This window comes from Arachis ipaensis, chromosome B1 (genome assembly GCF_059453495.1).
Source record: "Arachis ipaensis isolate K30076 ecotype BB chromosome B1, ASM5945349v1, whole genome shotgun sequence".
NCBI lineage: Eukaryota > Viridiplantae > Streptophyta > Magnoliopsida > Fabales > Fabaceae > Arachis > Arachis ipaensis.
In genome coordinates this window covers 23,961,964-24,034,052 of record NC_142436.1, presented here as the reverse complement: position 1 = coordinate 24,034,052, position 72,089 = coordinate 23,961,964, and the positions used below count along the sequence as shown (strand labels likewise).

The window sequence follows — 72,089 nt, the reverse complement described above, 5'->3', positions numbered from 1 at the left end:
TGTTAACATAATTGACAGCGGGACAAAATTGAGACGATTTTAAAATGTTAGGGACTTAAATAGGACGAATACGTTCGGAACAAAAACGATATATAGAAATAAATTTTAATTTTATCTTTTAATAATATTAATTTTTTGCGGTATATAATTATTCAATTATTTTTTAATCACATCTAAGTAAATTACACTTAATTACATCACTTTTGTTCTAAATAAATTTTTTTTATAATTTTACTCTAAAAAATATTTATTCATCATGAAATATTTGTAAAATGACTAGTACATAAACTTGTGAAAGAAAATGATACATATACAACAAAGTAATGTGATTCTAGTAATTTTACAAATATTTCATGATGAGTAAAAACTTTTAAGAGCAAAATTATAAAAAGATAAATTTATTTAGAATGAAAGTAATGTGCTTAAGTGTAATTTACTTAGATGTGATTAGAAAATAATTGAATAACTATGTACTGTAAAAAATTGATATTATTGAATGATAAAATTAAAATTTAATTCTATATATTATTTTTGTCTCCAACATTTTCGTTCTATTTAAGTCCCTAACGTTTTAAAATCACCTCAATTTTGTCCCACCGTTGATTCTGTTAATAGATCCTTAATGGCAGGACAACATTGAATCAATTTTAAAACGTTAGGGACTTAAATAGGACGATTTAAACGTTATGGATAACTTTAGGACTTACCCCAAACATTAGGGACAAAACAATACTTTACTCAAATGAGATATTATTATCTTTAAAATTTGGTAATTTTTCGTTAAATATATTTTTTTTTTGTAATTTTTGTTGTTAACAACCAATAATACTTTTAAAAAATTACAAAAAAAAAATATATACTTAGCAAAAAATCACCAAATTTTAAGAATAACAATATCCAAATTTTCTAATTATGCTTGCAAAAAATTGCATCAAAATTCAATCTCTAATATATTTTTTGAAAATACATATTTACTGTTAGATATTTTTGTCGCATTTTTAAATTCTTTGAAGACATTTTTGTTGATAGTAAAATTTGAGTGTATTTTTATCGGTGTTTGAATATTTCAGAGACGTTTTTGGTGGTTAATCTGAACTTTAATTTCCTAAGGTTGTGTTTGTTTTTGTGGACATGACAGAACATAACACTGAGACAGAGACAATAGAATATAGACATTAAAAATTATTCTTTGTGTGTTGTATTTGGATATAACTTACAAAACATTAATGTAAATTGTAATATAAGGTTAAACATGATTAAAAGCTCAAAGAGTTGTTTTCCTAACCATATGCTTGTGGTGTGAATGTGTCAAGTAATCCTTAAGACAGAACACTAAGAGTCGAGACCAATTGCAATTATAGAGTATGACAAAGGCTTTGAGCACCACTGATTAGGAGAAACTAAAAAAAATTAAACTTCAAAAAAGCTCCCCAGTCAAGTGTTTGTGGTGTTTTTGTGTCAAGCTAACCTTGAGACAAAACATTTAGAGTCACGGCTAGGCTCAAGGTGTGAAGCACTAAAGGAAAGAAAAGAAAAAGTTGTGTTCAAGGATCAATCAGAGCTTAAGAAATAAAAGAATCCATAATATCATCCGAGTTCTAGTTCTGAAAGATATCAATATCCTTGAGCTTCACAGGATAGTGAGATGCCAAACCTATTCAAAATTATAGTATCGTTAGCCCCACATCCAATGATTGGACATGAGCTTAAATGAGCACTCAAGTCTTAGGCATTTTGTTTTCTCAGTCCTATATTATTTTTAGTTGCTTGAGGACAAGCAATAGTTCAAGTTTGGTACTGTGATGCGTGAGCATCTTTCTCCTATTTTCTGTTTATTTTAAACTAGAATTTAATAAGTTTTAGTTCAACTTTAGTGTTTTAAGCCTCTTTAGATACTACTTTGAGTTGTTTTGGTATTTTAATTACTTCACGTAAAGTTTGGATCAGTTTGGCATAATTTTGTGTAAGAAAGAGAAGAATTGGAGTTACCCACTAGGGCGCTAAACGCCCAGCTAACGTTAAGCGCCAGCAACTCAGAACGCAAAAGGAAACTTCTGCCCATGGGGCGCTAAATGCCAAGCCTGGTATTTAGCGCCAGGAAATTCGGATCACATCCTCATCAAAGGAGCATCTTTAGTTGGATTTAGCTTTTAATTATTCTATTTTATTTCATTTTAGTTATTTTTATTTACAAACAAAATTTTTTGGTTTAGAATTTATTATTTTATTTTAGTTTCAAATCAAATTAGGTTAGATATAAACAGAAAAAGATTCACCCTTAGGGGATCTTCTGACTTCTGCATTTTTACATTGTTCTGAATCCTAGTTTTCTCTCTAAAGCATGAGCCACTAAACCTCCTTGGTTAAGGTCAGGAAATCTATTTATTTCTATGGATTAAGACTATTACTATTCTATTTTAATTAATATATTGATTCCATTTCAAGAATTACTTTCGTTCTTTATTTTATGAATCTGGGTAGATCGGAAGAATAACCCTTATTCTATATGCGTTCTTGTGATTTTTGGAAGAGTTATCTCACTTGAACAACATATTGAAATAAATTCCTCCTAAATTATGAAATTACTTGAACTAATCAGGATATGTGACATATAATCCTTTTATCTTTGGGTAATTAGGATTTTTGTGGCTATAAACTAGAATTGAACTTAACCGTCTAATCAAAATTAAGTGGCCAAGACATTGGCGATTAACTAGGTTAGAGAAGACTAAATAACTAAGACATTAGGGTTTAGTCACTGACAGTTTGTCATGAAATGAATCTTGCATGATTAAATTAGTTGGTAAGAAAATTTAATCCGGAACAATAAATATCTCTGATACCTTAACTACCTTCTCATATCTATTTCACACAATTCTCACTATTTGCTTTCTATTTTCTGAAGTACTGTTTAATGCTTTTTGAACCCCAAAACATCACTTTCTGCTTGCCTGACTAAGGGATCATTCCAGCATTGTTGCTCAGTCCATCAATTCTCGTGGGATCGACCCTCACTCATCTGAGGTATTACTTGGTACGACCCAGTGCACTTGCCGATTAGTTTGTGGGTTTTTAAATACCACACCAACTGATATGGGGACATGCCAACAGGAGTATTGAATGCCATCCGGTATGCCCAGAGAGCATCATCAAGCTTCTTAGCCCAGTCCTTCTGTGAAGTACGAACGATTTTCTCTAGAATCCGCTTGAGTTCTTTGTTAGAGACTTCAACCTGTCCACTTGTTTGAGGGTGATAAGGGGTTGTCACCTTATGACGGACTGCATGTATTTGAAGAAGTGAGTCCAACTGTCTATTGTAGAAGTGGCTTCCTCCATCACTAATTAGTGTCCTTGGAACACTAAACCGGCTGAAAATATATCTCTGAAGAAAACTCAGTACCACTTTAGCATCATTGGTGGGTAAAGCCACTGATTCCACCCACTTGGACACATAATCAACCGCTACCAAAATGTAAGTGTTTGAGCATGATGGTGGAAAAGTCCCCATGAAGTCAATACCCCGCACATCAAACAACTAAATCTCCAGTATTCCTTGCTATGGCATCTCATGAGTAGGGAAGATTCCACTCTCTCTGGCACTTGCCATAGTTCCTCACAAAATCATGAGCATTTTTAAAGAGAGTCAGCTAATAAAAATTGTCCTGTAGGACCTTAGTAGCCATCCTCTCACCATCGAAGTGGCCACCATACTCATAACCATGACAATACCAGAGAATCTGTTGTGTTTTCTTATCTGAGACACAACGCCGAATAATACCATCTGAGCATCTCTTTAAAAGATAAGGTTGTTCCCACAAGAAGTACTTGGCATCATTTAAAAGCTTTTTAACCTGCTATTTAGTGTACTCCTTGTAGATGAACCTCATGGCTTTGTAGTTTGCAATGTCAGCAAACCACGGAGCCCTCTGAATCATGAAGAGTTACTCATCCAGCAAGGTCTCAGTCATAGCAGTGGGTTGTTGCATTCCCTCTCCAGGCTCAATCCTGAACCACTTGATTCTCTAACCATTTCTTGTCTCTAATCTCAATATCAAATTCCTAAAGAAGGAGCACCCACTTGATCAATCTTGGTTTAGAATCCTGGTTGGTTAGAAAGTGCTTAAGAGCAGCATGGTCAGTATAAATAATTATCTTAGAACCAATTAAATAGGACCTAAACTTATCAAATGCATAAACTACAGCTATTAACTCTTTTTGGTAGTTGTGTAATTCTTTTGCGTGTTAGTTAGCACACGGCTAGCATATTAAATGACGTGCATAAGCTTGTCTTGTCTCTGTCCCAAGACAGCCTCTATAGCATAATCACTAGAATTACACATCAATTCTAACGGTAAATTCCAGTTGGGAGGAGCTATGATGGGAGCAAAGACAAGCCTAGCTTTCAGAGTTTCAAAAGCATACAAATAATCATTATCATCAAAATTAAAAAGAATGCCTGCAACCAAGATGTTTCTCAAAGGTTTAGCAATCTTAGAAAAGTTCTTTATAAATCTCCTATAGAATCTTGCATGTCCCAAAAAACTCCGAATTGCCTTTGCATTAGTGGGTGGTGGTAATTTTTCAGTTACCTCTACCATAGCTTTATCAACCTTAATTCCTTTACTTGAAATCCGGTGCCCCAAAATAATACCCTCAATGATCATAAAATGGCATTTTTTTCCAATTCAAAACAAGATTTGTTTCTTGGCACCATTTCAAGACTAAGGAAAGATGCTTAAGGCAATAATCAAAAGAATTACCAAAAATAGAAAAATCATCCATAAATACCTCAATGAACTTTTAAACCATATCTGAGAATATATAAAGCATACACCTCTAAAAAGTTATTGGGGCATTACAGAGTCCAAACGGCATCCTTGGGTAAGCAAATACTCCAAAAGAACATGTGAATGTCGTCTTTTCCTAATCTTGAGGGTCTACAACAATCTGATTATAGCCAGAGTATCCATCTAGAAAACATTAAAAAGCATGGCCGGCTAACCTCCCAAGCATCTGGTCAATGAAAGGTAAGGGGAAGTGATTCTTTTTTGTTGCATTGTTGAGCCTTCTGTAATCAATACACATACACCACCGGGTGACGGTCCTTGTAGGAATAAGCTAATTCTTTTCATTCTTGATCACTGTCATCCTTTCTTTCTAGGAAACCACTTGCACAGGAGTCACCCATGGGATATTAGAAATTGGGTAAATTATCCCGGCTTTTCAAAGCTTTATCACTTCTTTTTGGACCACCTCCTTCATGGTTGGATTTAGTCACCTTTGTGGTTTCACAACCGGTTTAGCATCTTCCTCAAGGAGGATCTTGTGCATATATTTAGCCAGACTAATCCCCTTCAAATCACTAATGGTCCACCCAAGAGCTGTTTTATGACTCTTAAGCACTATAAGCAATGCTTCCTCTTCTTCGTGCCTCAGAAAGGAGCTAATAATCATTGAATATGAATCATGCTCGCCTAAAAATGCATACTTTAAAGAGGCAGGCAAGGGCTTCAGCTCAAGTTTTAGAGGCTCTTCCTCTGTAGTAAGCGTGTGTGGCTTCCCCCCTGGAGGTAGTGAATCATCAATCTCAAGCAAATCATCCTCAGAAAAGAGGTTCCAGAACACCATCAAGCTCTTCAAATTTAAATACCTCTTGAATCAGTGGCTCAATAAGGTCAACTCTCATACACCCCTCAAAATTACTAGGGTGTTGCAGAGCCTCAAGCACATTAACGACAACTTCCTTTTTGTTGACCCTTAGAGTCGATTCACCCTTTTGAACATCAATAAGGCTCTCCTTGTCACTAAAAAAGGTCTCCCCAAAATAATAGAGGCATTCTTTCTTCCATATCCAGTATAATAAAATCAGCAAAAAAAATAAATGGTCCTAATTTCACAAGTAAATTCTCAACAACTCCCAAAGGAAACTTAATTAAACGGTCAGCAAGTTAAAGAGAAATATGTGTGGGTTTTACCTAATCAATTTAGAGCTTTCTCATCAAGGAAAGTGGCATGAGATTAATACTAACTCCATGGTCACATAATACCCTCTGAATAGTGATGTTTTCAATGGTGCAAGGAATCAAAAAGCTCCACGGATCCTGCATTTTCTCAGGGAGATCTTGCTGAATAATGGCACTGCATTTCTTTGTTAGCACCACTGTCTCACTCTCTTTCCAATTCCTCTTGTTAGTTAACAACTCCTTCATGAACTTGGCATAAAGAGGCATTTGCTCAAGGGCCTCTACAAAAGAAATATTAATCTGAAACTTCCTGAAGACTTCTAAAAATCTAGAAAAGTGCTTGCCTTTAGAGGCCTTCTGAAGCCTTTGAGGATATGACATCTTGGGCTTGTACTCAGGTGCTTTAAACAACACCTGATATTTTTCAAGATCAACCGAAAAGGGATTACCCGGGTGCCTTGGAGAGACATGCTCCTCCTTGTTCTTGGCCTCCTCTGGAGCTTCCTTTTCAACCGGCTCCTCACTAAATTTTGCTTCTGAACCTGCTACCTTACCACTTCTCAGATGTTCAGCCTTGCACTCTTTCCTTGGATTAGGCACTGTGTCACTAGGAAGAGTATTAGGAGGCCTCTCAGGTGTTTTCTTGCTCAACTAACCTACTTGAATCTCCAAGTTTCTGAATGGAGCTTTTGTTTTCTATATAAAACTATGAGTTCTCTTGGAGAGTTCTACAACTATAGGCTCTAAGTCAGAAGATTTCTAAGACTGAGAAGGTTCTTGCTGTGGTTGAGAGGACTGAAACTAGCGGTTGTTGAAGTTATTCTGATTAAAATTGTCCTGAGAATTGTTGCTAAAATTTTGTTGCCTCTGTGGTTGATTTTTTCACCCAAAGTTTGGGTGATTCCTCCACCCCGGATTGTAAGTCTTAGAGAAAGGATCATTATTGGGGGATCTAGAAGAGTTGCCCATGTAGTTGACTTGTTTAGGAGAAAATTAGCCATAATCATAACTCTCACCTTGAGGGAAGCTACCACTCATGTTAGGATGTATCTTTAGTATTGACGGCTGAGACTTGCATCCCACTCAAGTGTTGCGTAATAGCATTAATCTATTGAGACATGGCCTTGTTCTGAGTAAGAATTGCATCCAAAACATCTAATTTCATGACTCCTTTTCTCACCGAGGTCCTCTTAGAAGAATACAGGTACTGGTTGTTAGCAACCATCTCAATCAAATCAAGAGCCTCTTCTGGAGTCTTTTTCATGTGGAGAGACCCGCCTGTAGAATTATTCAGAGACATTCTGGCAACCTCAGTAATTTCATCATAGAAAATCTATAACTGAGTCCAGTCTAAAAATATGTCAGGAGGACACTTTCTGAGCATCATCATGTACCTCTCCCAGCCTTTATAGAGAGATTCACCCTTTCTCTGTCTAAAAGTCTAAACATCATTCCTCAGCTTAGTCAGCTTCTGAGGTGGAAAGAACTTGGTCAAGAATCTATTGACAAACTTGTCCCGTGTATCCAAGCTCTCCTTAGGTTATGTGTCAAGCCATTACTTGGCTCTGTCCCGCACAGCAAATGGAAAGAGCAACAATCTATAGACGTCAGGATGAACTCCATTAGTCTTCACCGTGTCACAGATCTATAGAAAATTTGAGATAAACAAGTTTGGGTCTTCCTGCGGAAGTCCATAAAACTGACAATTCTGATGCACCAGAGAGATGTGTTGAGGCTTTAACTCAAAGTTGTTAGCTCCAACAGAACGTACAACAATGCTGTTGCCATAGAAGTTGGGGTTTTGAGTAGTGTAGGAGCCAAGAGTCCTCCAAAGTTGCTCATGAGCATTAGGAGCATTGGGAATAACAACAATGTTGTTATTTGGCTCCATAGTAACTTCTTCAGTAGCTTTGTAAGCTCTAGCCTGCTATAAATGCATTCTTAAAGTCCTCTCAATCGTAGGATCAAATTTGAGAAGAGGTTCCTTGTCTCTGTTCCTAATCATAAACAAACAAAAGACAAGAAAAAGTGGGAATCTCTACGTCAGAGTGAAGAGAATTCCCAGTGAGGTATTATGAGTGAAAGAAGTAAAGCAAAATAAAATAAATAAATAGTACTAGAATTTTCAAAATTAAGGGAAAACTTTTTAAATAAATTAAGGATAAATTTTTGAAAATTAAATGGAAGAAATTAAACAAAATTAAAATTAAAGCAAAGAACGTCTAATCTAAGCTCTCAAACAACGGGTAGTTGTCAATCACAGTCGATCTCTAGCAACAACGCCAAAAATTTAGTATGAATTTTCAAAACCACAAACTAACCGGCAAGTGCACTGGATCATACCAAGTAATAACTCAGGTGAGTGAGAGTCGATCCCACGAGGATTCATAGACCAAGCAACAATAATTGAATGATTTACTTAGTCAGAAAAGTAAATAAGAGTGTTTGGGTTTAAATTGTATTAAACAGTAATTCAGAGAATTCAACAAAGTAAACAACAATTTAGTTGTGAAGATTATATGGAAGAAGAGTTAAGGTTTCAGAGATATTTATTCTTCCGGATTAAAAGTTCTTACCAACTACTTTAATCATGCAAGATTCAATTCATGGCAAACTTTAATTGATTAAACCGTAATTCCTTAGTGATTTAATCTCCTCTAACCCAATCAACCGCCAATTCTTTGGTCACTTAATTTAGATCAAAGGCTTAAATTCAATTATAGTTTATTAGCTACACAAACCCTAAATACCCAGAGAAAAGGTGATTATATGTCACGTATTATGTTAAGTCTAAGTAATTAGAGAATTATGAGGAATTACTTTCAATCTATTATTCAAGTGAGTTAACTTTTCCAAGAGTCAACAAGAATTCAAATAGAAAAGAGTTATCTTTCAATATACTCTAATTCCTAGGAAGTGGAACGAAAGTAGTCCTTAATTTAAATCAATACATTAATTAAAAGTAGAGTGATGATAGTGTTATTCCATCAAAATAAATAGAGCTTCTAACCTTAACTGAGGAGGTTTAGTTGCTCATGACTTAGAGAAAACTAGGATTCCAAAAGTCTGTAAAGTGCGGAATGAGGAGGAGAGCCCGAGGAGAGGAGAGAGTGCGAAAGGTTGAATCTTTTCTCCTTTTATATCTAACCTAATTTGATTTAAAAATAAAATAAAATAATAACTACTAAAATCTCAAAAGATTGTGTTTTTGTTTTAATAATAATGAAAATACAATAAAATAAAATAATTATTAACTAAATCTAACTAATGAAGCCCCTTCAGTAGAGTCCAAATACGTGCTACTGGCGCTAAATTCCAGGCTCGGTGTTTAACGTTGCTGAGGCCCAAACGAATTGTGTATTTGATGTCTTCCTGGCGCTAAACGCTAGGCTCGGCGTTTAGCACCACGAGCGTGTGGCTTTGGCACGCTTTACAAAGCACCTGGTGCTAAGTGCTAGGTCGTGGCGTTTAGCATGAACCCAACAGTAAGCTTGCACGCATTACGAGGAGCCTGGCGCCAATCGCCTAGTAGTGGCGTTTAGCGCCAGCTTGGCAGTATCAAATTTCTTCCTTTTTCTTCTGCACGAACTCTGCCAAACTCGTTCGGAGTTTTCCTGAAATAATTAAAACTACAATGCGCCTTAAAGTAATATCCAAATAGGTTTCAAATACTAAAATCTAAATAATACTCAATAAATTCATATATAAAATAATAAGAAAATATAGAAAATATGCTCACGCATCACAATGTCGTCCTTTCCCCGCGCGAGCCCTAGAGCTCTTGCCTCGCGTCTCTCTCCCAGCTCAGCAACGACGACGATGACGATTCCTCGTGGTGGTCATGCTCCTCCCTTCGGCGATGTCAGCGGCAACTGGCAGTGAGCTGGGCACGACAACGTGGTACGGTGGCTGGCGCGTTCCCCATCCTCCCTTCCTCTGTCCTCCTGTTCTCTGCTCTCTCGAATCTTACTCTCCCTTTTCCCCTGTTTTCGTTTTTCTCTTTTTTTTTCTTTGGTTCCCAGCTGTGTGTGTGTGTGTGTGTGTTCAGAAGGGGTAGGTGAGTGGCGGTGAGGTGGTGGCTGCTAGTAGATGTTAGGGTTAGCGTTGTATTTTGGGGATTTAAGATTTTGATTTGGGAATTAGGGTTTGGTTAGAGTATTAATTAAAAATTAAATTTAATCCAATAAAATTACTTTAAGAATACCATTTTATTTAATCAATTTGCCAATTAATTTTTCAAACAAGAATTCCAATTTAAGAGTAGAGGTAATGAAATAAATTTTCTTTTATTCATAAAATTAACTAAAACTTTCAATAATTTAATTTAAATTATATATAAAACTCTCTTTTATTTCCCATTACTAAAACTTTAAATTTTAATTAAGCAAAAATTCAAATCATTAATTTCAATTAAATAAAAGTATCTAATTGTAATTGAAAATTATATAAATCCAAATGAATTTAAAACTCAAAGTCTCATAACTTTGATTTATTTACTTTTCAGTAAAGACAACTTTCTGAAAATAAAACCACATATATAAACATAAATAATTCATTATTTATTTTCTAAAAATCAGGGATCTTACATCCTACCCCACCTATAAAAATTTTTGTCCTCGAAAAATTGATACAAAACAATCGAGGCTTATATTACCTTCAGTTTTTAAACACAATCAAGGAAGAAGCAAAAAGATCTCAGCATATATACATATATACAGTTTGAATTACTTGGATTTTTATATGGTATAAAAGTACGTATAAGGGTAGAAGTATGATTACAAAGCAGAAGTTATGAAGCAGGCTTGACGCAAAAGATGATATGGTTCAAACATGTGATGGTAAGGCAAGGCGGCGAAGGGTTATAAAATAGGTTGGGGTTAAAACGATGTGATTACCGTCCGCATACTAATCTCGTATCAGCTTCAAAGTTTTAACTTCCCAAACTTCAACTTCTAACGTTTCTCAAACCCCACGATATGCATTACCTATTAGTTCTATGTCGCCTACAATAACCCCTTAGTCCTCTCATATACAAAACCATCAGTGTTAAGCCGGCCAAACTTAATACCATGATGTATGCAATGGTACATTGTCAGCATTAATAAGTAGACAGTCATGTGCATAAAGATCTAACTCTTGTCATTCGAATAAGACCTAGTACATACAAACGCATAGAGTATGCAACTGAAGCATAGTCAGTCCATTTCTCAAACTCTATAGAAAACACTACTCTGATACCATAATGTAACACCCTCACTATCAGAATATTGTAACATCCTAACTTTTAGCACCCCATGATCGTACCAAAAGCAAGGCGTTACTAACCTAATTCCTTTTATTATCTGTTTAATATTGAGCCTTTACGCATAAAACTATTGATGGTTTTACTAAAACTTATAACTTTTCCAACAAGAATAAGCAACATATATTCACATACTTAATATTAATAATACATTGTAGTATTACATACAAAAGCAATTACAGAACCTACCACTCTGAATAAAACTCTAACTGACAAGGCGAGGGGAAAAATAAATTCTAGCAACTCAACTCGTAAACATATTCCTCTGTGCTCCCACAACTTCGCAATAAGCCTTTGCACCTGTAGCTGAAAGGGGTGGAGATAGAGGGTAAGAACTGGGGAGTTCTTAGTAGGGTCGGGGTTAAAAGTTAAGTTCTTTATCCAAATTTAAAACTCTTATTTTTCTTATAAAAATTTCACGCAAAATGATATTTCATATATTTCACCGCTTACTAAGAAACCATTTTAATCGAAGCCTACTGCTGCTCCTTCCAATCACGGCCTTTGGCCCAAATCAAATCAACTCGATCTCTGGTCTAAATTAAATCAACTCGGCCTACGGCCCAATTCAACACGAATTACCATCAAAACTCAATCACAAAATAGAATCAATCATAGGCACAAATAATTCAAGACAAACACAAATCAGGAGGCAATTACATAACATAGAATCCAATCACAAGCACACACAATCATGAAAACATAATCACAACAAGTATGCACAAATAAGTATGATGCATGTCTAGTCCTATACAGGTCATGAGCTCATATATCGGTTTGTTGCCCGATTCCCGACACTGGTCCTGAGATAAGCGTTTCATATTGTGGTCCTTATCTTAGCCAACGTTCCTTCCAGCCATGAGCGTTACGCATCGCCGTCCTCATGAGGGAACCTTCTTTATGGTCTTCAGTGAGCGTTACGCATCGCCGTCCTCACTGAGCCGTCCCTATAGTATCAACGTCCCCTCCATGAACGTTACGCATCGCCATCCTCATGGGAGAACTTTTCTTTCGGTCTCCAGTGAGCGTTACGCATCGCCGTCCTCACTGAGCCGTCCTTATAGTGTCAAGTGAGCGTTACGTATCGTCGTCCCCACTAGACACTTGGCACTAAGGCCCAAACAGCACTCAATTTCTTTTCAATCTTTGCTCTCTACTCTACTGTGGTAGAGATCCCTTTAATTAATACCTTCTTTTCTATCTGCTCTACTGTGGCAGACGTTCATTAAAATCTTTTAGTCTTTGCTCTCTGCTCTCTTGTGGCAGAGATCCCTTTAGTTAATACATTCTTTTCTTTCTCAGCTTTCTCATCTCTTTTTCATTATCCTCATTGGAATTCTTACTTTGGAACTTCTCAGAATATGAATTGATTATTTTTCAACCATATCTTATTATCTCTATGTACCTCTTTTCTTGGTGGACCCTATTTTCTTTGATTTGAATTTGAACTTATTTCAATGTAACAATTTTTGAGAACGAAATTTTTATAAGTGGGGTAGGATGTAATACTCCGAATTTCTGAAAATTAAATAATTAGTTATTTATGAATTATTATATTTGTTAAAATTTTATTTTTAAATAAACTATTTTTTAACAAAAATAATTAAATTAAATTTTATGATTTTTAAAGTTTAATTTAATTATAACTTATTTTATTAGTTTAAATTATTTATTAAAAACTATTTTGATAGGCAAAATTAAGTTATTATTATTATTATTATTATTATTATTATTATTATTATAAATGAGTTAATTATGTATATATAATAGAAAAAAAATTATCAACAAAGCTATTAATAAGAAAATTAAAAAAAAAATAAAACTTAGCTTTTATATATATATATATATGACCGTATACCCCTGACCCTTTATTTAATGGAATTGTGATCCTTGATTATATATATATATATATGACCGTATACCCCTGACCTTTTATTTAATGGAATTGTGATCCTTGATTAGTATTATTATTTAATATTAATTTCCTTTATTCCTTTCTTTTGGCTTAAGCCATTAAAGAAATAAGAAAAAAAACAAGGAAAAGCTAGACTGGCTTATTTATATATAAGCATATATGTATACATAATTGACACATGTTTCTTTTATAACATTAATCATCCTTCATCATTCTTCATTTCTTTCTTATTACCACCGAACAAGAAGAAAGAAAATAAGGGAGAGAGAATCCGAAGCTTGCATGGAAGAAAATCATAACTTCTACCGAAATTCCGACTTCAATTTTTGAGTTTTGTAATTCTAATAAAAAATCTAATTCGATAAAAGAGTTTGTATCTTCTTTTCCTACACATTAGCATCATTTTTGTTCGATAAAAGTTGACGGTAACATAACTTCCCTTCTCCTTGAGTTCAGTCAATTGGAGTTCTAAAAAGCATAGACGATTTCTGACGTTTTTTTCTTCAGCAGCTCGGTCAGAAAGCTTCTCCGAAGCTTCGAGTATTTTGATTTCGTACGAAGGTAGAGTTTGGTAATTTTATAATAATTAAATATGAATTTGATAAGAGAATGTTGTTTTGGTTGATAATTGTTTGAGTTTAAATGAGTTTGTGTTGAATTATAAAGGGGTGTCCATGGATCGGATCGTATCCGCAGATCTGCGGTAAATATCCGCATCCGATCCGAAAATTGCAGATACGATCCAATCTGCAAATTGATCGGATCGGATCGCGGATATCTGCTCTACATCCACGTATCCGATCCGTGGATCCGCACTATAATAATTAAAAAATAAATAAATATATATATGTTTGGTATTATATTTATTTGTTTGTATGTTTTAGTTAGTAATTATTATTCATATATTGTATTATTTTATTTTTGTTATTTAGAGAGAGTTTGATTAAAAATATTTTAGGAATAAATAAATTTAAAAGTATGAAAGGAATATTTTTAGTTTTTTATCGAATTCTTTTACATAGAAATATGATTAAAAAGAAAAGGTTTAATTATGCGGATATATCCGATATCCGATATCCGATCCGATCCGCAAATGTGCGGATCGGATCCGGCACTAAAAAGTGCGGATATCATATCCGATCCGATCCGATAGAAGTTGTGCGGATCGGATAGAATTTTCGGCCATATCCGATCCGATCCGATCCGCGGACACCCCTAGAATTATTATTGTTGCTTGTGATTTGTTAGTTTGGCTTTGAAAAAATAGCTCAGCAGTGGTTGTTTTAATGATTTTAGGACTATTATGATATGATATTTTTAAGGAAATTGGTGAGATTTGGTAGTTGAAAGATTAAATTAAAAACTAAAAAAAATCGGTAATAGTAAAGCTTAAAAAATAGACTTAAAACTCAAGATGAAAACTTGAAGAATTTTGGAAATGAGATTCAGTTTTTTGATAAAATTATAATTGGGGAATCAAGATTTATATTTGATAATGAAATAGTAATTTAATAAAAAATTGAAGTTAATTTTATAATTATATACGTTTTTCGGGTATTTTAGGTAATAAGTAAAGTTTAGGGGTAAAATAGATATTTTATAAAAGTTCAAGCTATTTTTATAAATATGAAAATAATTGAGGATTTGAATATAATTTTATAAAATATTGAGGTTAAAAAAATAGAACATTAAGAGATTCGTGATTTAGAAAGTAATTGATAAAAGTTTAAAAGTAAGATTTTATAAACTAAGTTTTAAGAAAAGATATAAATATATTATTTATTTGCTATTTAAAATATCTTATTTATATTATTGTTATTATTATGTTATTAAGAATATTATCTAGTAAAGATATTATTAATATTATTATACGTTAGAAAAGAGCAAACAAAGTAATTATAAAAACTTTAGAGAATGCATACTTAATTAAAGTACTTTACAATTCTTTTCCATAAGATACTTAGGAAAAGACGAAGAAAGAATGTGAAGTTGAGTTATGATAAAGAATTAAAATATTGAAGAAAAGAAGAGAGAAGGAAAATAAGTAAGAAAATAAAAAGAAAGATGAGAAAGAAAAGAATGTATTAACTAAAGGGATATCTGCCACAGGAGAGTAGAGAGCAGAGAACAAAGACTAAAAGATTTTAATGAACGTCTGCCACAGTAGAGCAGATAGAAAAGAATGTATTAATTAAAGGAATATCTACCACAGTAGAGTAGAGAGCAAGGATTGAAAAGAAATTGAGTGCTATTTGGGCCTTAGTGCCAAGTGTCTAGTGGGGACGGCGATACGTAACACTCACTTGACACTATAAGGACGGCTCAGTGAGGACGGCGATGCGTAATGCTCACTGAAGACCAAAAGAAAGGTTTCCCCATAAGAACGGCGATGCGTAACGCTCATGGAGGGGACGTTGATACTATAGGGACGACTCAGTGAGGACGGCGATGCGTAACGCTCACTGGAGACCATAAAGAAGGTTCCACCATGAGGACGGTGATGCGTAACACTCATGTAGGAGACGTTGGCTGAGATAAGGACGACGGTAAGAAACGCTTATCTCAAGACCAGTGTCGAGAATCGGGCAACAAATCGACACATGAGCTCATTACCTGTATAGGACTAGACATGCATCATACTTGTTTGTGCATACTTGTTGTGATTATGTTTTCATGATTGTGTGTGCTTGTGATTGGATTTTATGTTCTGTAATTGCCTCCTGATTTGTGTTTGTCTTACATTATTTGTGCCTATGATTGATTCTGTTTTGTGATTGAATTTTGATGGTGATTCGTGTTGAATTGGGCCGTAGGCCAAGTTGATTTAATTTGGACCAGAGACCGAATTGATTTGTTTTGAGCCAAAGGCCGTGATTGGAAAGACCAGCAGTAGGCTTTGGTTAAAATGGTTTCTTAGTAAGCGGTGAAATATATGAAATGTCATTTTGCGTGAAATTTTTATAAGGAAAATAAGAGTTTTAAATTTGAATAATAAACTTAACTTCTAATCCCGACCCTACTAAGAATTCTCCAGTTCTTATCCCCGATCTCCACCCCCCTTTCAGCTACAGGTGCAAAGGCTTATTGCGAAGTTGCGGGAGCATAGAGGAATATGTTTACGAGTTGAGTTGCTAGAATTTATTTTTTTTCTCGCCTTGTTAATTAGAGTTTTATTCAGAGGGGTAGGTTCTGTAATTGCTTTTGTATGTAATACTACAATGTATTATTAATATTAAGTATGTGAATATGTGTTGTTTGTTCTTGTTGGAAAAGTTATAAGTTTTAGTAAAACCATCGATAGTTTTATGCGTAAAGACTTAATATTAAATAGATAATAAAAGGAATTAGGTTAGTAACGCCTCGCTTTTGGTAGGATCATGAGGTGCTAAAAGTTAGGGTGTTACAAATATCACGCTTCCTGCCGCACCACTCTGATAGTAAGAAGTATTACGACGACTCTTATATATATAATAAAAAGATAGGAGCCCTTGACCCGAAATTGTATCGTTGTTCTCTTTGAAAAAAAATCGGAAATACTCTTTTATTAAAAACAAACAAGCATAAACATATATACAAAACTTCTTATACAAGTAACTTATACATATTATATACATACAAATCATACAACTCCTATCCCTCTTACAAAATTATAATGACAAAGGCGAGGGATAAACCATGATTAATATATATACAAACAAAAACAGTACAGCTAATGACTTCGCAAAACTTCCTCAGCTTCCTCGCCCGTCCTAAAAAGAAAAGTCTGTAGGGGTGAGAACATCATCCTCGCTAGTTCTCAATAGAGAATTTTTAAGAATTTTTATAAGAAGATATTTTAAATAAAATTATTTACAATTGTAGATTGTCAGCTCATCCTTCAATTTTAAAACTCATATTTTTCTTATAAAAATTCCACACAAAAAATAATATTCTATACATTTCACCGTTTACAAAAAATTATTTTTTCCAAAACTTACCGCTGATCCAACTAATCACGGCCTCCGGCCCAAATTAACTCAACTTGGCCTCCAACCCAAACTAAATCATCTTGGCCTCTGGCCCAATTCAAAACAAATCACCGCTATCATCAATCCACCACCAATACTTCGAAAACATAAATCAATCACAAGCACAAATAAATACAAGACAAATACATTTAAAGAACAGTTACAGTAGGTATCACAATTACCAGCTAAAAAAATTCATCAGATAGGCAAACCAAAACACTTAATCACACACAAACAAAGCAAACAAATGCAACATGATGCATACCTGTCCTACTAGCCATGAGCTCACGTGTAGGTTATATTGCCAGAACCCGATACATCTGGCAGCTAACCCGGATATCGTCTCTTTGACATGCCGCCACACTCTTGGGATATAGTGCCCGCCACACTCATGGGATACAGTGCCCGTCGCATTTTCTAGGATAAAGTGTTCCCACACTCTTGGAATATAGCATCCACCACGCTTTCGGGATATAGTGCCTGTCACACTCATGGGATATAGTATCCGACACACTTTCCAGGGTAAAGTGCTCCCACACTCTTGGGATATAGCGCCCGTCACGCTCTTGGGATATAGTGCCCAACACACTCATGAGAGATAGTGCCCGACACACTTTACAACAGAGAGAAAATGATACAACAAATCAAAATAAAATATACATTCACACTTCACATTCATAATCATTGTCCTCATAATCACTTTCAATCATTCTTCTTCCTCATCTCTTACTTGGAGCAAGTGGACAACGCCATTGCATCTTACCCAGCTTCTCAAGTCTTACTCGGAGCAAGTGGATAACACCACTGCATCTTACCCGGTAATTCAAATCGTAAATCTCCTCTTCCTTTAAAACCAAAACCTTCAAAATCATTTTCGAATTTAAACTCTTTTCAAAAGACAAAGGAAAACCATTTATTAGTTAAATCCCTTGGCAAAGCTTCTAGACTTTTAGGAGAGCAACAACTAATCTCATTTTAAAACCAAATCATTTAAACTCAAACATAATTCATTCTTTTCTTAAGTAAATCAAAATCAAATAAAACAATTCTTCAATCCAAGTTAACCAAAATAAAACTTCTCAAAATTCTTCTAAAAATTTCGGCAACACTTCTCCTAAAACTCAAACTTTACCACCCTTCTCGAGTCCCATCTAAATCATTTTTCAAACTCTTTTCAAATCGTTTCCAATAAATCAAACCGATTCCAACTGCAAAATCATTTTCAATAAATCAAAATCATTTCTAATATCACAACATCTATAAAATCAAACCAATTAAAAATCAAACTGCTTACAAAACCAAACTATTTTCATATCTCAAATCATATCCAATTCTCATAATCATTTCCAATATTCTCAAATCATCCTATCATAATCTAGAAACCAAATTCAAAAAATCAGTCTAACAACGACCAACTCAACAAACTAAAACAACAAATCAGAATAACCAGCTTCCTCAATAATTCAATAAATCAATCAGATAAATAATCACATCCATCCAAACAGTTCAATTCAATTCATAAGACTAACGTAATCATAAAAATATATTTTTCATACTATTATCGACTTATAACAACTCTTGAAAGTAAAATAAAATTTAAGAAAATGCCCCTACCTAGATTTTCGAGAAACTCTGTAATTATTGAATACAACAAACCCTTTCTACTGGCCCCCGGCAGCGGTAGCCGCAGCCTCAGCTCCAAACCACTTTCGCAGCAACTACAACAACTCGCAACTAAGAAAAAATTGAACCAAGTAGCATAGCTCCTTGAACGGCAGTGGCGCGGGACACAGCTCCTCCTCTCCCAGTTCGACGGCAACGACGACGATTCCTCGTGGTGGTCGCGCTCCTCCCTTCGGCAACGTCAGCAGTGACTGGCGGCGAGTTGGGCACGACGACGTGGTGCGGTGGCTGGTGCGGTCTCCTTCCTCTCTTCCTTTCTCCTCCCGTTCTCTGCTCTCTCGAATCTCACTCTCCCTTTTCCCCTATTTTTATTTCCCCCCTTTTTTTTTGTTCCCAGCTGTGTGTGTTAGGAAGGGATAGGTGAATGGCGGTGGTTATTAGTAAATGTTAGGGTTAGGGTTATGTTTTAGGGATTTGATTTGATTTGGAATTAGGGTTTAGGTAGAGTATTAATTAAAAATCAAATTTAATCTAATAAAATTACTTTAAGAATACCATTTTATTTAATCAATTTGCCAATTGATTTTTCAAACAAGATTTCCAATTTAAAAGTAAAGGTAATCAAATAAATTTTTCTTTATTCATAAAATTAACCAAAATTTTCAATTATTTAATTTAAATTATATATAAAACTCTTTTTTATTTCCAATTACTAAAATTTTAAATTTTAATTAAACAAAAACCCAAATTATTAATTTCAATCAAACAAAAGTATCTAATTGTAATCGAAAATTATATAAATCTAAATTAATTTAAAATTTAATGTCTCATAACTTTGATTTATTTCCTTTTCGATAAAGACAACTTTTTAAAAATAAAAGCATATATATAAAAATTCGGAATCTTGCACTAGAAATGGTGCAATATATACAATCTCCCTGCCATATAAATAAACATGTACAAGATGTCCTGGTACGGGTTGAGAGATGGATCGAGAACTTGTGGGTTGAGGCAGATGCCGGATTATTTGACTGGAGCAAGGGGGTGGTACCTGCAAAGACACTCCGACGCTCAAGTCAGAATGGATCTAAGAGGTAGAAGGTGTGAGGAATGAATGTATACCTGGAGGGACCTGGGTCCTCTATTTATAGGTGATGGTGAATATCTTATCTTATCTTATTTGGCTAAGATAAGGGAGACGTTTGAATTATCTTATCTTATCTTACTTGACTAAGATAAGGGAGACGTTTGAATTCGAAAGTTGGTTAGGAGCTCTAGTGGGTCGATTTTGGGCCTTCTGAAAGGGCAAAGCGGGTCAGATCCGGGTAGCCGGATTCGGAGACCGTTCTGGGTATAGGATCCGTGGGCCGGATCCGTAACAGTTGCCCCCGGAGCGAGAGAGTGAGGGTGCTCGGTCTCATCGCTGGAGGAACCTTTTCCTTGCCGTTGTGGTTTGGCAAGGAGATCGTTGTTTGGTTTTTCCGGTCGAGGTCGACGATTTGGGGAGTTCCTGGCCGTTTCATGGTCAGGCGAAGAGCGCGTTGTTTGGGCGTTTCATCACATGCCAGGTTTGATGACCGTAACAGTTGCTCCCAGAGTATGAGAGTATGCTTTCTTGGTCTCAGTGCTAAGTTGTTGGAGAATCCGATCCTCTGTAGTTTGGGAGACTGTGAGGGGCCTGAAAAAGGTGTGACGTCATTCTGCACCAATTGGTAGGATGATGTTGGTCAGTCTGGCTTTCTGCAAGTTGGAAGACCTGTCCTCATGTTTGTTTTGTGTGGCCTTTTTTTTTGGGCCGTTATTGTGAACTTATTTTAGACCTCTTAGTGGGCCGATTTCAAGACTTTGTTTATTTAGCTTATTTGGATTTCTGTTTTGTTGGCTTTGCGGGTGATCGATTCATGAGTCACTATTTTTGTTATTTGGATATCCGTTTTGTTATTTAGATATCCGTTATGTTGGCCTTAGGGTGATCGATCCCTGGGCTGCCATTTTTTATTTGGATACCCGTTTTGTTATTTGGATATCCGTTTTGTTGGCCTAGGGGTGATCGATTCTCGAGTAGCTGTTTATTTATTTGGATATTCGTTCTGTTATTTGAATATCCGTTCTGTTGGCCTCGGGGTGATCGATCCCCGGGCCGCCATTTTTTGTTATTTGGATACCCATTTTGTTATTTGGATATCCGTTTTGTTGGCCTAGGGGTGATCGATCCTTGGGTAGCCGTTTACTTATTTGGATATCTGTTCTGTTGGCTTCGGGATGATCGATCCCCAGGCCGCCATTTTTTGTTATTTGGATATCCTTTTTGTTTTTTTGGATATCCGTTTTGTTGGCCTAGGGGTGATCGATTCCCAGATAGCTGTTTACTTATTTGGATATTCATTTTGTTATTTGGATATCCGTTCTGTTGGCCTCGGGGTGATCGATCCCCGAGCCGCCATTTTTTGTTATTTGGATATCCGTTTTGTTGGCCTAGGGGTGATCGATTCCCAGGTAGCTGTTTACTTATTTGGATATCCATTCTGTTATTTGGATATCCATTCTGTTGGCCTCGGGGTGATCGATCCATGGGTGTAGCCGCGTTTAGTTCGTGTCGTCAAACGGGGCAATGCTTTTGAAATAATGAATTTCATTTGTGGTTTGGGCCTCGTTAAAACCTTCCGATGTGGGTAGGAAAGAGTGCCCAGTAAGAAAATATACGATTGAATAACTTAAGCAATAAATGAAAGTGAAGAAGGCAAAATATAAAAGGTAAAGAGATAGTCTTAAACGACCTCGATCTTGTTGCTTTGGAAGGATGTTTCTACATATAGTAGCACTGTAAGTTGGTAGAATTTTAGGATCTTGGGAGCTTGGTCCCATCTAGTCTTTCGAGCCTGTAGGCTCCTTTTCTGATTACCGTTTTGATTTGGTAGGGACCCTCCTAGTTGGGCGTGAGCTTCCCTTTTCCGGGAGTGGGTAGACTGATGTTGTTTTGTCGTAAGACGAGGTCTCCTGGTCTGAAGTCTCGTCATACCGTGCTGCCATTGTACCTTAGGCTTATTCTCTATTTTAGGGCTAGCTCCCGTAGGTGTGCTATACTCCTGACCTTGTCTGCAAGGCCCTACTTTGCTTCTTTGTCGTTTCCTCCCATGGTTCTGCGTGAACTTTGGTGTGCATCGAGGTCGGAAAGGAAGATGCCTGCCGCGTCTCAGGATCTCTTGCGTAGAGATAGGCTGGTGTTGTCGTATTCTACTGTGGTTTCCCGGTCTCCGTGGATGGTTCCGATGGAGCCATCTTCTGCCGTGAACTTCATTAGAAGGTATTTGGTAAAGATGACAGCGGAGAGGTCATTGATTGTTTTTCTTCCGAGAATGACGTTATAAGTGGTGGAGTTCTTGAGGACCACGAACTCGGACAGGATTGTCTTCCTCTGGCTTCCCATCCCTATGGTAAGGGGAAGAATGATGGAGCCGTCTGGCTTTGAGGAAGTTGTCTCCGAGTTTGGTTACTCCGTTGCGGTGTGTTTGGAGGTTGTCATTGCGGAGTCCGAGCTTGTCGAAAGCTCCTCTGAAGAGGATGTTGGAATCTGCTCCTGTGTCCACCAGTATTCTTCTTACTAGCCCAGTTCCAATCTTTGCCAAGATGACGAAGGGGGCGTCTTCTGCCGAGGTGCCATGCTGGCAATCCTCGGGGGAGATGTTATCACTCTATTGGTGGTGGCGGTTGAGGTTTCGTCTCTAATTGCCAAGATCTTGAGATCCTTCTTCAGTGCTGATTTTGATTTTCCTGGGGTGTCTTTCCCTATGATGACATTCACGATAATGGTTGGATCTGTTTCAGGGCTTTCCCTAGAGGCTTGTCTCTATGTCCTTGGGTTACGTCCTTCTTTTTCTGGTGATTTGTCTTTTTCCGTGCGTCTTGGTTCCCTCATGATTTTGGCAAACTCGGGGAGTTTTCCGTCTCGTATGGCTTGCTCGAGGGCGTCTTTTAGGTCAAAACAATCTTGTGTCCTGTGTCCGCATCCTCGGTGGTAGTCGCAGTACAGGGTCTTGTTGCTGCCCGTTCTTTCCTTGAGTTGTCGGGCCCTCGGGAGAATACCTCGATCGGCTATTTGGTGGTATATCTCGGTGATCGGGGCCGTCATAGGTGTGTAGTTAGAGAATTTTCTGATTCTGGGGGGTTGGTTTATGTTTGCTGGTTTGGGATGTTCTTTATGGTTTTCTCTTGGTGGGGGGTTATGTCGAGGTGCCGTGCTGTCGTGTCGTGTGTTGCCGTGCTGCTGTTTATTGGCGGCTACGACTTGGCTTTCTTCCTCGTCGTTTATGTACTCCTTTACGACGCTCTGGATCTCATGCATGGTCCACACCGGTCTGGTAGTGAGGTGTTTTCGGAAGTCTTCATTCATGAGCTCGTTAGTTAGGCAAAGGCTTGCGACTAAGTCTGTGAGTCCGTCGACCGTTAAACATTCATCGTTGAAGCGATCGAGGTATTTTCTCGTGGACTCGTCTTGTCTCTGGGTGACTCCCAATAAGTTGATGGGGTGTTTAGCTTTGGTGATTCTGGTGGTGAATTGGGCCATGAACTTCCGTGATATATCATGGAAGCCAATTATGGATCCGTCGGGGAGGGCATTGAAACATTTAATTGCTGGCCCGGCTAGGGTTACCGGGAAGGCCTTACCTCGGACCGCGTCAGCGGCCCCTTCCAGGTTCATCCTGGCCTTGAAGGTCGTTAGGTGCTCCTGGAGGTCCTTGGTTCCGTCGTACTTTATATCCGTAGGTTTGTCGAAGCCTTTAGGGAGTTTTTCTTTCAGGATTCTTTCAGTGAAGGGAGTGGCTCCCATTATCACGTGGTCACTTCTTGTGCGTTTGGCCTCTCGATGTCGTCAGTCATCGTCCGTGTCATGTTGATGAGCCGGGTTGCGTGAGACGCTGCGATCATACCTTTTGCCGTGTTGTCGTTCGGGCATCCTGTCGTGTCCGTGGTCACGGGAGATGCTACGATTGTATCTCTTGGCATGTCGCCGTTCTGGCGATATGTCGTGCCTGGTTTCATGGCGAGATCTTGATCTGGAGGTTGCGTGACTTCCGTTTTTGGTGTTGTGCTTTTCTTTGGGTGTAACTCGGCCTTTGAGGTCTTGCACCTTGAGGCACAACTCTTGGATTATCTGGACCGCCTTCTCTCCTAGGCCGTCGGGTGGCCGGGCTTTAGTGGGAGGACGGTTGTCCTCTCTTGGTTATTGTTGGGTTGGGGTTGGTTGGCGATGTGCCACGCTTATTATCCTCCCGTGGGTGGGAGGAGTGTTATCTTGGAGTTCGGGAGTTGGGGTGTTGGGTGGAGGATTGCTCCTCGAGGTTCTCCGTCATGCCGCCACAATTTGGCTGTCCCCCGCATCTGTGTAAGAACCTTGAGAACTTTCTTGATCTCTTGGCTCCTGAGAGGTCTGAGCTTGGCCACGGTGATAACGTTTAAGGAGGTCGTTCATGATGAGCTTCCTTATGAATTTTCAGTAAGGTCCAAAGGGGGATCATGGCGACAGAGTTGTCATAGGTGAGGCGGCGGATGGCAGAGGTTTGGAACCTGGTGTTGAAGGAGGTGACCTCGTGGGTTTGGAGGAAGAGCTTGAAGAGTTCAAAAGAAGAAGCAACCATGGTGGGCATGGAGCCAAAATAGAGGGAGAAGATGGGGCCATGGCGCTTGGAAAGACGAATGAGGGAGTGGTGAATGAGAAGGTCCAAGAGGTAGAGGTGTCCCACTAAAGGGAGGCGAGAGTGCATAAAGAGTGTTATCACTAAGAAGGTGATTGCAAGTCGAAGAAACATTGTTCCTTTGGGATTTTGCCATTGGAGTAGGGCGAAGGTGTGTTATTGCTGCAAAAGTGATGCAAGTTAAGGAAGCATTATTCCTTTGGGATTTCGCCGTTGGAGTAGGGCGAATGTGTGTTATCCCTGCAAAGGTGATGCAAGTTAAGGAAATATTATTCCTTTGGGATTTCGCAGTTGGAGTAGGGCGAAGGTGTGTTATCCCTGCAAAGGTGATGCAAGTTAAGGAAACATTATTCCTTTTTGCTCTCAGTTATACCCAAGAAATCTGAGTTTGATGATTGCTCTTCTGGGTTATCCGCCATGCCGCCACAATGTTGCAAAGTTCCCACAGACGGCGCCAATGTACAAGATGTCTCTAGTACGGGTTGAGAGATGGATCGAGAACTTGCGGGTTGAGCCAGATGCCGGATTATTTGACTGGACCAAGGGGGTGATACCTGCAAAGATACTCCGACGCTCAAGTCAGAATAGATCTAAGAGGTAGAAGGTGTGAGGAATGAATGTATACCTGGAGGGACCTGGGTCCTCTATTTATAGGTGATGGTGAATATCTTATCTTATCTTATTTGGCTAAGATAAGGGAGACGTTTGAATTATCTTATCTTATCTTACTTGACTAAGATAAGGGAGACGTTTGAATTCGAAAGTTGGTTAGGAGCTCTAGTGGGTCGGTTTCGGGCCTTCTGGAAGGGCGAAGCGGGTCGGACCCGGGTAACCGAGTTCAGAGACCGTTCCGGGTATAGGATTCGTGGGCCAAATCCGTAACAAAACATAAAATCTATAGCTCCAAAAATAATAAACATAATGTTACACTTATGAACTAATGAAATCAAAATGTTATTATAAATCTTATTTCTAACATTCATCTTGTACAACCAACTCCATGCTATAAACATCTTTTGGATTTCATTGGCTAGGAAACTTATATAACCGAACAACACTAACTACGAGATTCCAAGCCAATTTGGATGGGTTGATGTCTTGGGCGGATTATATTCAGTCATTGTAAAAGAAAGAAATCACTACAAAAAAACACCATTATAATTGATAGCTAAATCGACGGCAAAATCGTCAATAATATCAAAAATTAATGATAAAATTGACAGAGTTAGCCGTCGCTTTTAAACGTATCAATTTTTCAAAAATCTAATAAAATCGACGGTTTCTCAGGTTGTCCATAAGCTTTCAATAAAATCGACAATTATTGTGTCGAAAATATGGGATTAAGATTTTTACATATTTAATAAAAGCGACACCCAGGCTGTTGATAATATTATCTAAAATCGACGATACTTGTATCGATATTTGATTTATTAAAATTGACAAATTAGCTGTCGATTTAATTATTAAATTACCGATAATACCATCGTCTATTTTCTATTTTTTGTCTATTTTAAATTAAAAATCGATAATATTACCGTCGATTTTTGTCTATATTAAATTTAAAAAGTGACAATGATGTCGATTTTAATAGCCAATTCTTTTTATTTTTTCATTTGAAATAGCAGATAATTAATACAAATAAACTTTTAAATATAGAAATAAATTTTATACTAAATATTAGATAATGAGAGAAATAAATTTTAAAATATAGAGATAAAATTTATTCTAAATATTAGATAAGATAATGAGTTTACAAACTTATCAAGATAATAAATAATCCTCTAACATAAAGATTTAAGACAATATAAATAACTAAATTCAAACTTATATTCGTTTAAATCACAATCCTCTAATAATACAAATAGTATACCCTATAATACAAGTACTACTACACGAAAATTCCAAATTACAATGAAAAAAAAGCAAAAACTGCCTATCTGTTGACAGTTTAAAATAAACCTTAGAAACATTGAAGTAGAAAGCTTTTATTTCAAAAAGTCTTTGTTGTTTTGCATCCATGAACTCATATGATCCAATTAATAACTAGAATAATTAGATAAACTCGATAAGTTCCTATATCAGAACTATCTTAAACACATTGTCAATTCTACTTCGATCATCGAAACCTCTGTACTTTTTTGGTTTACCACAGGAAGCCATGGGATTAAGAACTTTTCTCTTCCAACTTGAAATGATCTGCAGATTAAAGCAAAAAATCAGAATCACATCTTCTTTGGGCTTTTCTTTGTAATGGAGATGGGGACACCAGAGAGAACTTGGCATAATATCAATGGCATTATATTCATAGTTCACAAGGTTTTTAAGTCTACTCACTAACACATTATTCACTACTCCTACTTCACATCAGCTCAGTTCATACATCAATAAAATTCCAACATCTCCTCAATTATACAATCTCTCGATATTTTCAAAATTTTAATTGTTACAAAACAGAAAACACAAGATCTTCAATAATAATAATAATAATAATAATAATAATAATAATAATAATAATATAAATACTTACATTTTATAAGGATCGGCTCCTGTATAACCGTTGGCTTTGGTATAGACATCAAAACCCGCAAACCAAATCCAAATATCCAAATACATAAACTAGTGAAATTAATTGTTATTTACAAGAAGGCCAACTAACTAAACTAACTGTAAGCTAGTTGCCAATCAAAAAAGAAACTAATTCCTTAAAGCCAAGTTCAGAGGTCATGTTGCTTTTCTAATGTCTCAGATAACTCACAAAAGATGGTAGCAGCAAGCATGATATCATCTCCTATGCCAAATGGACCCATCATCAAGTCTCAAAGCACAGTTAATACCCCCATGCACATTCCACCATAAACTGCAGCAGTGACTATATCGAGATTCAATTCGCTTCCCATGTTTGAGTTCCTCTGTCCATCCATTGTCACTTGGTGTTTCTATAAAAGTCAAAACATTGTTTCACATGGGCTAGTAATAAGAACATGGACTAGTTCTATAACAACACCTTCAAATTCAGCTCTTCTGTCACTGTTGATTGTTGTGAACCTAAAAGCTTTCCAAATTATGCTCCCACATATATTTTAAGAGCATATTTCATACTTTTGCTAATAGTGTTTCACTTCCTTTTTTCAATATATATATATATATATATATATATATATATATATATATATATATATATATATATATATATATATATATATATATATATATATATCATCTTACATTGCCAGAGCTCCCTATTAGAAAACATTGGTTTTGTTGATTAAAGGATTAAACATTTCCTGCAAAAAGATAAATTTGAAGTAATAGAGTTGCAAGATTTTTTTCCAACAAGTAACTGGTTCTGCTAGAGCACAAACAATTACCACTAGTGGCTTTAGTAGAGGTGTTGTCATTTGAAAGCACGAGGTCATCCCATTCAAGTGTATTTAGCTCATAAAGCATCATTTCATGACTCTCAACCTTCAAATTGTCATTAAATTCTGTTTATAAAAGGAATGAGAACATATATACTTAGTCAAAGGAGAAAAAACTACATAAACCAAGATGGCAGCAGCGGTACATAGTAGCATAAACTAAAAGTAACACAAATATATTCAATACATTAACGCTATTAAATAATTGGATTCTATTTCAATGTTAAGCCACGATGTAGTATAATTATACATAATAGCACCTTATCTATATGGTTGATGAAAATTGAAGAGTTTATACGACACGTACCTAAGAGTAAAATAATTTTGGTCAGAGGCTTATACAGAAGGCTTGCATATTATCTCTGATAACGACGCAGATACGAAAATAGCTATCTCTTTTCCAATTTTTGTTTGAAGTGTGTGCGTATATTCTGTGAAATCGAAGCAAAACTAATCATGACAATAACATTAAAAATTTACTCGTGGTTTTAATAGAAGGGTTATGCTATGGTACTGAATAATAAATTTTTCAACAGATGTGGAAGATGCGTGGATCCTTGGAACGCTTGACGCCTGGCAGCGGTGTTGACACTCATAGACAGAGACACAGAAGGAACAGAAGTTGTCGAAAAGTGGGTTAATTAGAGGTGTTAGATTATAAGTTAATGAAGGTGAGTAATATGTTGGGCTTTTTGGTAATGTTGGAGGTTGTATTTTTTGTAAAGGTAGGCTATGTGTAGTACTATCAATGAAGATGAAAGAAAATTAAGAAATATTTTTATTTGTTGGTTATAATTGGACTTTTAAGTTTTTGTACATGAATAACCCTTATATGTAGGGATTGACAAAAAAAAAAAAGAGCGAAAATGTATTTAGGGTTGCAGACTAAAACAAGTATGAATTTCTTTTGAGAATATAAAATTATATTATAAGAATATAAACTAAAAGATAAACTTAATAGTATTATTAGTGTAAAATTATAAAATTTGAAATAAACAAAGATAGTAGAATAAATTTCAAAATTTGAAATTATTAAAAATTTGAAAAAAAATTAAAATTTAAAATTTTTGAAATTTGAAACTATTGGTAATTAATGTTATAGAATAAATTTTAAAATTTAAATTAATAATTTAATTTAATTTTGATAAAAAATGTTTATATTATTGTATTCATATGATTAATTTAAATTATATTTATTTAAATTTTAAATTAAAAATTTTAAATTATTTAAATAAAATTAAATTAATTAAAAAAATAAAAATATACCAATAAGATTCAAATCGTACCAAAATAAAAATAAAAAACTCTTATAGTAATACTTTTGTTTAAATTTCTTCATTAAAATTACTTATTAAAAAATTTATTCTATAACGTTAATTACCTATAATTTCAAATTTAAAAAATTCTAAAACTTTTAATTTTTTTTTCAAATTTTTAATAATTTTAAATTCTGAAATTCATTCTACTACCTTTATTTATTTTAAGTTTTATAATTTCACACTAATAATACTATTAGACTTATCTTTAAGTTTATACTAGTATTTTTACTCGTAATAACATTACGGGAATATACATTTTTTAAAATTACGGTTCACTTTGTTCTGACAGTATAGATTATATATGGCACAAAAAATTTATAAAATCAAATTACTTTTACAAAAAAAAAGTCATAGGTTGACAAAAGTCTCTGGCAAAAAAGACCAAGGTATCTATAGATAAAAAATCAAATAATTAGATTTTTAGTTATTATTTTTATATGAAAAAGTCTAATTTTTATTAATAATTAATTTTAACATTCGTTATCTAAAATTTGAAACAATTTAACGTGTATATATTTACATCTAATTAGGTGTTAAGTCTATTGCACAAATAGAAATAATTAGGTGTTAATATTTTTTCTCTTTATGTCTATAAAAATATAAATTAGATATTAGTATAAAAAAATTATACTGATAGTTATAAAATTAACTCAAAATTATTTTTTTTTTTAAAAATGAATCTTGATTCTAACTTTTAATTATAACATTAGTATTCTCTCCAAATTATATGTAATAAATATTTGAAAGAAGATTCTTATCATATAATTTTATATTCTCAAAATACGGTTTTTTATTTAAATAAATAAAATAAAAGCATTAATTACCGAAATAAATAAATTTAAAAATATTTACCGATTTGCGTCCCAGTCATATCTCGTTTACAGTGTAAACGAGATATGACACGTCAGCTGTGTCATGGCTATCTCGTTTACACTGTAAACGAGATATATTAATTATTCATCGCGTTTACAGTGTAAACGAGATACTTGGAGTTGTGTCCCACCGGCTATAAAAGGATGTGTAACCCTTGGTATTCCTCACAAACTTTTCGTATCATATTTCTCACAAACAAAGGGAATTAATGGCCAGTAGTAGTCCGTACATAGTTGTGCTTGTGTATCCCAATTGCCGTATGAGAAACGACGACAATGGGGTGACATTTTAGTGCGAGGATCCGATATTGTTTCGCACCCAACGTGTGAATACGTTGTCGGATTTGAAGAGTTTGATATTGAGCAGGCTCAGTGGTACAGAAGCGAGGGAGATCGGAAGGGTGGCGTATAGGTTGCTGGCCCCCATGGATAACGGAGTCTTCCAGTTTTGACTATTCCGACTACAAGGCGACGAGCATGTGCGAGTGATGTTCGACATCCATGGGAGGATCATGGTGGAGCAAGTGATGGAGCTGTCTGCAGAAGTGGGACACAGTGGCGCCACGCTGTGCCGCCAAACACAGTGACTGGTAAGTCCAAGCCAGCAGAGCAGAGCCCTATGATAATGCCCTGCGCTCTGCGAAGTCCCAGAGAAGCGGTAGCCAACGTACGTGCACCAGATTGTTGGACTTGTCTGTCAACAGATACCCTCCGATCAGTAACATAATGTAGCATCGGGCATACTGTCGGAGGATCTCAGGATCGTTGGTCGGGGGCATCTAGCGAACACAATCACGCAACCAAACCAGCTTCAGCGTAAACGACTCCTTCCTCTACGTCGCCTGCTGTGCCACCACCAGAGGCCTGGCACCAAGGAGCTGCTCCACCATGGCCCACGTCTCTGTGTTGTACCACCTACTAAAGTCACGCAGGCACCCCCCCAACGGGGTTTCTGTGTGCACGTAGGCCCAAGTAGTACGCCACGTCCTGCAGGGTGATAGTCACCTCACCCCACGGGAGATGAAACGTGTGCGTCTCCGGACGCCATCGCTCCACGAGTGCCGAAATCAGGGAATTTTCAAATGTAAAGTCCCTGAGCGGCACCATGTCGCTGAATCCGGCCTTAGCTAGATACGGGACGATGGCGTCCGATGGAGGAAGGATATGGCTGACTTGCCGGAGCAATAGAAGGCGAGGCTTCTGCGGAATGCAAAAATAAATTTTTAACCTATAAACATATAATAATACATTTTTCTACTCTACGTAAGAACAACATACTACTACTACTTAGGAACATACTACCATGTGTCTACTCTACAGCTGTCTCTAAATTACTTATACCGGTAAGCAAATCCTAATTAAGTCAAACAAATCGTACACAAGCAAATATTGTTCTAAATTCATCATACATTCCAACCCTTTAAAACATTTTACTCAGTGCTTGTCACTACGAGACTACCCTAACAATATTCACATACTTATTAGATTAACCGAACATAATACAACTAACCTCAAACTCGGCTGCCCCAACGTAATGGAAGGTCTCATTTAGTCTGTTGATGTCTCCATCGTGCCCCACTTGGTGTGCCATCACCGTATCGAACTCAAATATGATAGAAAACGGTTAAAAGAAGGGAGAAAGAGTTTGACTAGGTCAAAGTGGAGTCCATTAACATGCTATAAACGATTTCTACTTATAGGTGCCGTTCAGTCTTATCTCGTTTACAGTGTAAACGAGATAGCCATGATGCAGCTGACGTGTCATATCTCGTTTACAGTGTAAATGAGATATGACTGGAGAACGCAAATCGGTAAATATTTTTAAATTTATTTATTTTTGTAACACCCTACTATACTTAAACTTACGCTTAAGTCATAAGACTGAGATAGTAAGGTATTACGACCTCTAAAAGTAGTAATATATATATATATATATATATATATATATATATATATATATATATATATATATATATATATATATATATATATATATATATATCACCTGCTATCTATTCTACTTGCTATTTGTATTATCTGCTCACTACTTGTGTGTGAACTTGTTTGGTTGCTTGTTTATGTTGTATTTTGGATGATGAAGGGATGGAGGAAATGGAGAAATGGTTGGATGTTAGATTAGGATTGAACTTGAGTAAGTTAGGTAGACTTAGAATACCTACCCCTGTTTATGGCTTCTGTTTAGTACTTGAGTTGGATAACTGAATAACGGAGTTTTAGGATTGCCTATGGCATTCTCAGGACCTTATTTATTATACGCGTGGCACTTTTACCATGCTGAGAACCTCCGGTTCTCATTCCATATTTTATTATTGTTTTTCAGATGCAGGTCGAGAGGCTCCTCGCTAGGCATCTGGATCCTGGGAAGCGAAGTAGTCCTTTGGTGTATTTTGGTTTCCTGTTGTATATATGTATATATGTATTTAGCTTACTCTCCAAGTAACTTATGTATGCTGCTCCTCTTAGAGGTTGAGGGAGAGATAGGAGTTTATTTTGGTATTTTAGTGTATTTTGGGGATACCTATGTGTTCATACCCTGGGTCGAGCTGTCCGACCCGGGATGTTTAGCGACATGGCGACCGACCTCTTCAGGTCCGACTATTCGATCTCTTCTTAAAGAGATCGGCCAAATCGACAGGAAAGCCCAATAAAGGGCCTAAATAGAGGAACACGAGCCAAATCCAAAGGCAATCCAGTCCTATAGAGATAAAGGCGATTCCCTTGAAGATAAGCTGACTTCACTCAAAATAAGATACGATAAAGATAAGATAACTAACTTATCTTATCAGAAAGGCCAGCCCACGCCATTATAAATACACTGGAGCACCCAGGTATAACTCATACTCTGATTCTACTAAAAACCTGTTTAATATCCATGCTAACTTAAGCATCAGAGTCTCTTGCAGGTACCCCCCACCCTCCGGTGACGAAGGATCAGCAGTTCAGCTAGATCAACGAGTCGGACGCAACCGTTCCGGCCACTACTCACCAGCCGTACACGTCGGCACCGACCCTTACAGAAGATCTCGACCGAGATCGACCTCCAGTTTCAGGTAACCCTCGAAACATTGGCGCCGTTGTCGGGGAACTTGGAAGTCATCCCATCACCATGGCGGACGAACAGGATAACGACCACAACTCAGATTTAGAGGATAGAACGCCGCACAAAAACACGGATGCCACACCAAAAGACACTCCGAAATCTAACAGAGACAAAAACTCATCACATCCGGGAGTAATAGAAGCACTTCAAGATCGCCTAAAGCAACTCGAAAAAGAAAGCCAGTACCAGCAAGAAGTCGGCAAGGATCTACAAAGAGAGGTAAGACGACGTCGAGAATTGGAAGATAAACTCCTCCAACTTGAAGCCCATCTCAAAGCAAAGGCTACCCGGACCACCCCTGAGGACAACTCTCGCAAGGATCAAGATCCATTCACTAGGGAAATCATGAAGACTAAAATCCCTAAAGACTTCAAACTCCCGGATATGACCTTGTACGATGGAACTACAGATCCCAACCATTACCTCAGCAACTTCAGAAGCAGAATGTACCTCATCGATGCCTCAGACGCCGTTCGCTGCAAAGCTTTTCCAACGACTCTCACGAAGACAACAATTAGATGGTTCGACAACTTGCCTCCTAAGTCCATCTCAAGCTTTGACGACCTAGCCAAAAAGTTCTTGGCCAGATTCTCCATCCAAAAAGACAAAGCCAAGCATGCCCCTAGTCTACTAGAAATCAGGCAAGGAGATCGGAAAAGTCTTCGCAACTACATGAAAAGATTCAACAAAACATTCCTGGATATACAAAGCTTGCCAACAAAGGCCGCCGTCATGGGCCTCATCAACGGCTTACGAGAGGGACCTTTCAGCCAATCTATATAAAAGAAATACCCCACATCTCTGGATGAGGTGCAAGAGCGGGCAGAGAAGTACATCAACATGGAAGAAAATTCCCGACTTGGGGAGGCCTCGAAATCCGGTTTCACCTACCGAGATAAAGATAAAGAATCCAAGAAGAAGGAAGATCGAACGGGGGAAAAAATAAAAAAGTATCATAATTACACCCCTTTTCGGGTGTCCCTGGTGGATGTTTACAAAGAAGTCTATAACACAGAGAAGATACCCCCAGCTTGACCACTCAAAGTCAAAGAGGAGGAGGAAATCGGAACGAATACTGTGAATATCATCGGGTCCGAGGACATTCCACCAACGAATGTTTCGATTTAAAAAACATCATAGAAAAATTAGTAAGAGAGGGAAAACTAATTCGGTACCTGGCCACCCGAGATGATGAGCAAAGAAAAAGACGAAGAGATGAAGATGTCGAACAAGCTGAGCGATCACCTCGTACGCCAGAAAGACATGTCCACATGATACATGGAGGATTTGCAAGAGGAGGAATCTCCAAGTCATCCCGCAAAAGGTATCTCAAAGAAGTTTATCATGTCGAAGGGAAGGAGGAAGCACCCGACATCCCTGCAATCACAATCACCAAAGAAGACGCATCATGTGTCATCACAGAACACGACGATCCCATGGTCATCACCATCATACTGGCGAACGCCAATCTCCACCGCACATTAATAGACCAAGGGAGCTCCGCCGACATCTTATTCAAAACTGCCTTCGACAAGCTCGGCTTAGAAGAAAAAGAGCTTAGAGCATACCCGAACAGCCTATTCGAACTAGGCGATACCCTAGTACAACCACTGGGATACGTGTCACTACATACAACCTTCGAAAAAGAGAACCAATCCAGAACACTCAAGATAGACTACATCGTGGTCGACGTGAGTTCATCCTACAATACCTTAATAGGTCGGACAATACTAAATCAACTCGGCGCAATAGTCTCAAATCCACATCTATGCATGAAATTCCCAACTACAGTAGGGATAGCTACGATAAAAATAGATCAAAGGATGGCACGCCGCTGTTATAACGAAAGTCTAACCCTCAGAGGTAGAGGAAAAGAGTTCCATACAATTGAGCTTGGTGGAGTTCAGAGGCGAGAAGAACTCCATCCACAGCCCGAAGGTGAAGTAGAGAAAGTTCAGATCGGAGATACCTCGGACAAAACAACTAATATTGGCACGATCCTGAAAGGAAACACAAAAGAATTACTAGTACAGTTCTTACGAGATAATGTCGATCTCTTTGCATGAAAAGCCGCAGACATGCCAGGCATAGATCCCAAGCTAATGTGTCACAAGTTGGCGGTTTATCCAGGATCTCAGCCGGTATAGCAGAGACGAAAAAAACTTGGGCCAGAACGATCCCAAGCTGTGGAAGAACATGTATAAGCACTACTGGAGGCAGGATTCATAAGAGAAGTCAAGTACCCACTATGGCTAGCTAACGTCGTCTTGGTGAAAAAATCAAATGGAAGTGGCGAATGTGCACCGACTACACCGACCTCAACAAAGCCTGCCCAAAAAATCTTTACCCACTCCCAAGTATCGACGCTCTGGTAGATGCTTCCTCCGGATATAGATACCTCTCGTTTATGGATGCATATTCCGGATACAACCAAATCCCCATGTATCCACCAGATCAAGAAAAGACCTCGTTTTTGACGCCAAAAGCAAATTACTGCTACATTGTGATGCCTTTCGGTCTCAAGAATGCGGGAGCTACTTATCAAAGACTAATGAATAAAGTCTTTTCAGATCATATCGGAAAAATCATGGAAGTCTACGTGGACGACATGTTAATAAAGACACAAAGCGAAGAGACATTATTGTCCGACCTGGCCCAAGTGTTCGACACTATAAGGAAGCATAACATACGACTCAATTCCACAAAATGCACCTTTGCAGTAGAAGCGGGCAAATTCTTAGGTTTCATGCTCACACAAAGAGGAATTGAAGCAAATCCAAACAAATGCTAGGCTATACTCAACATGAAGAGCCCAACTTGTGTCAGAGAGGTACAACAACTCAATGGGAGATTGGCAGCGTTATCCAGATTCTTAGCAGGATCAGTTATAAGATCTCTCCCCTTCTATGCCACTTTAAGAAAAGGAAAGAAGTTCGAATGGACAATGGAATACGAGCGAGCCTTCCAGAATTTAAAAAATTTCCTGGGACGACCACCTATCCTAACTCGACCACGAGAGGAAGAACCACTCATATTATACCTTGCAGTAGGAAGTCAGGCAGTAGCCTCAGCACTGGTTCGAGAGGATGACAAAAGGCAATAGCCTGTATATTTCATCAGTAAAGCGCTGCAGGGATCCGAGCTGAATTACCAAAAAATAGAAAAGTTCGCCTACACTCTCATACTGACATCTTGACGACTTTGCCCATACTTCCAGGCCCACACCATTAGGGTTCGGACCGACCAGCCCATAAAGGGGATACTGCAGAAAACAGATCTAGCAGGCAGACTTTTACAATGGGCTGTCGAGTTATCCGAGTTCGACCTCCAATATGAAGCTCGAACAGCCATTAAATCACAATACTTGGCCGACTTCATCGCAGAATTTACAGATACCCTGGAAACCCCCACAGAATGGAATCTCTACGTGGACGGGTCTTCAAATAAAACTGGAAGCGGCACATGTGTGATAATAGAAAGCAACCAAGGAACCCAAGTTGAGTTTTCCCTCAAATTTGGGTTCCCAGCCTCAAACAACCAAGCAGAATATAAAGCGTTACTAGCTGGTTTGAAGCTGGCTAAGGAGGTTGGAGCTCAAAAACTCAACATCTTCAGCGATTCACAAGTAGTCACCTCACAAATAACAGGGAACTACCAAGCCAAAGATCCCACCATGAAAAAGTATTTGGATAAAACCAAAGAACAGCTCAGACAATTCAGGGAATATAAGATCTGCCACATACCCCGCGAACAAAATGCCCGAGCTGACGCACTCTCAAAACTAGCGAGCACCAAACCAGGGGGCAACAATAGAAGCCTCATCTAGGAAATGCTGCAGAATCCATCAATCTCGGAAGAGGAAAAAGTCCTAGCCATAACAAGTCAGGATCAAGGATGGATGACCCCCATAATTAATTACCTCAAAACAGAAACACTCCCCACAAATGAGAAGGAGGCAAAGAGGTTAAAACGAGAGGCTCAGTACTACACTATCATAAACAACACCCTATATAAAAGAGGGATCTCAATACCACTACTAAAATGTGTGCCGACCTCCAACACAAGGGAAGTTTTAGAGGAAGTACACAGTGGCATTTGTGGCAATCATCTCGGGGCATAAGCTCTCACCAAAAAGGTACTTCGGGCAGGATTCTACTGGCCAACTCTACAAAAAGAAGCTACAGAGTTTGTAAGGACATGCCCACCATGCCAGAAACATGCCAACTTTCACATCGCCCCGCCAGAAGAGCTCATCAGCGTAACCTCACCTTGGCCATTTGCAAAATGGGGACTTGATCTTCTCGGACCCTTTCCCCAGGGATCAGGACAAGTCAAATTCCTCATAGTCGGAGTAGACTATTTTACAAAGTGGATTGAGGCAGAGCCCCTAGCCAACGCCACTGCTCAAAGAAGCCGGAAATTCCTATATAGGAATATTGTCACGAGGTTCGGGGTTCCATACTCCATCACCACAGATAATGGCACTCAATTCACAGATGCAGGCTTCAGGAGATTAGTAGCCGACTTAAACATAAAGCACCAGTTCACCTCCGTCAAACATCCTCAAGCCAATGGACAGGCCGAAGCTGCCAACAAAGTCATATTGGCTAGGTTGAAACGGAGACTGCAAGATACAAAGGGAGCTTGGGCCGAAGAACTTCCACAAGTCCTATGGGCATATCGAACAACGCCATATTCCACCACAAACGAATCACCATTTTGACTAGCATATGGAGTGGAGGCAATGATCCCAGTAGAGATCGAGGAAGGGTTGCCTAGAGTAGTCCACTACAATGAAGAAGCCAACCCTCAACTTCAAAGAGAAGAGCTCGACCTACTTCCGGAAATCCAAGAAAGTGCCCGGATCAGGGAAGAAGCGCTAAAGCGACGAATGGCTTCAAGATATAATCAAAGGGTAGTGCCAAGAGATTTCGCTGAGAATGATCTCATCCTAATCCGAAATAATATTGGGACAACTCAACCCGGAGAAGGAAAGCTGGCAGCAAACTGGAAAGGACCCTACCGAGTCATAGAAGTACTTGGAAAAGGCTATTACAGACTCTCCGAACTCGATGGACGAGAGCTTCCCAGATCATGGCACGCCTGCAACCTAAGAAGGTATTATAGCTAGAGAAGGTAACAGATCTCAGATGCACTCTTTTTCCTGAAAAAGTTTTTTAATGAGGCACCAAGTTGAGATCCAGAAATTATCCGACTTAAAGGGATGAAAAACTCCCGCATGTCTATATTTGCACTTGCTTTTGAATAAAATATATTTTTAGATATTCTACAAATTCTCAAGACGCATTAATCTGAAGCATTCATCGTTCGATTATAAAGCAACAGATCGACAGAAAGTGAAAAATAGATTCACTGCACGATCACGATGGAAGACCAATAAAGATGAAAACGCGATTCATCTAAAGGTCAACCGAAGAAAGACAGAAACCACCTTCTATAAATCGGCAAAGATGAACACAGAATAATGCAAGAAGTTATCGAAAGTGATCCGAAAAAAGAACCTGAGAGGTCTTATGGATTGCTAAATAATAACTTAAAGACTGGCCGACATAGAGAAGTCAGACCAAGTCAACCCAAGTTATTAGCAAATCCCTGGAAAGAGGTCTGGCCAACCCTATAAAAGAGGAATTGCTATAACTTAGAAGAGATTGACCTAACGAAGTCGGTCTCCTACAAAAATAAGTTATAAAAGTAATCCCTAAAAGAGACCTGACAAAGGTCCAAGAAAGAGGATTACAAAATAACTTAGAAGAGATCGACCTAACGAAGTCGATCTCCTACAAAAATAAGTTATGTAAGTAATCCCTGAAAGAGACCTGACAAAGGCCCAAGAAAGAGGATTACAAAATAACTTAGAAGAGATCAACCTAACGAAGTCGGTCTCCTACAAAAATAAGTTATATAAGTAATCCCTGAAAGAGACCTGACAAGGGTCCAAGAAAGAGGATTACAAAAATAACTTAGAAAGAAGACAACATAAAGAAGTCGACCTCCTACGAAAAGTTATAAAAGTAGTCCCTAAAAGAGACCTAACAAAGGTCCAAGAAAGAGGATTACGAAATTACTTAGAAGAAATCGACATGACAAAGTCGGTCCACTACAAAAATAACTTGGAAAAGGACGACGTAAAATCGGTTATAGACAAATACAAGCAAGCAAACCGAAATACGAATTGGATCCACACATCTACGACCTCCAAGTACAAAGCAGTTCAAAGAGGCCGAGCAGCAAGGCTCCAGTATTCTAAAAACCCATAAAAATGCCAAGACAAGCAAGCATGCTATACAATATTATAAAGCTTTAGGGTCAAGCCCAAAAGCTTGAAAGCTACTTTTTTTTTTAAAACAAAAGTTGCTAAACAAGCAACCAAAAGGAGTACCAGCAGTCAGCAAAATATTCAACTATACAAAATAAAGAGTTTTAAAGCCCACAAGCCGGGCCAACTACGCAAACATCCAAAGAAAATTCAGCTAAGATTAGAAGACTTCTCGGCAGCATCAGTCTGAGGAGAAGGAAGGCGAGTCTGAATAGGCACAGCATCCACGGTTCCATCATCCCGGTTCAGAATCTGGCAATCCGGGTCAGACACAACTGGAGGAACTGAAGAGGTTGACACTTTGGCAGAAGACACAGGGGGAGGTTCAACATCATCATCATCCTGGTCACCAGGGACAATCTTACCATCCCTCACAACATTATCCGGGCTGAAAAGAGTAAGGTCGGCCTCGGGAGCAATAATCCGAACCTGCTCCCTCAAGCTCTCATAGGCAGCAGTTACGCTGCCAACAAGATGACCTTGGAGCTCAGAGTAATCAGCTCGGGCATTCTCTAACTCCTCCCTCAGGCGCACCACCTCCCGATAAGATGTCACATAACTGTCCTTATGCCTCAATGCCGTGTCCTCGGCCAACCGCACAGAAGTCGCCAGAGCAAGGGAACTCGCCTTTTCGTTCTCCAGATCCTTCTCCAACTTGGCTATCTTTACCTCAAGCTCTTCCTTCAGGCCCTTCATCCGGTCGAACTCCTATTTAGCCTCCTCCATAAATTCCTTGGTGGCATGGAGAGGAAGATTCTGAGCAGTTCGGTACAGGGCAGCCCCCATATATGCCATTTTAACACTGTTTTGGGTCATAAAATCCAGATGGCGAAGGATTGACACATCATCCATGGGGAGGGTACCGTAGGGACCGATTTTCTGATCTACGAATTCGATTGCATTAAAATCAGGGGCGTCAAGGTTAAAGGCCTCAATTGTTTTCTGTTTCTTGTTGGGAGGAGCACCAGAAGCAATGGCAGAAGTTTGTGGAGGATCAGTCAGATGAACTCGAGGAGTGGGGATCACCTTCCTTGGCCCAGGAGAACTTGGCACGGGCGGCTTCACAGAAACTTGAGAAGATCCCTCTCCGACCGCCTTGGTCGAGATGTTTTGAGCAGCAGCAGCCTTCTTCGCCTTCTTGTAGGCCTTCATGGAATCATTGTTTTTCGATATCTCTGAAAATACAGAATCAACCATAAATGACGAGTTACAACATAGGAGAAGAAAAGCTCAGAAACAAGTATAAAAATAAATCAGACAGTACCCAAAGTAGTTCGAACCAAAGATGGATCACTCAAGAATCTTTTTGTATCCAGATGGGGTGGTTCCCCCAACAAATCTTCAAGAACAACTACAAAAGCCCGCTCAACCTCATTAAGCATCCCCCATGTATAACGTGGCACTCTCACATTCTTTTGCCACTCTAGAGGAAAAGCAGGCTCGTCATTCTCATCAAGAAAAAAGGGGCGGACCCCTCAACAGCACGGACTCGGAAGAAATAATTCTTAAAATCTTTAAAAGACTCATCATACATGGCAAAAAACTTTATGCCCCTGGGCCGATCTGAAAAAAAACCCAGGAAGCTTTCTTTTTGGAAGAACCTCCGGGCTTGGCCGAGACAAAAAGATAGAGGAAAAGAGTTTCAGAAGGTGTTACGCCTAACTCTTGGCAAAGCAGTTGAAATATTTTGATAAAACCCCAGGAATTCGGATGAAGCTGGGATGGAGCAATGTTACATGACCACAACAAGTCAGTCTCGAAAGTAGTAAAAGGAAAAGTAATGTTCAACTGGCTGAAGAAATATTCATAGGCGTAGAAGAAGGGACGCTCCCCCCGACAAAAGTAGGAAAACAAGCCCTTTCATCAGAGTCAGGAGCTACAAGCTCATAATCCCTCTCCCAAGCACTGTTACCACAGATCCTATGACGTTTCCTCGACTCTACACAAAATTCAGCATCCACAACTGAGACACACATTAGGACAAGGGAGTCCAGCCAATCGGACATCCCCTCGGGAACTTTGGAAGACACCTCTACAACGTTATTGCGAGAAGACATGAGGCCAACTAATCCTACAAAAAGAAAAGAAGATTGGATTACTAAAAAATATCTCGGAGGAGGGGCAAAGCAACTCGACTAATATGATACAGACGAACAAACAGAAAAGGAAAACCCCAAGACTCAAACCAAAGTCCTGGGGTATCCTTTGGAGGCAGTGGCAAAGCAAGGTTTCAGGAAAAATCTACAATTTACGTCTCGGCATCCCCCAAACAAAAAGAAGATTTCAAACAGCAAGCATTTTCATAGGAGAAAGACAAAACACAAAAAAGTACAAAAAGTCATCAAAGCCACTATCTTTTTACAAAAAGCTTCGACAACACCAAACATGCCAAGCAGAGAATCGTCAAAGATACAACATTTTCTCCAGAATCAAACAAAAACCATCATCGAAAGCACAAGCAGAAACGGTGATAACATGCAAAAGCCCTAAAAGCATCAAGCAACAGGAAAGGTGAAAAAGTTCATACGAAAGACGAAGAAACTCCCAGAACGTACCATACAACAGCAATTAGGCGCAACAAAAACAGAAAGATCCAAACTTTCTCCAAGCGAAATTAAAACTTCACCACAAAACCAGAGCCAAAGCAACAAAAGAGAAAAGTAATTGCAAAATGGAACTAACCTGGAGAAATGAGAAGTTCCGGAAGAAGTAGAAAGGAAGGAATCGCCGAACCACTGGAAGGCACCGCAACGCAAGAAAAGGCAGAGACAGAGAAAACGAAAGAGTTACAAAGAAAAAGGAAGAAGAGAAACCGTTTTTCTGAGGAAGCAAAATTCAAAATAAGGCCAGGAGAAACGGGGCAATTAATACCAATTAATGAAGGTATTAAACCCTCGCACGTTCCCCAGAACAAAGCGCTAATACAAAAGCGTGCGTTTTTAGAGGAAAAACGTTCTACATTCAAAAAAGCTCTACAAAGAAAGGAATCGACAAAAGTGCTCGAGTTCGGCTTCGCTATAAAAAGTTCGAAGTCAAAAAACTCGACCTCAAAGCAGAAGACCGAGCTCAAGCAGGGGCACTGTTCATACCCTGGGTCGAGCTGTCCGACTCGGGATGTTTAGCGACATATCGACTGACCTCTTTAGGTCCGACTATCCGATCTCTTCTTAAAGAGATCGACCAAATCGACAGGAAAGCCCAGTAAAGGGCCCAAATAGAGGAACACGACCCAAATCCAAAGGCAATCCAAGCCTATAGAGATAAAGGCGGTTCCCTTGAAGATAAGCTGACTTCACTCAAAATAAGATAAGATAAAGATAAGATAACTAAGTTATCTTATCAGAAAGGTCAGCCCACGCCATTATAAATACACTGGAGTACCTAGGTATAACTCATACTCTGATTCTACTAAAAACCTGTTTAATACCCATGCTAACTTAAGCATCGGAGTCTCTTGCAGGTACCCCCACCCTCCGGTGACAAAGGATCAGCAGTGCAGCTAGATCAACGAGTCGGACGCAACCGTTCCGGCCGCCACTCACCAGCCGTACACGTCGGTACCGACCCGTACAGAAGATCTCGACCGAGATCGACCTCCAGTTTCAGGTAACCCTCGGAACACTATGTATGTTCATATGTATATATATATCCTCTGGTCAGCCTTAGCTTCGCAGGCTGAGTCAGGGGCTAGTTATGTTGTTTCCTTCTCTTTTTTTTTATTCTTTTGCTTATCTTTATCATGTTCCTATTAGATGTCTTAGCACGCAAGTAATCCTTTTCTGAGCGTTGCGCTTTTTATTTTGCGATTTTGTTTTATCCGTTTTTTCAAGGCTCCTAGTTAGGTATCCTTTTCTCTATTATTATTATTATTATTATTAAAAGAAAACTTACATATGTATCCCCAAAATACACCAAAATACCAAAATAAACTCCTATCTCTCCCTCAACCTCTAAGAGGAGCAGCATACATAAGTTACTTGGAGAGTAAGCTAAATACATATATACATATATACAACAGGAAACCAAAATACACCAAAGGACTACTTCGCTTCGCAGGATCTAGACGCCTAGCACGGAGCCTCTCGACCTACATCTGAAAAACAACAATACAATATGGAATGAGAACCGGAGGTTCTCAGCATGGTAAAAGTGCCATACGTATAATAAATAAGGTCCTGACAATGCCATAGGCAATCCTAGAACTCTATTATTCAGTTATCCAACTCAAGTACTGAACAGAAGCCATAAACAGGGGTAGGTATTCTAAGTCTACCTAACTTACTCAAGTTCAATCCTAATCTGACATCCAACCATTTCTCCATCTCTTCCATCCCTCCATCATCCAAAATGCAACATAAACAAGCAACTAAACAAGTCCACGCACAAGTAGTGAGCAGATAGTACAAATAGCAAGTAGAACAGATAGCATGTGATATATATAAATTAGGCAAACCCAGAAAATGCATAGCAATCAAAACAAACAAATGCATATGATGCATGTCTGTCCTATGGCTGATGGGGCCCATCTGTCGGTTATCCAGCCAACCCGACAAGTCCGAAAACCTTAGACTGTCCCCCGTCGTGCATCCCCAAGAGTCTATGCATAGAGTTCACATTTAATCATCATATAAATCACTCAATGGGGATATCCATACCTGGGAATTTATACGTGCCCGGTCACCCTTATGATGTAGGGTCAACAGAGTATCGAGATTCAACCTGGAACACGTGGTGGCCAGCCACGGTTTTTACCTAGAGAAACTCGTATCTCAGATATCATCATTCATAAGCCATTTCATAGTCATAATCATTATTTAATCATTCATCAAGCCATGGCATGTTAACTCCTTTTATTAACAACTTCCCTTTCACATTTTTCATCATCATTATCTTATAATTCAGCACGTTTACCCTTTCTGGGTCCTGACCAAACCGTTTATCAAACTCTTAATCTTTCTAATATCGAATAATCTTAAAATCAACCCAACTCTAACATTAAATCAATCACATAACATGAAGATTAATCTTTGACTTCTCGGACCCATGACTATCACTAAGACATCCTCGACACTCTATTTTATTTTCTGTTTTTAATATAACAAATGAACTCAGAATTGGGCAAACTTTATGTCCAGACGTTCATCTCGAAATAAGCTTTCTAACAAACCAAAAATTATAATTTTCTGATTTAACTAGCCTCAAAAACAGAGTAGAAATGCTGACTTGCTCTGCAGTGCTTAGAAACCAGAAAACAGCAGCAGCATATGATATCTAAAATTCCATATAAAATTAAAATTAAATCCAATAGCATTGAAACTTGGTGCACGAAATTGTGATCATCAACAATGGCGCCAAAGACTTGGAGCTCTCAAACGTGAATCACACTCTGTCACAATTCCGCACAACTAACCAGCAAGTGCACTGGGTCGTCCAAGTAATAAACCTTACGTGAGTAAGGGTCGATCCCACGGAGATTGTCGGCTTGAAGCAAGCTATGGTCATCTTGTAAATCTCATTCAGGCAGATTCAAATGGTGATGGAGGGTTGATAATTAAAAGATGAATAAAACATAAAACAAAGATAGAGATACTTATGTAATTCATTGGTGGATTTCAGATAAGCGTATGAAGATGCTTTGTTCCCTTTGAACCTCTGCTTTCCTATTGCCTTCTTCCAATCATTCATACTCCTTTCCATGGCAAGCTTTATGTTGGGCATCACCGTTGTCAATGGCTACATCCCGTCCTCTCGGTGAAAATGGTCCTGATGCTCTGTCACAACATCGGCTAATCAGCTGTCGGTTCTCGATCATGTCGGAATAGGATCCATTGATCCTTTTGCGTCTGTCACACGCCCCACAATCGCGAGTTTGAAGCTCGTCACAGTCATCCCTTCCCAGATCCTACTTGGAATACCACAGACAAGGTTTAGACTTTCCGGATCTCAGGAATGGCCGCCAATAATTCTAGCATATACCACGAAGGTTCCAATCTTAGATTAGAAACCCAAGAGATACGCATTCAAGCCATTGCTAGTAGAACAGAGGTGGTTGTCAGGCACATGTTCATAGGTGAGAATGATGATTAGTGTCACGGATCATCACATTCATCAAGTTGAAGAACGAATGAATATCTTGGAGAAGAAATGGACTTGAGTTGAATAGAAAAACAATAGTACTTGTATTAATTCATAAAGAACAGCAGAGCTCCACACCTTAATCTATGGTGTGTAGAAACTCCACCGTTAAGAATACATAAGAACAAGGTCCAGGCATGGCCGTGAGGCCAGCCCCAAACGTGTCTAAGATAGCATAAGACTTATCAAAGATCAAAAGTATATCCAAATACAATAGCAAAAGGTCCTATTTATAGAAAACTAGTAGCCTAGGGTTACAAAAATCAGTAATTAATGCAGAAATCTTCTTTCGGGCCCACTTGGTGTGTGCTTGGGCTGAGAATTGAAGCATTTTCGTGTAGAGACTTTTCTTGGAGTTAAACGCCAGCTTTTGTGCCAGTTTGGGCGTTTAACTCCAGCTTTTGTGCCAGTTTCGGAGTTAAACGCTAGAATTCTTGAGCTGACTTGGAACGCCTGTTTGGGCCATCAAATCTCGAGCAAAGTATGGACTATTATATATTGCTGGAAAGCCTAGGATGTCTACTTTTCAACGCAGTTGAGAGCGCGCCAATTGGGCTTTTGTAGCTCCAGAAAATCCACTTTGAGTGCAGGGAGGTCAGAATCCAACAGCATCTGCTGTCCTTTTTCAGCCTCTGAATCAGATTTTTGCTCAGGTCCCTCAATTTCAGCCAGAAAATACCTGAAATCACAGAAAAATACACAAACTCATAGTAAAGTCCAGAAGTATAATTTTTAAATAAAAACTAATAAAAATATAATAAAAACTAATTAAAATATACTAAAAATATACTAAAAACAATGCCAAAAAGCGTATAAATTATCCGCTCATCACAACACCAAACTTAAATTGTTGCTTGTCCCCAAGCATCTGAAAATCAAATAGGATAAAAAGAAGAGAATATACAATGAATTCTAAAAACATCTATGAAGATTAGTATTAATTAGATGAGCGGGGCTTTTAGCTTTTTACTTCTGAACAGTTTTGGCGTCTCACTTTATCCTTTGAAGTTCAGAATGATTGGCATCTATAGGAACTCAGAATCCAGATAGTCTTATTGATTCTCCTAGTTAAGTATGTTGATTCTTGAACACAACTACTTTATGAGTCTTGGTCGTGGCCCTAAGCACTTTGTTTTCCAGTATTACCACCGGATACATAAATGCCACAGACACATAACTGGGTGAACCTTTTCAGATTGTGACTCAGCTTTGCTAGAGTCCCCAATTAGAGGTGTCCAGGGTTCTTAAGCACACTCTTCTTTTTTTTTTGGACCTCGACTTTAACCGCTCAGTCTCAAGTTTTTACTTGACACCTTCACGCCACAAGCACATGGTTAGGGACAGCTTGGTTTAGCCGCTTAGGCCAGGATTTTATTCCTGTGGGCCCTCCTATCCACTGATGCTCAAAGCCTTAGATCCTTTTTATCACCCTTGCCTTTTGGTTTAAAGGGGTATTGGCTTTTTCTGCTTGCTTTTCTTTTTCTCTCTCTTTTTTTTGCAAGTTTTTCACTGCTTTTTCTTGCTTCAAGAATCAATTTTATGATTTTTCAGATCATCAGATAACATTTCTCCTTTTCCTTTCATTCTTTCAAGAGCCAACAATTTTAACATTCATAAACAATCAAATTAAAAAATATGCACTGTTCAAGCATTTATTCAGAAAGACAACAGTATTGCCGCCACATCAAAATAATTAAACTGTTTTAAAATTTGAAATTCATGCACTTCTTTTTCTTTTTCAATTAAAAACATTTTTCATTTAAGAAATGTGATGGATTCATTTTCATAGCTTTAAGGCATAGACATTAATGATCATGTAATAAAGACACAAACATAAATAAACATAAAGCACAATTTTCGGAAAACAGGAAATAAAGAACAAGGAAAATAAAGAACGGGTCCACCTTAGTGATGGCGGCTTGTTCTTCCTCTTGAAGATCTTATGGAGTGCTTGAGCTCCTCAATGTCTCTTCCTTGCCTTTGTTGCTCCTCTCTCATGATTCTTTGATCTTCTCTAATTTCATGGAGGAGGATGGAATGCTCTTGGTGCTCCACCCTTAGTTGTCCCATGTTGGAACTTAATTCTCCTAGGGAGGTGTTGATTTGCTCCCAATAATTTTATGGAAGAAGATGCATCCCTTGAGGCATCTCAGGGATTTCATGATGAGGAATTTCCTCATGCTCTTGATGAGGTTCTCTTGTTTTCTCCATCCTTTTCTTAGTGATGGGTTTGTCCTCATCAATGAGAATGTCTCCCTCTATGTCAATTCCAACCAAATTGCAAAGGTGACAAATGAGATGGGGGAAAGGCTAACCTTGCCAAAGGAGAGGACTTGTCCGCCACCTTGTAGAGTTCTTGGGATATAACCTCATGAACTTCCACTTCCTCTCCAATTATGATGCTATGTATCATGATAGCCTGGTATATAGTAGCTTCGGACCGGATGCTAGTGGGAATGATTGAGCGTTGGATGAACTCCAACCGTCCCCTAGCCACGGACTTGAGGTCATGCCTTCTTAGTTGAACCGGCTTCCCTCTTGAATCTCTTTTCCATTGAGCGTCCTCTTCACATATGTCCATGAGGACTTGGTCCAATCTTTGATCAAAGTTGACCCTTCTAGTGTAGGGGTGTGCATCTCCTTGCATCCTGGGCAAGTTGAATGCCAACCTTACATTTTCCGGACTAAAATCCAAGTATTTCCCTCGAACCATTGTAAGCCAATTCTTGGGGTCCAGGTTCACACTTTGATCATGGTTCTTGGTGATCCATGCATTGGCATAGAACTCTTGAACCATTAAGATTCTGACTTGTTGAATGGGGTTGGTGAGAACTTCCCAACCTCTTCTTCGGATCTCATGTCGGATCTCCGGATACTCATTCTTTTTGAGCTTAAAAGTGACCTCGGGGATCACCTTCTTCTTGGCCACAACTTCATATAAGTGGTCTTGATGCACCCTTGAGAGGAATCTCTCCATCTCTCATGACTCGAAGGTGGAATCTTTTGCCTTCCCTTTCCTCTTTCTAGAGGTTTCTCCGGCCTTTGGTGCCATAAATGGTTATGGAAAAATAAAAAGCTTTAGCTTTTACCACACCAAACTTAGAAGGTTGCTCGTCCTCGAGCAAAAGAAGAAAGAAAAGAGTAGAAGAAGAAGAAATAGAGGAGATGTAGTGGGCTTTGTGTTTCGGCCAAGGGAGAGAAGTGGTGTTCAGGTTGTGTGAAAATGAAGGAGTGAAGATGGGTTTATATAGGAGTGAGAGGGGTGTGTATGGTTCGGCCATAGAGGGTGGGTTTGGGAGGGAAAGTGGTTTGAATTTGAATGGTGAGGTAGGTAGGGTTTTATGAAGGATGGATGTGAGTGGTGAAGAGAATGGTGGGATTTGATAGGTGAGGGGTTTTTGGGGAAGAGGGATTGAGGTGATTGGTGAATGGGTGAAGAAGAGAGAGAGTGGTGGGGTAGGTGGGGATCCTGTGGGGTCCACAGATCCTGAGGTGTCAAGGATATCTCATCCCTGCACCAAGTGGCGTGCAAAACGCCCCTTTCTGCCAATCCTGGCGTTAAACGCCAGGCTGCTGCCCTATTTCTGGCATTTAACGCCAGCTTCTTGCCCATTCCTGGTGTTAAACGCTAGTCTGGTGCCCTTTTCTGGCGTTAAACGCCCAGAATGGTGCCAGACTGGGCGTTTAACGCCCATTCTGCTACCCTTACTGGCGTTTAAACGCCAGTAAGTTTCTCCTCTAGGGTGTTCTATTTTTCATTCTGTTTTTCCTTCTATTTTTGCTTTTTCAATTATTTTTGTGACTTCACATGATCATCAACCTATAGAAAACATAAAATAACAATAGAAAATAGAAAATTATCATAGAATAGTAATGATTGGGTTGCCTCCCAACAAGCGCTTCTTTAATGTCAATAGCTTGACAGTGGGCTCTCATGGAGCCTCACAGATATTCAGAGCAATGTTGGAACCTCCCAACACCAAACTTAGAGTTTGAATGTGGGGGTTCAACACAAAACTTAGAGTTTGGTTGTGGCCTCCCAACACCAAACTTAGAGTTTGACTGTGGGGGATCTATTTGACTCTGTATTGAGAGAAGCTCTTCATGCTTCCTCTCCACGGTTACAGAGGGATATCCTTGAGCTTTAAACACAAGGGAGTCTTCATTCACTTGAATGATCAATTCTCCTCTGTCAACATCAATCACAGCCTTTGCTGTGGCTAGGAAGGATCTGCCAAGGATGATGGATTCATCCATACACTTCCCAGTTTCTAGGATTATGAAATCAGCAGGGATGTAATGGTCTTCAACATTTACCAAGACATCCTCTACAAGTCCATAAGCCTGTTTCTTTGAATTGTCTGCCATCTCTAGTGAGATTTTTGCAGCTTGTACCTCAATGATCTCTAGCTTCTCCATTACAGAGAGAGGCATAAGGTTTATGCTTGACCCTAGGTCACACAGAGCCTTCTCAAAAGTCATGGTGCCTATGGTACAAGGGATTGAGAACTTTCCAGGGTCCTGTCTCTTTTGAGGTAATCTCTGCCTAGTCAAGTCATCCAGTTCTTTGATGAGCAATGGAGGTTCATCCTCCCAAGTCTCATTATCAAATAACTTGGCATTTAGCTTCATGATTGCTCCAAGGTACTTAGCAACTTGCTCTTCAGTAACATCTTCATCCTCTTCAGAGGAAGAATACTCATCAGAGCTTATGAAAGGCAGAAGTAAATTCAATGGAATCTCTATGGTCTCAGAATGAGCCTCAGATTCCCATGGTTCCTCATTAGGGAACTCCATGGAGGTCAGTGGGCGTCCATTGAGGTCTTCCTCAGTGGGAATCACTGCCTCTTCCTCCTCTCCATGTTCGGCCATGTGAGATGTGGTTATGGCCTTGCACTCTCTTTTTGGATTCTCTTCTGTATTGCTAGGGAGAGTGCTAGGAGGGAGTTCAGTAATTTTCTTACTCAGCTGACCCAATTGTGCCTCCAAATTTCTAATGGAGGACCTTGTTTCAGTCATGAAACTTTGAGTGGTTTTGATTAGATCAGAGACAATGGTTGCTAAGTCAGAGTGGCTCTGCTTAGAATTCTCTATCTGTTGCTGAGAAGATGATGGAAAAGGCTTGCCATTGCTAAACCTGTTTCTTCCACCATTGTTGTTGTTGAAACCTTGTTGAGGTCTCTATTGATCCTTCCATGAGAGATTTGGGTGATTTCTCCATGAAGGATTATAGGTGTTTTCATAGGATTCTCCCATGTAATTCACCTCTTCCATTGCTGGGTTCTCAGGATCATAAGCTTCTTCTTCAGAGGAAGCTTCCTTAGTACTGCCTGTTGCTGCTTGCATTCCAGACAGACTCTGAGAAATCATATTGACTTGTTGGGTCAATATTTTATTCTGAGCCAATATGGCATTCAGAGTATCAATCTCAAGAACTCCCTTCTTCTGAGTTGTCCCATTATTCACAGGATTCCTTTCAGAAGTGTACATGAATTGGTTATTTGCAACCATTTCAATGAGTTCTTGAGCTTCTGCAGGCGTCTTCTTCAAATGAAGAGATCCTCCAGCAGAGCTATCCAATGACATCTTGGATAGTTCAGACAGACCATCATAGAAGATTCCTATGATGCTCCATTCTGAAAGCATGTGAGAAGGGCACCTTCTGATCAATTGCTTGTATCTCTCCCAAGCTTCATAGAGGGACTCACCATCCTTCTGTCTAAAGGTTTGGACTTCCACTCTAAGCTTACTCAATTTTTGAGGTGGAAAGAACTTTGCCAAGAAGGCATTGACTAGCTTTTCCCAAGAGTTCAGGCTTTCCTTAGGTTGTGAATCCAACCATGTTCTAGCTCTGTCTCTTACAGCAAAAGGAAAGAGCATAAGTCTGTAGACTTCAGGGTCAACCCCATTGGTCTTGACAGCGTCACAGATTTGCAAGAACTCAGCTAAGAACTGATGAGGATCTTCTAATGGAAGTCCATGAAACTTGCAATTCTGTTGCATTAGAGAAACTAATTGAGGCTTAAGCTCAAAGTTGTTTGCTCCAATGGCAGGGATAGAGATGCTTCTCCCACAGAAATCAGGAGTAGGTGCAGTAAAGTCACCAAGCACCTTCCTTGCATTGTTGGCATTGTTGTTTTCGGCTGCCATGATTTCTTCTTCTTTGAAGAGCTCTGTTAGGCCCTCTAGAGAGAATTGTGCTTTAGCTTCTCTTAGCTTTCTCTTCAAGGTCCTTTCAGGTTCAGGATCAGCTTGAACAAGTATGCATTTATCTTTGTTCCTGCTCATATGAAAGAGAAGAGAACAAGAAAGTAGAGAATCCTCTATGTCACAGTATAGAGATTCCTTGAGGTGTCAGAGGAAAAGAAGAATAGAAGGAGGAGGTAGATAGAAGAGAATTCGAACATATAAAGAAGGATAGAGTTCGAATTGCACCTTGAGGAGGAGTGTTAGTCCCTTAAATAGAAGGATGTGAGAAGAGGGGAAGAATTTTCGAAAATAAATTAAAAAGATTTTGAAATAATAAAAAGAAATTTGAAAATTTGATTGAGATTTTCGAAAATTAAGATTAGGAAAGAAATTAAGTGATTTTTGAAAAAGATTTTGAAATTAAAAAAAGATATGATTGAAAAAATTAATTTTAAAAAAGATGTGATTGAAAAGATATGTTTGAAAAGATATGATTGAAAATCAATTTAGAAAAAGAAAATTTTTTTAAAATTAAAGTTGATTACTTGACTAACAAGAAATTAAAAGATATGATTCTTAAAATTTAAAATTTGATCCTTTCTTAATAGGCAAGTAACAACTTGAAAATTTTGAAGTAAATCTTTAATTTTAGCAAGGATTTTCAAAAATAGTTATAAATAAAAAAAATAAAAAGAAATTGATTTTGAAGAGATATGATTGAAAAGATATGATTGAAAAGATATGATTTGAAAAAGATTTGATTTTGAAAAAAATATGAAAACTTGAAAAAAATGTGAATTAAAAACAAAATCTTCCCTCTAGTGTCATCCTGGCGTTTAACGCCCAAATCTCTACCTTTTTGGGCGTTAAACGCCCAGCCAGGTACCCTGGCTGGCGTTTAAACGCCAGTTTTCCTTCTTCACTGGGTGTTTTGAACGCCCAGCTTTTTCTGTTTAATTCCTCTGCTAAATGTTCTGAATCTTCAATTCTCTGTATTATTGACTTGAAAAGACATAGTTTTAAAAATATTTTTGAATTTTTGATGATGAGAAACAATAAAAATGCAACTAGGATCAAATAAACAATGCATGCAAGACACCAAACATAAAAGTTTGTATACTAAGGACTATAACAATGTAAAAATGCATGTAAGAAACAACAAAACATACAAAACAAGAGAATTTAAAGATCAAAGCAATGAAATCATCAAGAACAACTTGAAGATCAATGAAGAACATATTGCTTGTTTTCGAAAAATGCAAGAAGAATGCAATTGACACCAAACTTAAAAATTGATACTAGACTCAAACAAGAAACATAAAATATTTTTGATTTTTATGGTTTTATAAAATTTTTTTTATTTTCGAAACTTATATGGAAAAAGAAAATAAAGAGAATCAAAACTTTTAATAAGAATTCCAGGAATCATGCAATGTTAGTCTAAAGCTTCAGTCTAAAAAGATTAGACATGTTTGGCCAAGCTTCAGCATGACATTACATTCAATAGCTAAATTGATGAGAATCAATCAGCTTTTGTGATGGTAGGAGCATCACCTTGAAACTCTAGAATTCATTCTTAAAAATTCTGAAGAAAAGATACCTAATCTAAGCAACAAGATGAACCGTCAGTTGTCCAAACTCGAACAATCCCCGGCAACGGCGCCAAAAACTTAGTGCACGAAATTGTGATCATCAACAATGGCGCCAAAGACTTGGAGCTCTCAAACGTGAATCACACTCTGTCACAATTCCGCACAACTAACCAGCAAGTGCACTGGGTCGTCCAAGTAATAAACCTTACGTGAGTAAGGGTCGATCCCACGGAGATTGTCGGCTTGAAGCAAGCTATGGTCATCTTGTAAATCTCAGTCAGGCAGATTCAAATGGTGATGGAGGGTTGATAATTAAAAGATGAATAAAACATAAAACAAAGATAGAGATACTTATGTAATTCATTGGTGGATTTCAGATAAGCGTATGAAGATGCTTTGTTCCCCTTGAACCTCTGCTTTCCTATTGCCTTCTTCCAATCATTCATACTCCTTTCCATGGCAAGCTTTATGTTGGGCATCACCGTTGTCAATGGTTACATCCCGTCCTCTCAGTGAAAATGGTCCTGATGCTCTGTCACAACATCGGCTAATCAGTTGTCGGTTCTCGATCATGTCGGAATAGGATCCATTGATCCTTTTGCATCTGTCACACGCCCCACAATCGCGAGTTTGAAGCTCGTCACAGTCATCCCTTCCCAGATCCTACTCGGAATACCACAGACAAGGTTTAGACTTTCTGGATCTCAGGAATGGCCGCCAATAATTCTAGCCTATACCACGAAAGTTCCAATCTTAGATTAGAAACCCAAGAGATACGCATTCAAGCCATTGCTAGTAGAACAGAGGTGGTTGTCAGGCACATGTTCATAGGTGAGAATGATGATGAGTGTCACGGATCATCACATTCATCAAGTTGAAGAACGAATGAATATCTTGGAGAAGAAATAGACTTGAGTTGAATAGAAAAACAATAGTACTTGTATTAATTCATGAAGAACAGCAGAGCTCCACACCTTAATCTATGGTGTGTAGAAACTCCACCGTTGAGAATACATAAGAACAAGGTCCAGGCATGGCCGTGAGGCCAGCTCCAAACGTGTCTAAGATAGTATAAGACTTATCAAATATCAAAAGTATATCCAAATACAATAGCAAAAGGTCCTATTTATAGAAAACTAATAGCCTAGGGTTACAGAAATCAGTAATTAATGTAGAAATCTTCTTCCAGGCCCCCTTAGTGTGTGTTTGGGCTGAGAATTGAAGCATTTTCGTGTAGAGACTTTTCTTGGAGTTAAACGCCAGCTTTTGTGCCAGTTTGGGCGTTTAACTCCAGCTTTTGTGCCAGTTTCGGAGTTAAACGCCAGAATTCTTGAGCTGACTTGGAATGCCTGTTTGGGCCATCAAATCTCGAGCAAAGTATAAACTATTATATATTGCTGGAAAGCCCAGGATGTCTACTTTCCAATGCAATTGAGAGCGCGCCAATTGGGCTTCTGTAGCTCTAGAAAATCTACTTTGAATTTAGGGAGGTCAGAATCCAACAGCATCTGCAGTCCTTTTTCAGCCTCTGAATCAGATTTTTGCTCAGGTCCCTCAATTTCAGCCAGAAAATACCTGAAATCACAGAAAAACATACAAACTCATAGTAAAGTCCAGAAATGTGATTTTTAAATAAAAACTAATAAAAATATAATAAAAACTAATTAAAATATACTAAAAATATACTAAAAACAATGCCAAAAAGCGTATAAATTATCCGCTCATAAAAAATTATTATGGTTTAACTTTACATATCCAGGTTTCTTTTCCAATTGGTTTCAGGTCAAAACCATTTTTAATGAAAGAGTTATGTAACTTGGAAGTTGAGTAATTTTCTGTAGAATTCTGTTTTAAAAACTAATGAACATGTCCTCTTCCAAGTCCCATAACTCACTCATTAAAACATGGAGTCTTCAAACTATCGTATCTTCCTCGTTTGAGCTCCAATCGCCGAACCGTTCACGGCCACGCGTTCAGCGCGTCGAGCTCTACCTTTCTATCGGATCAATTTTATTGGTAAGCTTCACTTTTGAGTCAGAATCTCTACCCCCTTTCTTTGGTAAAATTGAAAACCTATAGTGAATCTTGTCCAATTTTTGTGTTCTAGGTTCAAGTTAGCTTTCGGGACTTGTGGACTCAAGCTATTTAGTATATGGGTATGGTAAGAATACCCTAACCCTAGCTCAATCTTGTATTTGTATTGGAAAACTGAATTGGAACATATATATATGTATTAGCTGTAGGTTAAGTGGGTGTTTATGCATTGGAATTGAATTGGGATTACTTGGAGGTTTGTTGGTGACCAAGGCTTGTTTTGGGGCTGTTTGATTGAGCTTGGAGGGGCTGTAATTTTGAGTTGTGAGGCTGCCTTGGGTGAACTAAGTGATCAGCCAAGGTATGGTTTAAGTTTCGCACGTTTAATATTTACGGTGTTGTGAAAACTTAGGTTAGAGGAACCATATGATAAGTTGAATTGTTTGTTGTATTTAATGATTAGCCTTGTAATGTTGTTGGAATAGATTTGTTGGTGGATATATATTGGAATTATGAGATGTGGAAGTTATTAATGGTATGCTCTTGTACTTATTTATGATGGATTATGGTTGGTGTTTGTTAATAAGGATGTAGAGTTGTGTTGTGGTGGTATTGCATATGCTGTAACTAATTCTGTGATGATTGGAATTGTGTGAAACTTAGTCTTTTTAAATCTTGGAATGTTTGGAACTGAACTGGAGAATTTGGGATCTTTTCGTTAAATATATGATTTATGGTGAATTTTCAAATTGTTGTCGTGGAATCTGATTTTTACTGCATAATTCTTAGAACAGCAGTAACTTGTTGGCTCTGCTGCGAAGATTCCAAAATGAATTTTGAAATGAAACCAATTTTAAATAAAGCTTTAGTCCTATTATTTTAATATTGTAAAATTTCAGAATGGTTGGACTTGTGATTTTAAAGATATGAATTTTTGAAATACGAAGTGTTATACAATAAAAGCCAGATTCTGTTTTCTTAGATCAGCAACTTTGAGAGTTTATAACTTCTGATTATGGATGGATTTTCAGATGCAACCAATTGGAGGTGAAAATTAATTATGCTTAGCAGTTGTGATTTAAATTTTAGGGCTGTCCATGTTTTAATGAGTGAGTTATGTAACTTGGAAGTTGAGTAACTATCTGCAGAATTCTGTTTTAAAAACTAATGAACATGTCCTCTTCCAAGTCCCATAACTCACTCATTAAAATATGGACAGCCCTGAAAATTAAATCACAACTGATAAAAATAATTAATTTTCACCTCCAATTGGTTGCATCTGAATATCCATCCATAATCAGAAATTATAAACTCTCAAATTTGCTGATCTAAGAAAACAGAATCTGACTTTTATTGTATAACGCTTCGTATTTCAAAAATTCATATCTTTAAAATCACAAGTCCAACCATTCTAAAATTTTGTGATATTAAAATAATAGGACTAAATCTTTATTTAAAATTGGTTTCATTTCAAAATTCATTTTAGAATCTTCGCAGCAGAGCCAACAAGTTACTGCTGTTCTAAGAATTATGCAGTAAAAATCAGATTCCACGACTACAATTTGAAAATTCACCATAAATCATATATTTAACAAAAAGATCCCAAATTCTCCAGTTCAGTTCCAAACATTTCGAGGTTTAACAAAGACTAAGTTTTACGCAATTTTGATCATCACATAATTAGTTACAACATATGCAATACCACCACAACACAACTCTACATCCTTATTAACAAACACCAACCATAATCCATCATAAATAAGTACAAGAGCATACCATTAATAACTTCCATACCTCATAATTCCAATATATATCCACCAACAAATCTATTCCAACAACATTACAAGGCTAATCATTAAATACAACAAATAATTCAACTTATCCTATGGTTCCTCTAACCTAAGTTTTCACAACACCGTAAATATTAAACGTGCGAAACTTAAACCATACCTTGGCCGATCACTTAGTTCTCCCAAGGCAGCCTCACAACTCAAAATTACAGACCCTCCAAGCTCAATCAAACAGCCCCAAAACAAGCCTTGGTCACCAACAAACCTCCAAGTAATCCCAATTCAATTCCAATGCATAAACAACCACTTAACCTACACCTAAAACATGTGTGTGTGTGTGTGTGTGTGTGTGTGTGTGTGTGTGTTTCATTACAAATACAAGATTGAACTAGGGTTAGGATATTCTTACCATACCCATATGCTCAATAGCTTGAGCCCACAAATCCCAGAAGCTAACTTGAACCTAGAACACAAAAATTAGACAAGATTCACTATAGGTTTTCAATTTCACCAAAGAAAGAGGGTAGAGATTTTGACTCAAAAGTGAAGCTTACCAGTGAAATTGATCCGATAGAAAGGTAGAGCTCGACGCGCTGGACGCGTGGCCGCGAACAGTGCGGCGATTGGAGCTCGAACGAGGAAGATACGGTGGTTTGAAGATTGGATGAGGGTTAGGGATCTCCTCCTCTTCCCCTTTCTGTTTGCTGCGTGGTGTATGAAGTGAGGAAGAAGAAGCTGATGCTTCTTTTATATTATGGGTCCGGTTGAACCCACGGGTCCGGTTTGGACTCCGGTTCAACCGGTTCGGTCCTTTCGGTCCGATTTTGGGCCAAATTTTTGAAATTGATATCAAAATTCTCATTTTGACGAGCTCTATCCTATTTTAATATTAGTTTTATATTTTTAGCTTTCCTAATTAAAATGTAATTTATTAACTAATTAATTACCGATTTTAGCGAGATTTACAATTTCGGTAATTAATGCTTTTATTTTATTTATTTAAATAAAAAATCCCTCAAAATACATACTTGTTTTAGTCTCAAATTATAAACACATTTTCTTTTTGTCAATCCCTGAATATAAGGGCTATTCATCTACAAAAATATAAAGGTCTAATTCTAGCCAACAAATTAAAAAATTTCTTAACTTTTTTTCATATTCATCAATACTCAATAGTACTACATTTAACCTTTCGTTACCAAAAATACAACCTCCAGCATTACCAAAAAGCCCAACATATTACTCACCTTCATTAACTCATAATCTAACACCTCTAATTAACCCACTCTCCGACAACCTTTGTCTCTTCTGAGTCTCTGTCTGCACGTGTTAACACCACACTGCCAGGCGTCAAGCGCTCCAAGAGGTCACGCATCTTCTACACCTGCTGAAAAATTTTTTGTTCAGCACCGTAGCATAAGGATTCCATCTGTTTTACAAGCATCAAATTAGAAATTAAAGAGAGGAATAATTAGAAATTAAAAATCACGTTAATAGTAAAAGCTTGTGCTCGTTACTTGAGACTCGAAGAGAGGAAGACGAAAATCGAGCAAGAATCACCGACAGTCTGCATATCTGCTCCGATAATTGATATCTCTAACACGTTGAAGATATTAACTGAAATTGCATACTCACAAGTTACAGTTAACAAAAAAAAGAAAGAAACCAACAATTTGCAGAGCAGAAAAGAAGGCGAAGCTCACGTGTAAGCTTAAATTATGAACTAAAGAGAACTCCATTCGAAAATTAGAAATTCGGAATCACATTTCACAAAACAAGAAAAACAACATAGAAAAGTAAAGAGAAAAAGAAAACCGAATTTCATTCGATGTTGCAAGATTAATAGAACTGTGAAATCATGTGTTGCAAATTAAAGTAGCACTCGTAATGGTTCATATGACAAATTGCCAAAGATTCATACAGAGAAGGAGGTGCTACTCGGAGGGATGGCGGTGCAAGTGCGATGGGGCGACGACGTGCGGGAGCAGCAGAGCAACGACACAGTGGCAGCAGAGCGAAGAGGCTCAGCGGCATCGGAGAGGGAGAGTTGGTGAAATGGCAAGGTGAAATGGAAAAGGCGCTCGATAGCAATTTCGTCGATTTTATTTGGGAAAAAAATCAACACTTTACCGGTCTATTTTATATAATAAATCTAAGGCACTTATCTAATTTTGAAAAAGGATCTCCATTGTTCAAATTTATCAACGCCAAAAGCCATCGATATAATAAATATTAAAATAGACGATATTTTCGTCGATTTTAAAGGGAAAAAAATCTCTGTCGACAATGTGACAGTAATGTTAAAATGGTCTAAGTTGCTAAAATAATAGATGATCCAGTCATCGATTTTAATATTTTATTATTAATTTATTTTTTTCATTTTATCGACGACAAACTGTCGATCAATATCGATGAATATTTTTGCCGTCGACTTTTAGCATCAATAATTACACAATTTCTTGTAGTGAATAAAAAGAAGAAAGAGGATATTGATTCGCAATTACCTCAAAAAAAGGGTTACTATTTATATACGGGAAGGTTTGTGGTGGCTAAAATTGTGGTGGCTAAAGGTAACTTTTTTTTTTTTACCAACAAATACTTTGTTGATATCTAGTGATGTTGGATAATGCAAGAGAAGTGTTAGGGCCAAGGGCAAAAGAATAAGTGTATGCACAAAAACTATTTTTTGTTCATGTGGGTCATTAATTCATTATTGAATCATGGCTCTTGTTTTGATCAATTTTGTTTATTTTTTTAAAATTGCATAATAATATATAATTCACGTTCATTTAAAAATAATACAAAAAACTATTTGAAATTATATTTAAATTAAGGTTTAATCATTTTGTTAGTCCCTATAATTTTGTAAAATTTTTAATTAGGTTCCTGTACTTTTTTTCTTTTAATTGAATTCTTGCACTAAAACATTTTTGTATTGGATCCCTACACTTTTTTTTCTTTATTGGGTTCCCTGCACCAATTTTTTTTAGTTGGGTCCTTATAAAATTAAGTCAATTATTGTCACAAACATCTAATTGAAAAAAAAAATTGGTGCAGGGACCTAATTAAAAGGAAAAAAAAATATAGGAACCTAATTGAAAATTTTACAAAATTATAAGGATCAAAAGAGTAATTAAACCTTAAATTAAATATTATTTTAAAATTTTAAATTTATTTTAAATATAATCAGTTAGATGTAGTTTGAAAATATATAATTTAAATTTTAGCATTTATATTTAGAATTATATTTATTAATTTAAATTAAATAGTGTATAATTTTAAATTATAAGTTAGTTATGTAAATTATATTGATTAGTTTATTATTAATTTTAAGGGTAACTAATTAAAATTAAACTCTAAAAAAATTATTTCTATTAAGCATGAAAATTCTACCATTAATTTTCTATCAAATATTCAAAATGTAACCTAAACCATAGTAGATTTTTTTGGCTCAATTTTATGGATATGGAAGGGTAGAGTGTGTTCTTCTCAGATATGGAGCTATGATGTACAAGACAAAAATGTGGGATAGCTTTTTCTGAGTCCAAGGTAGAACAACTCGGATCGTGCGAGTTCTTCGGACATAAAAATTTGCTGCACAAATCGCATGGTACGATTTGCAGCCGGAGAAAATTTGGTATCTGAAGGAGGAATTCGGACCCTCCGTTTTGTTTGTAATGGGAAATTTTTTGAACGTTATGGGGATGAAATGGAGGGTAAGAGTTGGTTTTTTTATTATTTTTTTGAATCCGGATAACCTAATCGAAGGGTCCGATTTTGTTATATGGACATATATAAAAGTGTGTAACTGAGGAAAGAGATCTAGTCGCGTTTTCTTCTCCTTCTTCAACGTCTTCTTCTCCTTCTTCAACGCCTTGTGTTCCTGGTTTTTTTGCTGTGTTTCATGAAACCAAGATATTTATTAGTGAAGTTCATGTTTTTTAAGTGACTGATTTTTTTAAGTTCATATTTTTTTAAGTGACTGATAGTTATGAGTGAAATTCGTGTTTTTTTTAAGTTCATATTTTTTTATGAAGCTCAGGCCGATCTACATCTTTAATTTTGTTTTTCTTTGGCATTTTTACTGAACTTCCACCATGCAAAGCTTGGAAGATTGGAGAAATGAAAGAAGAAGAAGAATGGTGAAAGTGACGCTTCAGAGTAAATGAGTGAAAGTGTGTAACTCAGATGGTGAGTGTGGGGCTATGTTGGATGCTACACCACCGCTTGGGGAGAAGCCTCTGCGCGCTACGTGTCCTCCCTGTCACTAATCGGACCGTGCGTTTTGAGGGATGCAACTCGGACCGTCCGTTTTGAGAGATGCGAGTCGCAGGGTCCGAATTCTGCTTCCTCTGATCCCACAACGAGGTGAAGCACATCTCCTCCCCATATGCGAGTCTAACACATACTTTGCTTCCATATACAAATTAAAAAGCGGTTTTTTTTAATATTTTCTATATTATAAAACTAAAAAACCAAAAAAGAGTTTATTTTTAAAAGTTTATTAAATTAATAGATTAAAATTTTATATTTAATAATATATAATATATTTAAACTATTTTAATAATATATTTAAAATATTTTAATTTATTATTATTTATGTAATGCATGATTAATATCAGTTATCTACTAATTTATTTAAATTATAACTATATTAGAATAAAATATTTTCTAAGTAAATAAAAATTTGATATTCACCTTCATTTAAGATTTTGTCAACAAAAATTTTAATTAATTATTTTCTATTAGTGCCATAAAATAAAAGTATCAAAAAATTATCAATATTTATTTTTAAAAAAATCGATAAAATGATAAGTTTTCAATTTTTAGTTATCTAAAAAAAATTATAATATTTTTAACTTATACTTTAGAGAATTTTACAACCATATATTTAATTATCTCAATTATTTTTTAAGATGTAATATTTTATTTATATTTATTTTTTATTATTTTTATTTTTATCTCATTTGACATCAAACTTAGCTTGTTATAAAATTAGAATATTTAATCTATTATATATTATTAAATATAAACTTTTAATCTATTAATTTAATGAACTTTTAAAAATAAACTTTTTTTTTTGGTTTTTTAGTTTAATCATATAGAAAATATTAAAAAAAACCTACGATGGTTTAGGTTACATTTTGAATATTTCATAAAAAATTAATGGTAGAATTTTCATGCTTAATAAAAATAATTTTTTCAGAGTTTAATTTTAATTAGTTACTCTTAAAACTAATAATAAACTAATTAATATAATTTACATATACTAACTTATATTTTAAAATTATACACTATTTAATTTAAATTAATAAATATAATTCTAAATATAAATGCTAAAATTTAAATTATATATGTTCAAACTACATCTAACTAATTATATTTAAAATAAATTTAAAATTTTAAAATAATATTTAATTTAAGGTTTAATTACTCTGTTAGTTTCTATAGTTTTGTAAAATTTTCAATTAGGTCCTATACTTTTTTTTCCCTTTTAATTAAGTCCCTGCACTAAATTTTTTTTAATTAGGTCTCTCTTGACAGTAATTGACTTAATTTTATAGGGATCTAACTAAAAAAAATTAGTACAGGGACCCAAATAAAAGAAAAAAAAGTGTAGGGATCCAATTAAAAAAAGTTTTGGTACAAGGACTCAATTAAAAGGAAAAAAAATATAGGGACCTAATTAAAAATTTTGCGAAATTATAGGGACCAACAAAGTAAACTTTATTAAATATAATTTCAAATAGTTTTTTATATTATTTTTAAATAAACGTGAATTACATATTATTATACAATTTTAAAAAAATAAACAAAATTGATCAAAACAAGGGCCATGATTCAATAATGAATTAATGACCCACATGAACAAAAAACAGTTTTTGGGCATGCACTTATTCTTTTGTCTTTGGCCCTAACACTTCTTTTGTATTACCCAAAACCACCATATGTCAACAAAGTATTTACTGATTAATAAAAAATCACCTTTAACCATCACAATTTTAACCACCAGAGACCTTCTCTATTTACATATACATGTCAACAACACTTTCTAAAATTTCAAAAAAAAAAAAATATCAACTTCATCCGCAACAAAAGAGCACCAAAATCATATTAAAGTTTCCTATTAAGAACATGGGTCGCGCTACTGTACAGAGCTTATTTGATACAGAGATACATATATACCTTGTTAGTGTTTTTTATAGGGACACGTGTCGGCGAGTATTGCAGGACTCGGCTGGCTATGAAGGGCGTGTGGTCGCTGAGGAGAGGGGCGAGGGAGCCGGCTAGGTGGTGCCAAATCTAACGGGGTTCTCACTATGCCCAGATCCGTTTGCTTGAGGTTTTGGAGGTGGGCCTTTTTGGGTGAGACCCAGGAAAAATGAAAGCACAGAAGGCAGTAGCTCGGTCTCGTCTACACTATTCTGCCAACATTGAAGCGTACCCTAGGTTCCGACCGTAGAAACGCCGGCGAGGCTGTTGTGGATGCCGTTTTGGGTCTTGCGCGTGGTCTGGTTGCGGTCGAAGTGGTTCGACGGGGTAAAGGTCGTGGCCAAGTGCGGCAAGCGTCAGAGTATATTCATCGTCGCAGGCTTGGATTGGGGGTACCTGGATCCCTCATCTCGGTAAGTAGTGAGCTTTTCGTCTCGTCTCGTGATTCATGTGCGTTTACTCTGCCTTAACTGTGGGGATTGTCCATTGTGTGTCGTTTCTAGCGGGCAACAGGAAGGTTATCTCCATCTTGGTTTGGTAGATTAGGATTACATAACAGGTATAGTTCTTTTTTGGATGGCAACTGATTTCTTGTTCTTTATTTTGTCGTTGTTAATGTGTGTAAAGATAATCGTTGTAAGGTTAGTTAATATGAGAATTTTGTTGAATGATGATTGTTGAATTTGGGAAATTGGGGGTGCTTTGGATACTAGCGGGTTGATACGGAGGGCAATGAAGACATAGTCGGATGGTGTATAGGTTCCTGGTATTTGTTCTGAAGTTAGGCAACAATAGTTAGAGTTGCCGAGGTTTGTTAAGTAAAGGAATAATTTGTTAATGAGGGTTGGTTCTTAGTACGGATTTGGTTGTTTTGATTAATATTGAGTTAAAAAGTTTTAAAATTCAAGGAAAAAAGGTACTTAGATTAAAGTCATGAAATAAATTGAAAAAATAGGACCTCTGATCAGATATAAGCATTGGACCCCATTTTATTTTGATTTTTGTTCTAACCTTGAGAGGCATCATGCTGGCTTTATAGCTTACTGTATTGTTATAGTTTGTTCTTTGGTATGTTGTAGTTTAATCAAGCAAGGTGTAAATATATTTAGTAATGCTATAATAATGTTTTTTATTTATTAAATAGATAGAGAAGTGATCGAAGACTTTGAGACAGAGTAATGTATAAGACACAGTCAACCGTAGTGAAATGAAATTATGCCGTGGCCAATGTCATGTCCTATAGAAGAATAATAATGATAATAATAAAAATAACTATAATTATTATTACTATATTTATAACTATAACCCTTGAGGACAAAGTTAAGCATGAAAGCCACAAGCTTCCTCTTTCCGTAGAGAAGACAAACATTACAAGGGAATGCAAATGTTGTCAGTCTCCATGAAAATATGTGCTTGTATGTGATGTTTGTGATGATTTTGCCATTGATTGTGGGTGTGCTAATCTTCCCTCTAAGATTTGGAACAAGTGTGAGAAACATGTTCCGAGTCTAATCTACAAAGGTCAAGGTAAATTGATGGAATGCAATAACTGTCGCATTTGCAAGTGCTAAAATATCTCCAAAGAAATGGTTGTACTTTTCTGAAGAATGTGATTTTGGTTGAATGACTTTGAGGATTCCTGAATCTTGTAGATGATGCTGTTGTCGGATGGATCTATTGTTCAATGATTGGTTGAACGGAAAAACACATCAATTAATTTAAGTCAATTTGGTAGAAGATTAGGTGGGCAATTCTGTGTTGCTATTCATGCTTAGGAGAGAAAATTTTTTTTTCTTTCGTGTAGTGAATGTGTCGATGAATTCGCTATTGATATGCTAGGTAAGTTAGTTAGTTATAAAGTCGGCAGTGAATAATGTTATATTTAAGTATAACGAGTTGCTGAATTGTATGTTAGGTGGGTTTCGGTGCAGTGGTCATTCATTATTTGCGGAGGGGAATGTAGGCTGGTTATGGATATTTGTGGCTAATTTGATACATGTATACCTGGTGCAACTATGAACTACTTTTTCTCTGGTTTGAGTGTGCTTAGGGTATAACATTGGGCAGCCGTGTCCGATGGTATTCAGGCGCATGTTCAACAAAACTTCAGACCTTGGCTTGCACGCTGCCAACTAAGCTCACCAACGAAACTAAATTTCAGTTTTTAAGGAGGTTTCTGTATGTATCTTCTCAATCTGCTCACCATTTATATTTTTCGGCAGTCCTCATAACGTATCATCAGTTTCACGCATTTACTGAAAATGACTGTGCTGTCTCACCCAAAGGAGTTCATATGTTATTATTGCTTAATTTTTAAATGATCTACCCACAATCAAGTAGATAAAAAAAAATGAGACATATTATACCACCCCGCAATACGGCAAACAATTATTTACACCATAACCTTATACATATCATTTTGGTAGTTAAATTATTTCTCAACCTTAGCTTAGATATATATTGTTAAAATTGTGATACAAATATCATGCCAATCGGTTAGTATAAACGAAGGTACAGCACACCGTCACATAACCTTTCCCCAATCAAATGATTCACAAGATATTACAACTAATACTATCATTAGTGATGATATTATTACTATTATTTTTCTTCTTCCCATTTAACGTCGTCCCTCTTCATGTCGTTCTTTTCTTTTTTTCCACAATGTTTCACATTTTTCTTTCCCTTTTTTTTCCGTCCATGGATTCACATTGTTCTTCTAAGTTAAAATTCAATTATCTATCCATGACAAAAAAATCTCGGGACAAAATACCCACCAAACGTCCAAAAATAGGTTAGAACCTCCATCTGCTCTAAAGCCCAAAGCCATTTTCAACAAGGCTCATTACCACACACGCATCATACCCAAACGCATTCCGTTCTGCCGTGATCTGCCATGTGCGGCTAACCAGCTGAGCCACTACATCGTATGTGGCTATCTGCTACAACAACTCCGCTCCTCACAAACGATAATTATGAACTTCGACCATTTCAACAGATATGTGTCACACTGCAGTTGTATTTGAGGGAATCTCTTTATTTCTGTATTATTTATGTTCTGTACCGTATAATTTTCCTAAGAACATTAATAAAGTTCACCTCGTAGAAAAGTACATTTCAATACGATGCTCACACTCCTCAACCAATCAGGAGTTAGCTACTTCACCAATAACGTAATTTAGGGATTAATTTAGAGATTGATGCAGCTCTATATGCTTTTCAAACCATTGGATAAAGATGCAGGTAATCCTTTTACAAGAACCAAAAGGTTAATCCTCTTATGCAATACACGTCAAAATTTTGAAGTTCTTGAATAGTATAATTTTGGAGATACGAGTCTGTTTCTGATTTAGTTATTGTGTTGCTACCCATCTTTATAATAATAAAAGAAAAATTTTAAGTGTATCGAGAACATCAGTATTTCAGTTATTTTAATCTATTGATTTTAATTAATATATATTATATATATTTTTTATAAATAGATATATATGCTGATTCTCTGGTGGCTTGGAATTCCATTTCCATGGCTAAGGGTGTCTATGGTTTGATCAGCCACTGTATATGTGACACGTGGCTAAGGGGTTTGTAATCTAACTTATAATAAGTGTTTATGTGATGGTAAACGTGTGGTGACTAGCGATGAGTTACTGTGAGGGCAATATTGTTATTTCATGCCTAGAGAGTCATTTTTGTTGTTTGGGCCTTAATTGGGTTAGCCAAAAAAGAAAAATGTGGAGCCTACAGGGTTTAGAGAGCAAAGAAGTTGTACCAGTCCAAACAAAACAAAATTGAATTTATTTTATTAGTTAATTCCCAAAACAAAAATGCATTCCACTAATACTATCTCAGGAGTGAATTCATTTTGATTCACTTCCTATTTTCCTTCTTTTATGTTGCTCTATGTAAATTAATTCATCAGAAAGAACATAAAATTGTCAATGGGTAGCTAAGGCACACAACTGTAGAAATGTTAATGTCTTCCAAACTAGTTGCAATGCATCCCACTCTTCAACTCAAAACACATACATAGTTTTATAGATATAATTTTGCTAAAGGAGTCCCAGAGCTTAAATAAAAAGGTGTGAGAAAAGACTATTAAATAAAGAAGAGTGTTAGGGTCACCAATTTTTGTGATTTATAACCATCAAGTAGTCATTAATGATATTTTTAATGGTGTGAGATTTTATTCAATGGTGTGGGATTACTCACCTTTTTTTTTTCTGGTTATATATTAGCCAAAATTTAATAAAATTACTGGCCCTAAACTTTTTCTTAAATAAATAAAAATTAAGAACACATTTTACCCACGAATCACTCTTTTTAGGCTGCTGACCCCACTTCTCCTCTCAGTGACGAACACCTTCAAGGCCGACGATCATCGCCCATGCTCTTCTCCTGAACAAAGCCCAACGAAGAACAAACCGACAGAATTAGTCTTCTGATACCTAATAGAGAACTACAGCTGAAATTCTAGTTCGTCATTAACTCTTTACAGAACCACCCTTTCCATCCAGAGTTTGGAGATTCTTTGATATTTTAGAAAAAAATTTCCCAATCCTTCCATGTTGTATTTTATTAATTTTATAGATTTTTTTTCAATAATTTACTCAACTCTTTAAATTTGAATTGTTAATCATTTTTGTTTAATGATCCAATAATTTACCGTGTTTCATTATTGAAATTACCATGTTTAAATCAATTAAATATTTCATTTTCTTTGTTTAAACATAACACGTACTACATCCAGATTGGTTCCACAGCTTGTCCATCTTAGCCACCAATAAATAAGTGTCACTACATACGTCACCTATATATATATATACTCATCGCCAATAGACTGTATAAAACAATGATTTCCAAAAAAAAAAAAAAAAAAAAAAAAAAAAACACTCAATAGTAGCATTGATACGGATTTAAAAGGATAAATAAGAAAATAAGGATTCAAACTGAATAAAAAGATACATTGAAATTAAAATAAGAACAAAAAAGATAAGTTGAAATCGAGTATAAAGAGAATCACTCTACTTCTACCCAATTTCTTGACGCAACAAGAAAGGGACTCCTCAACCTAACTTGTCAACGCTATGGTTTGGAAATTGATTCGAAGGGACTCCTCAACCTTCTAACCAATTCCCCGATGCAACAAGAGAGGGACTCCTCAACCTCAATTGTCCACACCATGGTTTCATCATGAAACCAAAAAAGGTTTAAAACCTCTAAATCATTCTATTCTCCGACTACAATAGCTAATGAGGTATTTATAACCTCTTATTAGGTTAAAACAAAGAAAACCCTAAAGCCCATAAACATAAGGCCCAATCTAGTAATTAAATAAACAAAAATAAAAATACATTAAATAACATATTCTAAAAATATAAACTAAAATATCTTCTAAATAACTCTTAAACTCTTCATATCACGAACATTTGAAGCACGTATCATTCTCCTCCTCTTCAAAAAAGATTCGTCCTCGAATCTTGTAGGTGGAAAAAAAAATAATATATGAAAAGGACAGTAATTATAAGGAAGATAATTTCTTTTTTTTTTGTTTTTTTCTTCTTTTTTTGTTTTTTTTTCACTTTATGTTTTTTTTTTAAATAATGAAACGCAAACGAAAACAAGAACACAAGAACAAAAAGAAAGACGCGACAAACACTGGACTTTTTTTTTTATGATAAAAGAAGAACAAATATAGATTAATAAAAATTAATCTAATACCTGAGCTCTGATACCAAATGATACGGATTTAAAAGGATAAATAAGAAAATAAGGATTCAAACTGAATAAAAAGATACATTGAAATTAAAATAAGAACAAAAAAGATAAGTTGAAATTGAGTACAAAGAGAATCACTCTACTTCTACCCAATTTCTTGACGCAACAAGAAAGGGACTCCTCAACCTAACTTGTCAACGCCATGGTTTGGAAATTGATTCGAAGGGACTCATCAACCTTCTAACCAATTCCCCGATGCAATAAGAGAGGGACTCCTCAACCTCAATTGTCCACACCATGGTTTCATCACGAAACCAAAAAAGGTTTAAAACCTCTAAATCATTCTATTCTCCGACTACAATAGCTAATGAGGTATTTATAACCTCTTATTAGGTTAAAACAAAGAAAACCCTAAAGCCCATAAACATAAGGCCCAATCTAGTAATTAAATAAACAAAAATCAAAATACATTAAATAACATATTCTAAAAATATAAACTAAAATATCTTCTAAATAACTCTTGAACTCTTCATATCACGAACATTTGAAGCACGTATCAAGCATACTTATTAAACATTGGTGTTATTTCATACAAATAACATTTTCTATCTTTAGGTTATGTGTTACTTATTAATTCGTCCATCTCCGTTTTCCTTTTGCCTTTTCTTTTTTAACCATTAAATATGACAAGGAGGCTCAAAACTCCCCAATCCTAAAATCGTCTCCGATCAATAATACAACACAACACAAGAAGCCAAAAAAAAAAAAAAGAGAGAGAATGGGAGTAGTGGAAGAAGCTCATAACGTGAAGGTTGTGGGTTCAGGTACGAGGTTCATAGTTCTAGCTCACGGGTTTGGAACCGACCAATCTGTGTGGAAACACATAGTCCCTCAACTCGTAGACGAGTTCCGCGTGGTGCTGTACGACAACATGGGAGCCGGCACCACTAACCCCGAATACTTTGACTTTGGACGTTACTCCACTTTGCAAGGCTACGCCTATGACTTACTCGCCATTTTGGAGGAACTTCGCGTCTCTTCTTGTATCTTCGTTGGCCACTCCGTCTCTGCCATGATCGGAACTGTGGCTTCCATTTCTCGCCCCGATCTCTTCACCAAGATCATTATGGTCTCCGCTTCTCCTAGGTAAATTCATTCGGAACAATCAAGCTTTTTATTTTAATTTGTTGTTACATTAACAGCAATAAAATTTGAATCTAAAATTTTTTTGTATGTTACGTAAGCATCTGGCTATTATTAGGCCATTTCTAGTGATTTTGATCCACAATCAATACAATAACTGATTAATTAATATGAATTTACTTTAAGCTTAGTTGTTTGTGATTGTACGTTGATTAATAAATAATAGTGTTGTGTTAGTTGAGTTGACCTTCATTAATAACAAGAGCTGCCCATCCCTTCCTTTAGTTTCATGTGAAGTTCTGACAATGTTTTTTTTTTCTTCGAGTAAATGATCCACTCCCCCTTTTTTTTAATGTCTAAATGACACAGTATTTATAAAATATATTTTTTTTAGTAAAACTAAAATAACATACACTTTAATTCATTTGACCAAAATATCATATATATATATATATATATATATATATATATATATATATATATGTAGAGGTTATAATTATAATAATAATAATAAATTTTATCATTTTTAATATTTTATCATAAAATATAACATGCTTTCAACTTGTTATAAAATATTTAATTTAAAGTTTTTATATATTGCATGATTATTAATGTAATCAATTTTATTTATTTTTAATATTTTATCATCAATCATGAAATATACAAATATTTTAAATTAAATATTTTTTGTAATAAGTAGCTAAAATATGTTATATTATGTGATAAAATATTAAAATAAGGCAAACTTATTACAACGATAATAAAGTTATTAATATTATTATTTACAGCAATCAAATAATTGTCACTAATTTATATATAATCATAATGATTATTTATACGTATTTTGGTAAAATGAACTAAAATTTACATTATTTTAATATTATACAAGAGTAAAGTGTATTTTTTTATAAATAAAAAAATATCATTTAAATATTTAGTAAAAAAAGAGTGTCAATTTTTTTTTCATAACTGTTACAAATTAAAATGTATTCAGTTATATATATCGACTTATGAGTTTTTTTCTTATAGAAAAATGATCAATGAAAAAGAGAGATTAATATTGTGTAAATATATTTTACACACCAACTTTAGTAGGCACTTAATTAGCGTTTTTTTAATTCAAGAGAAGAAAAGAAAGAATAAGTAGTGATGAGTGAGAATATATATGTATATATATAGGTACTAAGTTTCGTTGGTATGTAAACGATAAGTAGTTAGTACGTACTAGCATTATTATTGCAAAATAGTGTAGTAATAATAAATTTGAGATTAATTAAGATAATATTTTATACTTAATTAAGAAAAATAATATTAAAAATATAAAATTAGTTAAAATAATAAATATATCTTTTGTGTTAACTAAGACGTATAATATTTTTATGGATATTTATACTATTGAATCTCTCGTAATTCTCGTTATATACATTGGACATACATATTAAAAAAAAAATCCAGCATGTGACATCATTCTAACTTTTTAATATGGTTATGTGGTGTCTTTAATTTGTTTATTGTCTATCATATATATTGGGCTATTGTTAGGTATTTGAACGACGCGGATTACTTCGGGGGTTTCGAGCAGGAAGATCTGGACCAGTTATTTGACGCCATGGCGGCGAATTACAAAGCATGGTGTTCAGGTTTTGCTCCAATGGCCGTTGGAGGTGACATGGAATCCGTGGCGGTTCAAGAATTCAGCCGAACCCT

The 72,089-nt window shown here is 36.8% G+C and overlaps 2 protein-coding genes, 2 long non-coding RNA genes and 1 other non-coding gene across 6 annotated transcripts in view; 2 read left to right on the top strand and 3 right to left on the bottom strand.

Annotated features, from left to right (window-relative positions):
• Positions 1–22,411: 22,411 nt before the first annotated feature.
• Positions 22,412–23,638, bottom strand: LOC148575982 (uncharacterized). The gene is made up of 2 exons (XM_088502640.1): positions 22,675–23,638; positions 22,412–22,596 (listed from the first exon to the last, which is right to left on the bottom strand). Exons 1-2 carry the CDS (start codon positions 23,636–23,638, stop codon positions 22,412–22,414), a joined length of 1,149 nt encoding a protein of 382 aa, XP_088358766.1.
• A 2,787-nt stretch (positions 23,639–26,425) lies between these two features.
• On the bottom strand, positions 26,426–28,546 carry LOC107617218 (uncharacterized). Of its 2 annotated transcripts, XR_002359549.2 has the most exons (5): positions 28,437–28,546; positions 28,230–28,353; positions 27,872–27,988; positions 27,031–27,439; positions 26,426–26,699 (listed from the first exon to the last, which is right to left on the bottom strand). It is a non-coding gene; the product is annotated as an uncharacterized LOC107617218 (long non-coding RNA). The 2 variants fall into 2 exon arrangements; XR_001614861.3 differs by having other exon boundaries at positions 28,230–28,538.
• A 22,800-nt stretch (positions 28,547–51,346) lies between these two features.
• On the top strand, positions 51,347–51,454 carry LOC148575981 (small nucleolar RNA R71). Its single transcript, XR_015904591.1, has one exon. It is a non-coding gene; the product is annotated as a small nucleolar RNA R71 (small nucleolar RNA).
• A 2,980-nt stretch (positions 51,455–54,434) lies between these two features.
• On the bottom strand, positions 54,435–58,011 carry LOC107617212 (uncharacterized). Its single transcript, XR_015902673.1, has 3 exons — positions 57,866–58,011; positions 57,721–57,774; positions 54,435–55,062 (listed from the first exon to the last, which is right to left on the bottom strand). It is a non-coding gene; the product is annotated as an uncharacterized LOC107617212 (long non-coding RNA).
• Positions 58,012–69,902: 11,891 nt separating this feature from the next.
• LOC107627393 (karrikin insensitive 2 receptor CA) overlaps positions 69,903–72,089 on the top strand; it is a 2,558-nt gene continuing 371 nt past the window's right edge. The window contains exons 1-2 of the mRNA XM_016330231.3: positions 69,903–70,385; positions 71,925–72,089. The exon at positions 71,925–72,089 is cut by the window's right edge and continues 371 nt beyond it. Of these exons, the coding sequence (XP_016185717.1) occupies positions 70,018–70,385; positions 71,925–72,089 (533 nt within the window). The 5' untranslated portion in view covers positions 69,903–70,017. The remainder of the gene's footprint in view (positions 70,386–71,924) is intronic.

What these genes read in the sequence shown, in the direction of transcription:
- LOC148575982 (XM_088502640.1), bottom strand. Translation starts at nt 23,638, where the DNA reads ATGGGAGCCACTCCCTTCACTGAAAGAATCCTGAAAGAAAAACTCCCT. An exon ending in ATCACCAGAAAAAGAAGGAC is followed by an intron (nt 22,597 to 22,674) that starts GTAACCCAAGGA and finishes ATGTCATCATAG; the next exon opens with GGAAAGACACCCCAGGAAAA.